At 46.5% G+C, this 72,089-nt stretch overlaps 1 protein-coding gene and 1 pseudogene across 1 annotated transcript; both read right to left on the bottom strand.

Annotated features, from left to right (window-relative positions):
• Positions 1-5,445: 5,445 nt before the first annotated feature.
• LOC115459326 lies at positions 5,446-5,564 on the bottom strand (annotated as a pseudogene).
• A 31,976-nt stretch (positions 5,565-37,540) lies between these two features.
• LOC115459325 (immunoglobulin lambda-1 light chain-like) lies at positions 37,541-63,856 on the bottom strand (the record flags this gene model as incomplete). Its single annotated transcript, XM_030189168.1, has 4 exons — positions 37,541-38,071; positions 40,944-41,306; positions 54,353-54,460; positions 63,767-63,856. Coding segments are annotated over 4 exons (911 nt in total), but the record flags the coding sequence as incomplete, so codon positions are not given.
• Between the last annotated feature and the right edge of the window lie 8,233 nt (positions 63,857-72,089).

Genomic DNA, 72,089 nt, shown 5'->3' with positions numbered 1-72,089 from the left:
ATGAGTCATGCTGAAAAGGTAGTAGATAGTGACAAGATGAGGCAAATGCTGAAAAGGGGGGGGGGTAAGGACACTGATAGGGCAGATTGTGAACATGGGGGAGAACAGAGACAGGGACACAGAAGAGTAATGCTGAAAAAAGGAAGGGAGATAAGGACACTGAAAGCACAGATGGTGAACACAGGGAGATGACAGAGATATAGATGGAGATGCTGGAAAAGGGTGAGAGAGGAGATGGTGGAAAAGGGAGGTGATGAGGACACTGAGCAGTGATGTTGGATAAGAAGTGGAATGGGGAAACCGAAGGGAAATGCTGGACAGGATAAGGAAATGGATGGTGGATTTGGAGAAAGAAGAAATGTCAAATGGACAGAGACCCTGCCAAGACAGGAATAAAAAACAGGAAAATGGAAAAGAGACACTGGGACCAAAGTGAATGGAAAACAATATACTCAAACAACAAAGGTAGAAAAATATATTTTATTTTGAATTTATTAATTGGAGTATGTCAAATTTTTGGAAATGACTACAAAGAAATCAATATGAGTGTGGAAACAGAAAATATTTAAAACAATCAAAAAATGTCCCACTTACATAATAAAAGATATCTTAAAAAGCTGTTAATAAATCAAAAAAAAAAAAACAAAAAAAATTTGAAAGGAAAAGCCTCAAAGAGTTCCAAGTACAAACGAGTTATACAGTTATAACGATCTAGTAGATCTGCTCATCATCTTTGGGAAAAACCTTCCTTACAACAAAAGAAAAAGTGTCCATCACACTGTAGTCAAAACTAGTATAAATGCAGTACTAAATACAAAACAAGTCCATTTAACTTGAACAGACACACTTATCTTAAATGTATTATATGTGCCAACTTCTCTAATCCCCCAGGACCAACAATGGCCAGCATTTCACTAATGTGCTTTTCTCATTGCTGCATCAGGGTCCATAAAACTGGGTTAGCAGCCATGGGATAGCATCTAAGTAGTATAGTGCTAAAAAGAAATCCCCATGTGTGTGTGTGTGTGTGGTTTAGTGTTGGTTAAGTCCTTGGAATAATTGAATTTATGCAACATTATACCTATGACACAGAAATCCATTTTTAGTACAACATGAAGGCATTATTTGTCAATAAAAGTAGCCAGCAGCCCTTCCCCAGGCCTCAGTCCCTTCACCACCAGGCTAAATTCATACCCCAAATGCATCATAAGAAAAACTCACTCATTGGCCTTCACTCACACTCTTTAGGATGTTCCTTCTCGTCCCCTGGTCCATTGACTTCCTTACCCACCACCCCCACTACTTCCAACAGCTAAAAAAAAATAAAAATAAAAAAAACTGTGGAGCTGCTGTTTAGACCACCCTGCTGATGGCTCTGCTGGTCCTGTCCCCTTCTGATATGGACTTCCTCTTTCTGAGAGGCAAATCCAACAGAGCAATCAGTGGCATGGCCTAAACAATGGCTATGGGCATTTATGCAGTATCTTTGTTTTTTTGTTTTTGGTGGGGGGGGGGGGGGGGGCTAAGGAAGCAGTGCCATTAAAATGAGGGGGTGGGGAGGCATCTACAAAAGTTTGCCCAGGCCAGGGCCTCATAGTGGCCCTTACTGGGACAAGCAAGTCTGGAGAATCACAAGGGCAGGGGTGGAGAAAGTGAGACATGCTGGGCTACGGCAGTAGGGGAAGGAAACTGGAGATGCCAGATCTCCAGCAGGAGAAGGGAGCCAATGCATAAGGCCACAGCACTTAGGAGTGTGAGCTGCAGAAGGGCCCTGAATGCTTGTGTCATACACCAACTGCATGTTACAAGGCATGTCTGAGTTTCCTTTGTCTCAGTCTCTAACATAAACATGCATGTCTACATTCTTCATAAAGTGTGCTTCCCAAACGTTTATCCAATATAATCCCATTGTAAGACTTTAAAATTTGATATGACCCCAGATGATGATGAAAACCAAATAGCAGACCTCCACACTCAATTCCCTCTCTCATTTACTTCCTCTTCCCCTCACTTATCCAAAGCATGAAGACAGCAGCTGCAGCAGCGGCAACAGTAGCAGCACTCAACACAGAGCCCTGTATGACAGTATGCTTGCAGACCTCAGCAGGGCCGCCAAGAAGAGACAAAGCTGGGCCTGGAGCAAACAATCTGCCACCCTGCTGTCCCCCCCCCCCCCCCCTTCCCCTGCAGCAGCAATCAAGAGAAACTAAATTGCCTGCCACAGGTTCTTCTTTCTGCTGTGTCCCACTACTTCTGAAATAACAAGAGCCAAGTCTCTCTCAATCACGAGTGCCAGACCCTCCTTGGAGGCCAGGCCCAGGGAATCTTGCACCCCCCCCCCCCCCCCTCGGTGGCCTGGACCTCAGTACTCTGCATGGATTTTCAGCCCACACAGGAGGAGGAGGCAGGATCTGTGAACATTCAATAACTCACAGACCCCATGCTTACTGTCACTACTGGGCACAGGTCACCAGAGATGCATGTTATCCAGTTCCAGGCTGGATATTTTGGGGCAGTTTTGGATTTCCGACCACCCCATTCTGATACACAATGGAACTTGCAGCACTGATTTCAATGGCCAGCATCAGGGAGTGCAAACCCCATACTGCTTTGTGATGTAAGTTCAAAATCAAGACTGGTCAAAAAGTCTCCAGCCTGGAACTGAGTAACTTGGCATCTCAGGGTCACCAAGGGAGGTTCAGAAGAAAGGGATTGGCCTTGTTTGACTCCCATCCAGGGCAATAAAGACTAAACAGTGCGTGATGTTTTCTAATCTATGTCCCACCTATAGATCAGATCTTTTATTTATTTATATAGATTATGGGCTGTGAATGCAGAAGGATTCCATGCAGAGTGAGAGCATTTCATTGTCTGTCTTTAAACATAGAAAGGTGTAGCACAAGCTGTATAATTATAGGTATCCCATGAGAGTTATAATACCAATGAACTAATTACCAATTAGAGATAATGGTTTAAATGATAGGCTAAGCAAATTAGCTTGTTTGTAACACTGTTATTAGGGCAGGTGCAGGTGTGGGAGTTTGAGTCAGGGCCCCAGTAGGTTTCCTAACCTTCAAGATTGCTCTGAAGTTTCCAAGAACTAAAGATCAACGTTTTGGATGCTATCACAAACAATCTTAGAGGAAAAAAAATCATAGTAACAGCTCTAAACATTAAAGATGAATAATGAATTAGACTCACCTAGTTAACAGCTTTTCAATGATTTTATATAGTTTTTGATACTAATTGTCCAAGTAGGTTTTGCTTGTTAAGATAGAGGGGGGGGGGGGGGGGGAAACAGAATGAACAAAGTAAGACAGTTACAGGAGACCCAACATATGTAAGGTGAATACAGTAACACTAGTTCAGTACTGACTCCAGGGGAAAGAGAATACTTAACACCGTTCTGGGGCCTACAGTTATAAGGAGCTCAATATAGCTTCAGATAAATTGTCATGTCTCTCAGTTAAAACAAAGCTCTAGCACTTTGTCCCATACAGTGAGTGATGTCCAATTTCAGATCTATTTATCTATATCTATTTTTCTATAAACTAAAGGAGTATAAATATTATAGTGAAGCACCATTTCCTTATCACTTCCATGCAATGCTTTACAAACTCACCTACCACAACCACTGAAAATGTGTCGGCAAAAAACAAAACTAGGTTCCACAGATTGAATGGACCTCTTTTTTTCGATGCTTACAAGTTCCTTTTTTTTAAGTTTTAAATTCTGAATTTCCAGCAGGTCTTTACTGCATATCAAGTCTTTGCCAACTTCAAACCAAGTCATAATGTATTCCCTTTCAATTAAATGTTTTCAGCAAGGGCGTGTCTTGTCTTTCTGCTCAAAAATGCGTAACAAATACAGTAAGATTTTAGATTTATTTATTTATTATTTATTTATATGTTTAAACTTACATCATAACAAGTAAAATACTTGCATGGAAATACAGACTAGGCAAATTCAAATTGAAAAGAAGCAAATGAAATACAAACAAAAGATCAATATCTTTTACATGTTTTCTTTAGACCACTAAAAATAGAGAAGGAGTCTACTCAATATTCCAGGAAAGAGAAAAAAAAAGGTATAAGATAACATGAATATAGCTTTACACACCTATCCAAACTTCAGTATCACAAACTCAATCATAGATACTAAATTACTAACACTTTTTTAGAATCCACAAATACTTTTAAATGTTCAGGATTAAAGAAGATATATTTAAGCCCTAGGTATCTTATTACACATTTACATGGATAATTCATGTAAAAAGAGGCTCCTATTGCTAGGGCCTCTTTTCTTATGGCTAAAAAAAGCCCTTCTTCTCTCCTGTGTTTGCTTAGCAACATCTGAGTACATCCAAATCTTAGCCCCGCAAAATAGGGACTGTGCATTCCTGAAGAATAATCTTTTAACCGCTTCTAAATCCTGTTCAAATATAAAGGAAACAATTAAAGTCGTTCTTTCAGAGTCCTCAGTTAATGAGGACTCTAGGAGCTCAGTCAAATTTAAATTTTGGCCATCCTTTTTTTTTTTTTTTTGCTTGTGACTCCAATTCCACATCTAGCTCGCTTTTCTTCTTTTGTGGAATATAATAGATACGATTTAGTGGTGGTATAAGATCAGGAGAATATTTCAAGACTTCTATCAAATATTTTTTAAAAGCTTCTAGAGGACTGATCCCCATCACTCTTGGAAAGTTTAGAAGACGCAAATTCAATCTACGATTATAATTTTCCAACTGTTCCAGTTTCTTATGGATCAAGCCATTGTCTTTTATAATCTTATTAGAAGATCCTTGTAATTTTTCTAAGTTTGTTTTAAGTTCAGCCATTTGAATTTTAGAGTCAGTTTTAATTGTATCTATGGATTTAATAAGAGTATCTACTGTACTCACGAGTGTTGTCAATTCATCTGAAGAGTTAGTAAGCTTAGTATCAAGCTGTTGGAGAGCATCCCATATGCTCTCTAAAGTTACCGTCTCAGGTTTTAACAGAGAAACTCTGTAAGGTTGAGAACTCAATGGTTTCAAACCTCTGTCAGCTCTCCTCTCACTTAGACCTCTTACTTAGGAAATACCGTCAACGACTTCAAGTTCGGGCGTCCCAACAGGAGAGAGATGGCCTTCGGGTAGCGGTGGTAGGTTGAGGTCCCGGGGCGAAAGGGTGACACCAAGCCCCAAGTCTCGAAGTTCTCCTGCCAAGGAGATAGCAGGGCAGCTCCCAGTTCTTTGGTCTGGCGTTCTTACGGCGAACCTCTCGATTGTCGGCTGTGAAGGAGAGGAGGTCCTGACCGACGAGGCTCCAGTCTTAACCGTTCCTTTTCGCTTGGTGTGCGGCATATTTTTGAGGTAAAAGAGTATTTGTTCCACAGCTCCTTTCGAGTGGTCTCAACCACGGTTGCGGCATGCCGCCATTTTGGAAACTCCCTTTTTTTTTTTAAAGCCTACAGCACCTGGTATTCCCAGGTGGTCTCCTGACCAAGTACGAGCCAGGTCCGACCCAGGTTAGCTTCTGAGATCAGACGGGATCAGGCGCATTCTGGGTGGTTTGGCCATAGGCAAGATTTTAGATTTTTAAGAACAATTCAGAATGAAAATGATTAAACAGGCAATATGATTTAGAAAGGGGGTGGAGGGCAAGGAATAAGAAGTAGAGGATAAGAGAAAGGGTGGGGCACTTTCAATTATCCCCTACTATTTATTTATTAGGATTTATTTACCGCCTTTTGAAGGAATTCACTCAAGGCAATGTACAGTAAGAAGAAATAAAACATAAGCAACAGATAATTACAGCAGTAAAAATATTCAAACAACAATACAAAGTAAGGCGTAGAGGGGCATAATCGAACGCGAACGCCTATCTCCATGGGTGTCTATGTCCGAAAACGGGTACGTGAAGAGGAGGGACAGACCATATTGTCGAAAAAAATGGGCGTCTTTTTTGTTTTTCGAAAATACGGTTTGTACGGACCAAATGCCATGGATTTGTTCATTTCTGAGCTGGGCGTTTGTTTTTTTTTAGCGATAATAGAAAATAAAAACGCCCAGCTCAAAAACGTCCTAATCCGAGCCATTTGGTCATGGGAGGGGCCACGATTCGTAGTACACTGGCCCCCCCTGACATGCCAGGACACCAACTGGCCACCCTAGAGGTCAGTGCGGTGGACTTCAGAAATAGCTCCCACATGCATAGCTCCCTTACCACGGGTGCTGAGCCCCCAAACCCACTACCCACAAATGTACAACACTACCATAGCTCTTAGGGGTGAAGGGGGCACCTACATGTGGGTAGAGTGGGTTTTGGAGGCCTCCCATTTACCAGCACACGTGTTACAGGTTGGGGGGATGGGGCTGGGTCCGCCTGCCTGAAGTGCACTGAAGTACACGCAGGCCTCTAGGACTTGTTGCTGCTGTATAACCTTGGCACACCAGTTGACACCTGAAGACTAATCTGTCCGAAAACAGATTGGAATAAGCACGTTTACTCACAGTTAACTGCAGATCAGAGGTTGTGCCCCACTGGCAATGAGTCTCCCTAGTACTGAGATTAGCAGTAGGTCAAAGCTGGCACAATACTGTACAATGCCCTCTTTCAGCAACATTCAAGGTAAGAACTAGGTTCTGTAACATGGCTAACACATGAAAGGGATCTAAAACTGGCTTACAAAAATGGCCACTACCTCATGGACTACCGGAAATAAAACAGGGCACACTCTGACCCAGTAAGCAGAGGGAAAAGCACCATGGGAATAGAGCCTACCACATACCAACATCGTGAGCATTTACTACAAGCTAGTGGAATCACGGAGCCCAATACCCTACACCCACCACAATGCATTGCTGGTGTGACTCTGCAGTGCGCATAACAGAAAAGGTGTCACACTCACCGGAGAGCCACATCAGAACCAGGGAAAGGCTATCACAGGATAGAACACATTCTGCTGTCATGGAGGTGGGTACGGCATTTGAGGCTGTCATAGAGGCTGGGAAAAAAAGTTTTTAAAGTGGGTTTTTTTGGTGGGAGGGGGTTAGTGACCACTGGGGGAGTCCGGGGAGCTCATCCCCGATTCCCTCCGGTGGTCATCTGGGCAGTTGGGGCACTTTTGGGGGACTTATTCGTGAAAAAAAGGGTAAAAAAAGGTGACCCAAAATCGCGGTAAAAACGCCTTTTTTTCGATTATCAGCCAAGTGCGCCCATCTCTCCTCGGCCGATAACCATGTCCCAGTCCCGCCTTCACCACACCTCTGACATGCCCCTGTCAACTTTATTCGTTCCCGCGATGGAGTGCAGTTGAAGACGCCCAAAATCGGCTTTCGATTATACCGATTTGGGCACCCATGCGAAAAAGACTCCCATGTCCCGATTTGGGTCGAAATATGGGCGTCTTTCACTTTCGATTATGAGGCGGTATAGTATACTACTTAGGAAAGAAGAAAGGAGGACAAAGTCAAAACCTCACGGATGTGTAGACACCAAAGAAGTGAGATGAATACAAAGAGGATTTTCAATCTTCAAGGACCTTTATTGGAGTCACAGTGTTAATACATCAAGGACCCAACATGGCCGTGTTTTGGCATGTGAGCCTGCCTCAGGGTTCATCAAACCTGTGAACAAGTATTGATGAAAATACAGGCCATATATATGATAAAACGGTCCTTTATACAACCAATTGTAGTGCCCTTGTATAAACTAGGTGCTTCTGCTCTGCTTCCAGTATGCTAATGGGCTGTATCAGTATTGCCGCGCAGCAGCAGCTAGAACTCCTTTGTAAACAGGAGGGTCAGACTATTGTAACATGGTTTATACGGTTATAAGTACGTGCTAAGAAAATTACAAACACTATAGAACACTGCAGCACATTTTGTCTGTCAAACATCAAGATTTGACAATGCTTTGCCATTCTTAGTGAATTTACATTGGTTGTAATAAGTATAGGTAATGCCCCTAAGTGGATGAACACTAACTCCCACGTAAAAATAACAGCACAGAAAGAGAGTGGGAAATGGACCAATGACTCCAGGAAAACGGGAGATAATGCCCCACCATGAAGAGGCCACCAGGGGGAGCTCCAGCATCCATGGGCTGGGGAGGACCCATAGCAGAGGGTAGGGTATGATTTCTCCTTTAAGAAGGAAGTACCCTGTAGAAAGTTCTGGACCCTTCTAGAAGTAAGAGGAGGTGCCCAGAAGGGGGTGGGGTGAGCTATTAGCAGCCCTATAAAAAGGCCCTTCCTGGGAGGAGGTATCCAGAGAAGGGAAGGGGCCTAAAGCAAGAAGGATGGAGTACTGGAGGTGACCTAAGAGGCTGGCTGGAATGGGCTGCGAATTTGGGCAAGGACCCCTAAAGAGGCTTGGCTGCTGACAAGAAAGAAGGATCTCTACTGAAGGCCTGGGTATGCTTGAGGCAGAAAGCCACATCCCAGAGCAAGAAAAGGTACTCACTTTGAAGTTGTGCTATATAAGTACTGCAACTATGTTGAGGGATCCAAGTGTGAGAGAACACTGGGCTCACTGAACTAAGAACTGGACTAACAGCAAGGGATGGAGGACAGGACCATATGGTTATAGAGAAAGCTAAGTCCTGTCCAAAGGGTGGTGGCTGTTTTAACAGAGACCCCAGTTCTCCAGTAAAAGAGTGCTCAGTTGGAAGAGTATTAAATGAACTGTCTGAAGAATTCCCCCCTGCAAAGTGGTTAGTGAAGGCTAGGAAAATATGATCTGCATAACAGTTCCCTAATTTGCATAGAATCTAAAGCCTGCTAACCAAGTGTGTTTATTCTCACAAGAGGCACCAGGGGGCACATAATACATACCATAACTGTTGCATGATCCATGAAGAACCTTCCAGGAGGTGTTGGGATTGGATGGCCATGGATGTAGGGAAGTTACCCTGAGAGTAAAGAGGAGCTCTATCCATAACACTGAAGGTCCTAGGTGGTATAGTTGAGAGCTGCTTCTAAGTGCTTTCTTAGAAGCAAAGCTCTGTTTATGCACAGACTAGCCGTCAAGCCTGTTAAAACGGGCGAGTATTGATATGTTGTATTTTTATGTATAACTAACTCCCTCCCTCCCAGCTCCAAGGCCCCCCCCCCCTCTCTCCCACCCTCCCTCCTTCCTTGCCAGCTCCAAGGCCCTCTGTTCCTCTCTCCCAGCTCCAAGGCCCCCCTCCGTCCCTCCCTCCCAGCTCCAAGGCCCCCCTCTGTCCCAGCTCCAAGGCCCCATTCCCTCCCTGCTCCAAGGGCCCCCCTGTCCCTCCCACCCAGCCAGCTCCAAGGGTCCCCTCTGTCCATCCCTCCCAGCTCCAAGGCCCCCCCTACTTCTGACCTCCTATGTCCAGCATCCTTTCTCCTTCCCTGCCAGCTCCAAGGCCCTCTGTCCCTCCAAGCTCCAAGGCCCCATTCCCTCTCCCCTCCCCTCCCAGCTCCAAGGCCCCCTCCCCTCCCAGCTCCAAGGCCCCATCCCCTCCCCTCCCAGCTCCATGGCCCCTCCTCCCTCCCAAGGCCTCCCTCCCAGCTCCAAGGCCCCCCTCCATCCCTCCCTCCCAGCTCCACAGCCCCCCTCCTCCTTCTGAGCAGTTCTCCTGCCCCCCCAAGGTCGCTGCTATCGCTCCTCCCCCGAGTTCGCCGCTATGGTCCCCCCCCCACGAGGTCGCCACCAGCCCCCCTCCACCCGTGCTGGGCCCTTTCTTCAACATTTAATTTATAGCGCTGAAACCACAGCAGGCAGATCGCCTCCCATCGGCCTTCCTTCCCTGCCTGTGTCCCGCCCTCATGTGACGTAACGTCAGCGAGGGCGGGACACACAGGCAGGGAAGGCAGGGTGACGGGAGCTGATCTGCCTGTTGCAGTTTTGGCGCTGTAAGTTAAATGTAGAAGAGAGGGCCCGGCCCGGGTGGAGGGGGGCAGGCGGCGTCCTCGGGGGGGGGGGGAGCAGTAGCGGCGACCTCGGGGGGGGGGAGTGGTAGCGACCTCGGCGGTTCCTCCTCTTCCATGTGGCAGTGACTACTGCACTCCTCAGCGCAGAGTTTCCCTCTCTGTTCCGTCATCACGTCTTGACGCAGGGGCGGGACAGAGAGGGAAGTCTCTACTGCGCATTTGCAAGTGAGTCGGTCACTTGCCATTTATATGTTTGATCATTGATCTTAAGGGGCTCATCATACGGTTACCAATCTATGCTAGTGTGATATTTAAAATGTGTACTACTATGTTCTTGATCTTATATAGTCATGTTCCTGAATATTTGCTGAGTTTGGGATATGAGGCTATTAACCACATCATTTTTATTCTTGGTGGTGAGGACTTGAAATGAACCACTGAGACATATTATGAACTATAAACAGTTCCATAAATCTCTGAAAGCTTTTTTATTTTATAAATTTGTATTAACTAAGTAAGAATTTGTTTTGGAGTCTTAAGTAGAGGAGTGTGGTAGCCGTGTTAGTCCACTCTTAAGGTTATCAATAGAAATCAAACAAAATAAAACACCACGGTCTCAATCAGTGATGGCTGTATACAAACATCTATATACAAGAAACCCATAGACAGATGCAGCTACCTCCACAACTCCAGCTTCCATCCTTCACATACAAAAAGATCCATCATTTACAGCCAAGCCACAAGATACCACCGTATCTGCTCTGACCCAGGGGACAGAGACAGACACCTTAAAAGCCTGACTGAATCCTTCAAACAGAAGGGCTACAACCCCAAAATAATCTCCAAGAATATTGCCTCCTCCCTCAAAACACCCAGGGAGAATCTGCTACAGTACAAAAAGAAAAAATCCACAGACAGAATCCCGCTTGTAGTGACATACAATCCAGAGCTGGAAAAACTGAGGAAAATCATAAGAGATCTACAACCTATACTCCAGGAGGATGAATTACTGAAAGAGATATTCCCATCCCCACCAGTACTGGCCTTCCGACAGCCACCCAATTTAAAACACAAGCTAATCAGAAGTAAACTTCCTTCACAGACTGAAAAGGAACAGAAGGACACACTTCCCTGTAATTTATCCAGTTGCAAACTATGCCAAAATATTTCACAGGACCCCAAAGTCATCCACAAAGGAAAGATATTCAACATAAAGGGATCTTTCACTTGCTCATCTTCCAATGTGGTATATATCATTCAGTGTAAAAAATGTAACGAAGGATGCTATATTGGAGAAACAGGCCAGATGCTTAAGACAAGATTCAATTTACATAGACATCATATGAACAATACTGGTGCCAGCAGGGTTCCCACGCCTGTTGGTCAACATTTTACAGGACCAGGACACTGTACCAGTGACTTCACAGTGAGAATCCTCAAAGGTAACTTTAAAACCATACAAGAATGTAAGACCTTTGAAGTCAGAATGATTGAATATTTTAACACCCAACAGAAAGGACTTAAAAAGGATCTGGGGTTCCTAGCCCATTATAAACCATAAAGCTGTATGTCTCTGTTGATCACCCTCCCCTCACCTATCCACACCCACCCTGTTAGAATATCAATGATATGCTTTGATGTCCCCATGCATACTTCCTACCCACCCCCCTCCTCCCACCCTGTCAGACTGTCATAGTAATGCTTGAATGTTTTCACTTATATACACTGTCAGCTAGCACATTTGCTTATTTCCGATCTGAGGAAGAAGGGCAACCTTCAAAAGCTAATCAAGAAATGTATTAAGTTATGTCCAATAAAAAAGGTATCATCTTATTTTCTTTTCCATGTTTTATTTTGTTTGATTTCTATTGATAACTTTTGGAGTCTTGAAACTAATTGATGTATTAATTCCTGAGAATTCTCAGTTGTCTTTTATTGTGAGCCTCCTTGGACTTTGAGGTAATGGCAGTTGATAAATTTGATAGATTAGAAAAGGAGGTTTTTGACCAAGGAAAGAAATAGTGGTCTGAGTAGAGTTGCCCAGAAGGATAAACTGGTTGTCTGAGAAGTTTTCCTCCAATGTATTAAAAAAGTTGTAGTATCACAGAGATATTAGTTATTAAGACCAACACGTTGCAGTGGATACAATTAATAAATTAAACATGAAATACTTTTTTCTTCCTTTGTTGTCTACTTTATTTTTTCAAGTGTCTCTCTTCTGCTTTTCTCTGTCCCCCCCCCCCTGTCTTGGCAAGGTCTGTCCATTTGTCATTTCTTCTCTCTCCATATTCGCCATCCATCTCCCTTCTGCCTCCCCAAAGCCCCAATCTTACCCTTTTCTAGCCTCTGCCCCCAGTGCCCCCATCTCCCCAATTAATATCTTCTGCCCCCCAGTGCTCCTATCTCCCAATTTTCTAGCCTCTATCCCCCAGTGCCCCATCTCTTCCATTTCAGTCTTCTGCTCCTCCAGTCCCCCCCCCATTTCCCCCTTTTCTAGCACCTTTATGCTGATGACTCCCAGATCTACCTATCACCATGAACCACAGTCCCCCCATCCCTTCCAAAGCTGATTTCTTGATCTCCTCCTACCCTCTGTTTCTTAGTCTCCCCTCTGCATCCCTCTGTCCAGAACTTCAGAATGATTTTTCTGCAGCCTGTGAAGGTCTCTCTCTCTTCCTGGCATCCTCTCCCTGCAACCTTCTATGTTTCACTGCTCCTCCTGACAATTCTCTCCTCTTCTAGATGATTCACTGTAGCCTCTAATCAGGATTTTAATACTGTGGTGCTCCATAGAGATCTAGACAGCACTGTAGGCTTCAAAATGCTGGCATCATCATAGGAAAAGATAGTAAACTGTAGCCTTTCCCCTCACTCCTGCAGGAGGTGTAAGATAAGAGCAGGGTTCCAGTTAGCCTGATGCTGGTAATCATGGCAGCTTTCCAGAAACCCAGCACACAGGAATGGAGGGAAAGCAACAAAAACTAACCTCGTCTCGTGCCCTCAAAGGACACGAGAGGAAAATAATCTAAATGTAGGGATCTTTCCTGATTTTGGAATAGACACACCAGATCACTCTTCAGTTGAGTAATAAAACATTTAATAATCAAATATGTAACCTCATATATCAAGTACTAACATTTATAACTTATTAGTAATTAAATCAATTCCAGAGACTAAACAACAATGTTTCTACCCAGTGTTTAACAATTCACAGAATATAACAATGTAACATTCGGATTGTTTGAAATCCACATTTACTCCCCACAGGACAAAGCTCATCTCCCAACCCATGTCAGATAAGCATTTTTCCCGTATTCTACTCCCATATATTTTCTCCTAAATAAGTCACTTTTCACTTCTGTTTTGTATTATTTCTTGCTTTACTACTCATATTAAGAATTTGATTCTTTGTTTCCAAATTCTTGTTTTACAGAATTTCCTTTAACCCTTTTTCAGGAGTTACAGTGCTCAGGCTAATTTTCAGGTAAGTATATTTCTCTTCTCTCCTTTTTCTTTTTTTTTCCTATGCACTTTGATTTTCAGTAGGTACTCGGTTCCTGTGAAATGAAAGTCATTCTATTACCAGGTGAGTACAGACTTTATCAATTTTGTGTTGTTGCGAATATCACTTAGCTGAGTCCAATGCTCCCGCTGAAAGCAGATTTTAAAACTTGGCTTGCTTGCGTAGGGGCCCTTAGTTGCTGGTCCGGAAGCTTCACCGGTTCCTCTTTGCGGCTGTATTCTTCCTCCTTACCTCCCTAATAAGAAAACCAAGTGGGAAGCAAAACCCTAATCTCCCTATCTCTTCCAGGAATGCTTATTAGGTGACTTAAGATATGGTGAATTACATTGTGGCCAGCTTTCTAATTCAAACAAAATTTAATTAAAGCAATACTATCTTTCCAGAGCTGTCTCTAACTGTGAGATCCCTATTCTAATGGCGCAAAAAGGAGCTTGGCACAGGCTCTATGCTTCACCCACAGTCAAACCCTTCCTTTTCACTTGATCATCCAACATTCCATCAACTGCACATCCCCCTAATATAGAATTTCTTAAACCACACTCAAACCTAACTCAATACAGTTCTTTCCTCCTTTCTATTTTATTACCCCCTTTTCCCCCCTTTCCCTGTGTCATTCAAAAACTTAATTTTCTTCACACTCTCTCACATCAACTATTCCTCATACCGCATATTTTCTGCTATGCATTCCAGTCATACTCCTTTCAAACCTCTCTCACACTAAGTTCTCAATATTTCCCCTTCACCTTTACCTCATTCTAAAAAACCTTTTACACTTGTACCACACTCCCTTGCCCAGAGCTGACAGGGGCATAACCTTTCTCTCTCAGTGCCAAGCTTCCTCTTCCAACTGCCAGCCAGAGAGCCTCTCTGTAACAGTCAGCAAAGCTGTTGCTAAGCCAACAGAAGCTCAGCTCTCAGCTAATTCTATGACCTGCACTGCTGGCCACAATGGAACTCTGGGACAACTTGGGTAATTTTATTTATTTTATTAACCCCTCGGGTTACAAAACCAGCTCCAAAATGATCCTCAGCAGGAATCCAGGTTCAAGTATCAGCCTTCCTGCCTGACATTGCTGCCTAGATGTCTCACCACCATCTGAAACTAAACATCAACAAGACTGAGCTTCTTGTCTTTCCAAACCCAGCTCTCCTTCCCCCTTCCTCTTTCTCTGTGGATAACCGTCTCGTCCTCCCTGTCTCATCAGTTTGTATCCTTGGGGTTTGCTTTGACTCTTCTCTCTCTTTCTCTGCACATATCCAACAAACTGTTAAAACATGTCATTTCTTTCTCTATAATATCACCAAAATTTGTCCTTTCCTTTCTGAGCACACTACCAAATCCCTTATCCACATTCTTATCACCTCTCGCTTACACTATTGCAACTTGCTTCTCACAGGTCTCCCACTAAGCCATCTTTCTCCCCTTCAATCTGTTCAAAATTCTGATGCACGACTTATATTTGGCCAGTGTTGCTATGCTCATATTAGCCCTCTCCTCAAGTCACTTCATTGGCTCCCTATCCATTTCCGCATACAGTTCAAACAACTCTCATTGACTTATAAGTGCATTCACTCGCAGCACCTCAGTACCTCTCCACTCTTATCTCTCCCTACACTCCTCCCTGGGAACTCCATTCATTGGGTAAATCTCTCTTATCTATACCCTTCTCCTCCACTGCCAACTCTAGACTCCGTTCCTTTTATCTTGCTGCAACATATGCGTGGAATAGATTTCCTGAGCCAGTAGGTCAAGCTCCATCTCTGGCCATCTTCAAACGTAGGCTAAAAGTTCACTTTTTTGATGCTGCTTTTAAATCCTAACCCCTATGCCCTTTCTTCAGTACCCTTATATGTTTTATTTTTTCCCACCTTATTAATTCCCTTATCCCTTATTTGTCCTGTTTGTTTGTCCTGAGTACATCTAGTAGAGCTATAGAAATGTAAGTAGTAGTAGTAGCAGTAGTAAAACCCTAAAGTGAAGGCACAAAACTGAAAAACAATGCTCATGCACCAGACTCTATGAGGAGCGAGGGACAATTGCGTTTTCTAGTATCGGGCACAAAGGCACTCATGTATGCATAGTGGGGATGCTGCACATGCTCTTAAAGCTGTATTAGCTTGTTTAATCTCCGCATTGGGCGATGTGGATGACATCACCCATGCGTGAGAACATGGCCTACTTGTCCTCGGAGAAAGCATGATTCACTTTTTGATATTGTCATCTTTTGCTCTTACCTGACCTGAAAGGAAGGTTCTATTTTCGAAAGCTTGTCAAACAATGTATTGGTAGTCCAATGAAAAAGATATCACCTTATTTTCCTTTCTTTCGTTTAGTTTTATTTCTATTCATCACCTTTAAAGTGAATTCACATGGCAACCACACTATTTTAACAGTCTCAGTGCAAAGAATTCAGGCAGGAATTGACACATCACACTCTTGATTCTATTCTTCAAATCCTCCTCAAGGACTGCAGGAGGGGAGTCATCTGCCTGGACACTTGGGACAGGATTCTATAAATGATGCCTAAAAAATTGGTGCAAAAAAAATAGCGCTGAGCACTATGCTATATAAATGGTCAGGGCCGTGCCAACACAGTAAGCGTGGTAAGCACCGGAGGGGGCGCCTGCCTTCAAGGGTGCCGCGCCGTCACGTTGTATTAAAAAAAAAACTCCTCCGCTCCCCTCCATCCCCGGCTCCCCGGCGCTTTAAATTTACCTCGCTCCACCTCCGACATCTGCGCAGTAAAAGCGCTGCCTGTCTGATGTCTCTCCACCAGACTTCCCTTCACTCGTTCGTTCCCTCTGTGTCCTGCCCTCAAAGAAATGACGTCAGAAGAAGGCGGGACACAGAGGGAACGAACAAGCGAAGGGAAGGCTGGTGGAGAGACGTCAGACAGGCAGCGCTTTCACTGACGCTGCACAGACGTTGGAGGGAGGTAAATTTAAAAGTCTGGGGGGGGGGGCGCGCGTGCACATGCGCGCGCGCCAACTGCTAGTCTGCAGGGGGGCGCCAGAGTCCCTAGGCACGACCCTGTAAATGGTGCTTAAAGTTAGGTGTGGCCTTTATACCAACTGAAAAGTGGTGTAAATCTGCATGTCTGAATTAGGCATGGGTCCCCCCCCTTATTCTTTAATAGAGCACACAGATTCCAGGAATGATCCTAGACTGTCCATGACCCTCCCGTTGCTGTACCCACTTTTTAGAACCGTATGTAAAATTTACACATGGATCATGTGCCTAAATTTATGTGAATAGATTTTAATTCATTCCCATTAGCACCAAGAATTGCTGGTTATTCAATTAAATTACGTGCATGCCCAAATTTGCATAGGCAATTTTTAGCACCTTTTTATAGAATTTGGAGGTTGAAGTGAACCACTAGCTTTAAGAAAAATGATAGTGGACTGCAGTGCATAAAGCAGCCCTGTGTGGCAATGATGATGATGACATGGGAAGTCCCTCACACCTACAGTTGAGCTTGATAGAAAGCTCTCTAATCTTCAAAAACCAGTTACTTGTTTTATCACACCATCTCCATTGGGTAAGTGTATATCCTGCTCATCCTCTGATAACGAGAGTTTACAAATCCTCTGGGTTTATAGCCAGTCTCAGGATGCAACACAGATCACACACTCACTGTGCCCTTCAACAAAATTACATGCAGTGGCAGAGCAGAAAAGACTGAGCCCTTTTCTTCTGAACTCCAGCAAGATGACTACTCTATTATCACTACTTCCAAAACACCTCTGTAGAAAATGTTGGAATGATCCATTTTAAAACTTCCTTTGGGGATGCTGTAGGAAATGAGTTAATCCTCCTACATCATATAACCCTATGATTGGGAAAGTGATGAATTGTTAGGTAGAAATCCAATGGTTTTCACTTAATTCCGAACCTACTTATGTTGGATTTTTTCATAAGGGGGTCTTTTACTAAAGCTTAGCTTGAATTATCTGCTGCAGGGCCCATGGGCCCTGCTGCAGGTAATTTGAGCTAAGTACATAAGTATTGCCATACTGGGAAAGACCAAAAGTCCATCAAGCCCAGCATCCTGTTTCCAACAGTGGCCAATCCAGATCACAAATACCTGGCAAGATCCCAAAAAAGTACAAAATATTTTATACTGCTTATCCCAGAAATCGTGGATTTTACCCAAGTCCATTTAATAACGGTCTATGGACTTTTCCTTTAGGAAGCCGTCCAAACCTTTTTAAAACTCCGCTAAGCTAACCGCCTTTACCACATTCTCTGGCAACGAATTCCAGAGTTTAATTACATGTTGAGTGAAGAAACATTTTCTCCGATTCGTTTTAAATGTACTATAGTGTAGCTTCATCACATGCCCCCTAGTCCTAGTATTTTTGGAAAGCGTGAACAGACGCTTCACATCTACCTGTTCAACTCCACTCATTATTTTATAGACCTCTATCATATCTCCCCTCAGCTGCCTTCTCTCCAAGCTGAAGAGCCCTAGCTGCTTTAGCCTTTCTTCATAGGGAAGTCGTCCCATCCCCTTTATCATTTTTGTCGCCCTTCTCTGCACCTTTTCTAATTCCACTATATCTTTTTTGAGATGCAGCGACCAGAATTGAACACAATATTCGAGGTGCAGTCGCACCATGGAGCGATACAAAGGCATTATAACATCCTCATTTTTGTTTTCCATTCCTTTCCTAATAATACCTAACATTCTATTTGCTTTCTTAGCCGCAGCAGCATACTGAGCAGAAAGTTTCAACATATCATCAACGACAACACCTAGATCCCTTTCTTGGTCATGACTCCTAACGTGAAACCTTGCATGACGTAGCTGTAATTCGGGTTCCTCTTTCCCACATGCATCAATTTGCACTTGCTCACATTAAATGTCATCAGCCATTTAGACACTCAGTCTCCCAGTCTTGTAAGGTCCTCTTGTAATTTTTCACAATCCTCCCGCGATTTAACGACTTTGAATAACTTTGTGTCATCAGCAAATTTAATTACCTCACTAGTTACTCCCATCTCTAGGTCATTTATAAATATGTTAAAAAGCAGCGGTCCCAGCACAGACCCCTGGGGAACCCCACTAACTACCCTTCTCCATTGAGAATAATGACCATTTAACCCTACTCTCTGTTTTCTATCTTTTAACCAGTTTTTAATCCACAATAGAACACTACCTCCTATCCCATGACTCTCCAATTTCTTCTGGAATCTTTCATGTGGTACTTTGTCAAACACCTTCTGAAAATCCAGATACAAAACCGGCTCACCTTTATCCACATGTTTGTCCACCCCTTCAAAGAAATGTAGTAGATTGGTGAGGCAAGATTTCCCTTCTCTAAATCCATGTTGACTTTGTCTCATTAATCCATGCTTTTGAATATGCTCTGTAATTTTGTTCTTAATAATAGTCTCTACCATTTTGCCTAGCACCGACATCAGACTCACCGGTCTATAATTTCTCGGATCTCCTCTGGAACCTTTTTTAAAAATCGGCGTTACATTGGCCACCCTCCAGTTTTCCGGTACCACACTCGATTTAAAGGATAAATTACATATTTCTAACAATAGCTCTGCAAGCTCATTTTTCAGTTCTATCAGTACTCTGAGTAGGGTTACTATATGTCCGGATTTACCCGGACATGTCCCCTTTTTGAGGACATGTCCGGGCAACGGAGCGGGTTTTGCCAATCTGCCCATTTGTCCGGATTTCTGGACAAACGGGCAGAAAGCTAGCCTCCCTTCCCCTTACTTACTACTGCCCTGGTGGTCTAGTGACCTCTTCTGCCTTTGGGGCAGTCAATACCCCCCTCTTTCCTGCCCGGAGCGCTGCCCTGCATGCACCCTTCCTGTTCGTGATCTCAGCGCCGATTCAAAATGGCCGCCGAGAGTTGAAGTGACCTCGCGAGACTTCAACTCTCGGCAGCCATTTTGAATCAGCGCCGAGATCAGGAACAGGAAGGATGCATGCAGGGCAGCGCTCCGGGCAGGAAAGAGGGGGCTCTTTCCTGCTCCGAAGAGGTCACTAGAACACCAGGGCAGTAGTAAGGTAAGGGGAGGGGGGTGATGGGGAGGGGGAGGGGGAGTGACGGGGTGTGTGACAGGGGGAAGGGGAAAATGTGACAGGAGGCGGAGTGAGGGCGTGAAAGGGGGCGGGGCAGGGTGTGTGGTGGGGCGGGGCATGTGGCCGGCCTTCCCTCAAGTCCCGCCCTCTGATGTAACTTCCGCAAGGACGGGACTTGAGGGAAGGCCGGCCAACGACGAAGTGAGTTTTCTTCTCTCAGACGCGAGGCACCGCCGCTTGGAGGTTTTTAAAAAATGCTAGGTCAGGTGAGGTGCCGGCGGTCGGGTGGCAGAAGAGGGTCGTTTGGCGGGTCGGGAAGGGGGGAGCTCAGACGGGAGGGGTCTCAGGTGGCTGGAGGGAGTGGGAGCAGCAGGGGAACGAGAAGACTCGTGTCACGGGACATGGGGGGAGGGCAGGGGGGATAGGAGGGTCGCTGGACATGGGGTGGATGGGGAGGGGGCTTCTGGACATAGGTGGATGGCAGGGGCGGGCAGGGAGGACAGGAGTGGCGCTGAACATGGGTGGATGGCAGGGGAGGGTGTTTCTGGACATAGGTGGAGGGCAGGGGGCACAGGAGGGTCGCTGGACATGGGGTGGATGGAGGGGAGGGGGCTTCTGGACATAGGTGTATGGCAGGGGCGGGCAGGGAGGACAGGAGGGGCGCTGAACATGGGGTGGATGGAGGGGAGGGGGCTTCTGGACATAGGTGGATGGCAGGGGCGGGCAGGGAGGACAGGAGGGACGCTGGACATGGGTGGATGGCAGGGGAGGGGGGTTTCTGGACATAGGTGGAGGGCAGGGGGCACAGGAGGGTTGCTGGACATGGGTAGATGGCAGGGGAGGGGGGTTTCTGGACATAGGTGGATGGCAGGGGAGGGCAGGGGACACAGGAGGGTCACTGGACATGGGTGGATGGCAGGGGAGGGCACAGGGTACAGGGGGGGTTGCTGGACATGGATGGCAGGGGGGACAGGAGGGTCGCTGGACATGGGTGGATGGCAGGGGAGGGGGTTTCTGGATATAGGTGGAGGGCAGGGGGCACAGGAGGGTCGCTGGACATGGGTGGATGGCAGGGGAGGGCATAGGGGATGGGGGGTTGCTGGACATGGATGGCAGGGGCGCAGGAGGGTTGCTGGATATGGGTGGATGGCAGGGGAGGGGGGTTTCTGGACATAGGTGGAGGGCAGGGGGCACAGGAGAGTTGCTGGACATGGGTGGATGGCAGGGGAGGGGGTTTCTGCACATAGGTGGAGGGCAGGGAGGACAGGAGGGGCGCTGGACATGGGTGGATGGCAGGGGAGGGGGGTTTCTGGACATAGGTGGATGGCAGGGGAGGGGACAGGGGGGTTGCTGGACATAGATGGCAGGGGGGACAGGAGGGTCGCTGGACATGGGTGGATAGCAGGGGAGGGGGGTTTCTGGACATAGGTGGAGGGCAGGGGGCACAGGAGGGTCACTGGACATGGGTGGATGGCAGGGTAGGGGGTTTCTGGACATAGGTGGATGGCAGGAGAGAGCGGGGGGCACAGGAGGGTCGCTGGACATGGGTGGATGGAGGGGAGGGGGTCTCTGGACATAGGTGGATGGCAGGGGAGGGCAGAGGGGACAGGGGGGGTTGCTGGACATAGATGGATGGCAGGGGGGACAGGAGGGTCGCTGGACATGGGTGGATGGAGGAGAGAGAAGAAATGCTGGACATGGATGGAGGTGAGGGAAGAGTGAGGAAGGAGATGAGGTGAGGGAAAAGGAAGAGAGGAGAAAAAGTGCACATGGATATAGAAAATAGGCAGAAGCTGGTTCCACTGGACAGTCAAGTCTGCGGAGGACCCAGCTTTTACTTACGAATATAGGGTAAGAAATGAAGAAGAAAGGCGGAAAGTAAAGAAATAAATGGAAAGGAAGCCCTGGAAACGGAGTTAAGAGGACAGATAGCAGCACAATCGGATACTGAGCCAGCATGATCAGAAAAACAAAGTCACCAGACAACAAGGTAGAAAAAACTATTTTATTCAGGATTTATTAATTGGAATATGTCAGTTTTTGGAAATGTGCATCTGTGAAATTTTTCATGTAAGTTTTAATTTTTGTAGCATTGCTGCATGCTGAGTCTGACTTCTTGAGGTAACTTTCCAGTTCAGTATTTTGCATTCATGGGTTTTTCAGGTGTGATCAAGGAAGGTGCAGTATTCTGCTAGCATATAGTTTGCAGCCCTTTTTGTTTTTGTTTTTTTTCACTAGGTTGTGCACTGGTGTTTTAGAGTCTGGTGTAATTACAGTTGCCTTTCCACGCCACGCATAAGGTTCTAGCTCGTCCTGTCCTTGGAATTAGTGCTGTTTATGGTTTGTTAAGGTTATGAGTGTGTTTTTGCCAGTGCTTTTTTTGTGCCGGTACGCGGCGGAACAGCGTACCGGCACCTTTTTTTTCAGGTCCCGCTCCCGTCCATTTAATTTTGCCGGTCGCGATTCACCTCTCTCCCCTGCCCTCCCCTCCATGCCAGCAATTCTCTCTCCCCTGCCCTGCATGTCCGACATGTCCCCTCTCTCCCCTGCCCTCCCCTCTCCAAGTTGCGACGAACCGGCCGGCGGTGAAGACAGCGCTACTCACTGAGGCAGGCACGCAGAAGACGCAGCAGGGCGCGCGCAAGCAGGTTCGTCTTCTCCTCTGATCTCGCGTTGCTTCCCTCTCAGCCTTCGAGGGCGGGACGCACTGAGAGGGAAGCAACGCGAGATCAGAGAAGACAAACCTGCTTGCGCGCGCCCTGCGTCTTCTGCGTGCCTGCCTCAGTGAGTAGCGCTGTCTTCACCGCCGGCCGGTTCGTCGCGATTTGGAGAGGGGAGGGGAGGGCAGGGGAGGGAGTCGACATGCTGGGCATGGAGGGCAGGGGAGGGGAGAGAGAAGTGCTGGACGTGGAGGGGAGGGCAGGGGGAGAGGATACATGCTGGACATGGGCAGGGGAGAGAGGAGAATCACTGGGCATGGCATGGGTGGCTGGAGGGGGGCAGGGGGAGAGGAGGGTTGCTGGACATGGGTGGATGGAGTGGAGGGCAGGGGGAGAAAAGAAATGCTGGACATGGATGGAGGTGAGGGAAGAGAGTGAGGAAGGAGATGAGATGAGGGAAAAGGAAGACAGGAGAAAAACTGCACATGGATGTAGAAAATAGGCAGAAGCTGGAACCACTGGACAGTCAAGTCTGCGGAGGACCCAGCTTTTACATACAGATGTAGGGCAAGAAATGAAGAAGAAAGGCGGAAAGTAAAGAACTAAATGGAAAGGAAGCCCTGGAAACAGAGTTAAGAGGACAGATAGCAGCAGAATCAGATACTGAGCCAGCATGATCAGAAAAACAAAGTCACCAGACAACAAAGGTAGAAAAAAATCATTTTATTTTCATTTTAGTGTCTGGAATATGTCCAATTTGAGAATTTACATCTGCTGTCTTATTTTGCACTGGGTATACTGGAGCTGTAACAGCTTACAGAAATTATTTATAATGAAAAAAAATCACATTAGTTTTTTCTCTATACTAGTATAATATTTTCAATGATGTCACGGTCTGTGCCCTGAAGAGCACAGGTACAAATCAAAGTAGGGTATACACAAAAAGTAGCACATATGAGCTATCTTGTTGGGCAGACTGGATGGACCGTGCAGGTCTTTTTCTGCCGTCATCTACTATGTTACTATGTTTATATGCGCTATGGCTGGTATAAGGGGTGTGGCTAATGTGGGTGTGGTTATAATAGGGGTGGAGTCATATGTGGTGACTCCGCCCACAATGAGTACCGGCACCTTTTTTTCTACAAAAAAGGCACTGGTTTTTGCACACGTTTGTGTATAGTGCTTTGCAGTGGAGAGATTGTGTGTTGGCCTTAATAAGGTGGCACCAAGCATCGGTGTAGAGCCTAAATCATGACACACTATCTCTAAAAGGGTGTTTTGTGGCTCTACATGAGAATTGTGATATTATGATCCCTTGCTAGCTTCATATTGATAATCTGCATTTTCCGTATGGCTGGTATATTGGTGTATAAGTTATTAATTGTGACTTTATTTTTTTACTTTTTTTCTGTGTGTTGTCAGACAATTATGGATGACAGAGTCGGAGTCTTCTTGAGTAAGAGAGTTGTGGTATATATTTTAAACAATTTTAATACCTTGGTGGTCTATATGTTTTTATATTGTACATTATATTTTACATATCACTTTATTTTATTGTATATCTTTTCATTTCATTTTTATTTTATTGCATATATGGGTTACAGAGTAACAGGGGAATTTGAAAGTACTGAATCTTTTCTTAATATTTTTTCTTTATTCTCCTTTGTTATGAGAATTGGAACTACTAATTGTAGTGGACTTGAACTGAATAATTTCTGGGGAGGGGAGGTTTCATGATAGCATTGTGCTTATTATTTCAATCAGTTTTTTGTACAAGTTTAGCTTCATTTGTCTTTATTTGAAATTTCATAAATAAAAAAAATGTTCTAAAAATGGAATAATCTTATCAATGGGGTGGAGCTAGGGTGGGGGCGGGCTACAGTGGGGGTGGGGCTATGGTGGGTGGGGCTAGGATGGGGCCCCACCAAATTGGTCTGCATAGGGCCCCGCACTTGCTAAGACTGGCCCTGGCTCTCCATTCCTTTTCTAATAATTTCTAACATTCTATTTCCTTTCTTAGCCGCCGCAGCACACTGAGCAGAAGTTTTCAACGTTTTATCAACGATGACTCCCAGATCCCTTTATAGGTCTGTGACTCCTAACGCGGAACCTTGCATGACATAGCTGTAATTTGGGTTCCTCTTACCCACATGCATCACTTTGCAGTTGTCAACATTGAATTTCATCTGCCACGTGGACACCCAATCCCCCAGTCTCGTGAGATCCTCCTGTAATCTTTCACACTCCTCCTGCGACTTGATGACCCTGAAAAACTTTGTGTCATCTGCAAATTTAATTACCTCACTAGTTACTCCCATCTCTAGGTCATTTATAAATATGTTAAAAAGCAGCGGTCCCAGCACAGACCCCTGAGGGACCCCACTAACTACCCTTCTCCATTGAGAATACTGACCATTCACTCCTTCTCTCTGCTTCCTATCGTTAGCATAAGCATAAGCACCGCCACGCTGGGAAAAGACCAAAGGTCCATCAAACCCAGCACTCTGTCTCCGACAGCGACCAATCCAGGCCCCAAGAACCTGGCAAAACCCCCAAAATTTAATAACGATCAATTAACTTTTCCTTCAGGAATCTGTCCAGACCCCCTTTGAACTCAGCAAGGTCAGCTGCCGTCACTACCTTCTCCGGCAATGAGTTTCAGAGTCTAACTACGTGCTGAGTAAAGAAAAACGTTCTCCGATTTGTTTTAAACCTACCACATTCTAATTTCATCTTGTGTCCCCTGGTTCTATTATTGTTAAAAAGTGTAAACAAATGCTTCACATCTGTCCGCTCTACCGCATTCATTATTTTGTAAACCTCTATCATAACAACCCTCAGCTGCATTTTCTCTATGCTAAAGAGACCTAGCCCTCAGAGGGTAGTGGTCTCATCCCTTTTATCATTTTTGTCGCCCTTCTCTGCACCTTCTCCAATTCCTTTATATCTTTTTTGAGATGAGGCGACCAGAACTGAACATAATACTCCAGGTGCGGTCACACCATGGAGCGATATAACGGCATTATAACATCCTCATGCTTGTTTTCCATCCCTTTTCTAATAATACTCAACGCTCTGTTCGCCTTCTTAGCCGCCGCAGCACATTGAGCTGAAGATTTCAAAGTCCTATCCACGATGACTCCCAGATCCCTTTCTTGGTCCGTAACTCCTAAAGCGGAACCTTGCATAACATTGCTGTAATTCGGGTTCCTCCTTCCCACATGCATCACTTTGCACTTGTCAACGTTGAACTTCATCTGCCATTTGGACACCCAATCCCCCAGTCTCATGAGGTCTTCTTGTAATCTTTCACACTCCTCCTGCGACGGGACGACCCTGGATAACTTTGTGTCATCTGCTAATTTAATTACCTCGCTAGTTACTCCCATCTCGAGGTTGTTTATAAATATGTTAAAAAGCAGCAGTCCCAGTACAGACCCCTGAGGGACCCCACTAACTACCCTTCTCTGAGAATAATGACCAATCAACCCTACTCTCTGCTTCCTATCTTTTAACCAGCTCTTAATCCATAATAATAAACTGCCTCCGGTCCCATGACTCTCCAGTTTCCTTTGGAGTCTTTCATGAGGCTCTATGTCAAACGCCTTCTGAAAATCTAGATATACAATATCAACCGGCTCCCCTTTGTCCACATGTTTGTTCACCCCTCAAAAAAATGCAGTAGATTTGTGAGGCAAGACTTCCCTTCACTAAATCCGTGCTGACTTTGTCTCAGTAGCCCATGCTTTTGTATGTGCTCTGTAATTTTATTCTTAATAATAGCCTCCACCATTTTTCCCAGCACCGACGTCAGACTCACCGGTCTATAATTTCCCGGATCTCCTCTGGAACCCTTTTTGAAAATCGGCGTTACATTGGCCACCCTCCAATCTTCCGGTACCACACCTGTTTTTAGGGATAAATTACATATCACTAACAGTAGCTCCACAAGTTCATTTTTCAGCTTTATTAATACTCTGGGATGAATACCATCCGGTCCTGGTGATTTACTACTTTTCAGTTTGCAGAACTGCCCCATTACATCCTCCAAGTTTACAGAGAAATCATTTAGTCTTTCTGACTCGTCTGCTTCAAATACCTTTTCCAGCACCGGTATCCCTCCCAAATCCTCCTCAGTGAAGACCGAAGCAAAGAATTCATTCAATTTCTCTGCTATGACTTTGTGTTCTGTGATCGCCCTTTTAACACCACAGTCGTCCAGCGGCCCTACTGATTCTTTAGCCGGCTTTCTGCTGTTAATATACCTAAACAAATTTTTGCTATGTGTTTTTGCTTCTAACGCTAACTTTTTTTCAAAGTCCTTCTTAGCCCTCCTTATCTCCTTTTTGCATTTGGCTTGACATTCCTTATGTTTTATCTTATTGTCTTCAGTTGGTTCCCTTCTCCATTTTCTGAAGGATTGTTTTTTGGCTCTAATAGCTCCCTTTACCTTACTGTTTAGCCACGCCGGCTGACGTTTGGTCTTTTTTCCTCTTTTTCTAATACGCGGAATATATTTGTCCTGTACTTCTAGGATGGTGTTTTTGAACAGCATCCATGCCTAGTTCAAGTTTTTTACCCTTTCAGCTGCTCCCTTCAGTCTTTTTTTCACTGTTCTTCTCATTTTATTGTAATATCCTTTTCTAAAGTTAAACGCTAGTGTATTTGATTTCCTGAGTTCATTTACTTCGTAGCCAATATCAAAACTGATCATATTATGATCACTGTTATCAAGTGGCCCTCGCACTGTTACCCCCTGCACCAGATCATGAGCTCTTAATCCATAGTAATACCTACCTCCGATCCCATGACTCTCCAGTTTCCTCTGGAATCTTTCATGAGGCACTTTGTCAAACGCCTTCTGAATATCCAGATACACAATATCCACCGGCTCCCCATTGTCCACATGTTTGTTCACCCCCTCAAAAAAATGCAGTAGATTGGTGAGGCAAGACTTCCCGTCACTAAATCCGTGCTGACTTTGTCTCATCAGCCCATGTTTTTGTATGTGCTCTGTAAATGTGCCACTTAAGCAGCCATGGGTTACCACATAAAGGGGGTATTTTACTAAAGCTTTTTTTTTCCATTATCCGTGAAAGCTGGCCATCTGGTAGCCACGCCCATGTCCCGCCTTCGCTACGCCGCCAACATGCCCCCTTGAACTTTCGCCGGCTCGGCGACGGGAAAGCGGCGATGGTGTAAAAAAAGCAGCTTTCGATTATACGGATTTCGCCACTTTTGAGAGATCGCCGGCCATCTCCTGATTTATGTCAGAAGCCCGGCGATCACCTTCGAAAATAAGCCTGATAGAGTGTGAGAGTATGTATGCGATACACAGACTCTCTGCGAGACCGAGAGAATGTATGAGATTTTGAGAGTGACTGTGTGACACATAGTGAATGTGATACAGTGTGAGACATATAGTGTGTGAGAGACAGTGTGTGAGAGTGAGATAGAGAAAGACACTGACTGTGAGAGAGAGAGAGAGAGAGAGAGTGTGTGTGAGAGAGAGAGTGTGTGTGTGACAGAAATACCTCCCCCCCTCCCTCTCTGGTCTCAGGACCCCTCCCCCCTCCTCCCCTCTCCCTCCTCTCAGGTCTCTGGACCCCCTCCCCTCTGGTCTCAGAACCCCCCTCCCCTCTGGTCTCAGGACACCCTCCCTGGTCTGAGGACCCCCTCCACCCCCCTCTCTGCTCAGGATCCCCTCCACCTTTCTGGTCTTAGGACCCCCTCCCCCTCTCTGTTTTTAAAAAGCAAGCGTGGCACCACAGGCAGCCATCAGGCATTGGCTGTCGGCTCTGCAGTCGCTCCTCTCGCCTCTCACGTCGTTGTGCTCCTCCGGCAGGGGCGTATCTGGACTCCGGCGGTAGGGGGGGCCAGAGCCAGAGGGAGGGGGCACATTTTAGCCCCCCCCCCCGCCGCCGCCGAGCCCCCACCGCCGAGCCCCCACCGCCACCAATGACTCCACCCCCCTCCCGCCATCAACCCTCCCCCGCTGCCGTTCTTACTTTTGCTGGCGGGGGACCCCAACCCCCGCCAGCCGAGGTCTGCTTCCACCTGCCGCTGCCATAAAAACTTCTTCTTCAGCCGGCGGGGGACCCCAAACCACCGCCAGCCGCCCCGCGGTGTTTAAAATTCATCTTCGGCCTCCGTGGCCGTGCTGCTGTGATAGGCGCTGCTGAAATCCACTTCGGAGTCTGACGTCGCAGCACGTACAACGTACAACGACGTCAGACTCCGAAGTGGATTTCAGCAGCGCCTATCACAGCAGCACGGCCACGGAGGCCGAAGATGAATTTTAAACACCGCGGGGCGGCTGGCGGGGGTTTGGGGTCCCCCGCCGGCTGAAGAAGAAGTTTTTACGGCAGCGGCAGGTGGAAGCAGACCTCGGCTGGCGGGGGTTGGGGTCCCCCGCCAGCAAAAGTAAGAACGGCAGCGGGGGAGGGTTGATGGCGGTAGGGGGGTCCAGGGCAAAATCTGCGGGGGCCCAGGCCCCTGAGGCCCCACGCAGATACGCCCCTGTCCTCCGGGGTTCTGCTCCAGGGGCAGTGACATGAGAGGCGAGAGGAGCAGCTGCAGAGCCGACAGCCAATGCCTGATGGCTGCCTGCGGTGTCGCGCTTGCTTTTTAAAAACATTTTTGGTGGTTTAATTAGCTCTTTTTGTTTTTGTAGTGGCCGCTGCTGCTCAACAGGAGAAGCAGCAGTGGCCGGAAATGGGAGCTGGTGCCACGTGTTTCATGGAAGACTTGGCAGGTCAGTGTTGGGTGGGCGGGCTTGCGCCCATCCAGGCCCGCCCGTGGCTACGACCCTGTAAGGGGGCCCGGCCTGGTGGCGGATGGAGGGGGGAGCGGCGGCGACCTTGGGGGGGGGTGGAGGGGGAGAGCAATGGCTACGGCGACCTCGGGGGGAGCGGTGGCGAGCTCAGGGGGTGGAGGAGTGAGGGGCAGTGGCGGCGACCTCGGGGGGGGCGAGGGCAGCGGGGGGGGGGGCGGCGGCCCAGTCTCTCGGCGGCCCTGGGTGGAGATGTTGGTGCCTGTGGAGGAAGGGCTGAAGCTGCTTCTGCAACGTTCCAATGTCTCTCACTGCATTCGTGACGTCAGGAGATGGTTACGAATGCAGGTAGCCTCATTGGAACATTGGAGGAGCAAATTATTATATTAGATTATTTGCTAGGGAAAGTGACCCTGACAGAGAACCTTTTTGCAAAGGATTTTCCTTTTAGTAAGTAAGAAAAACATTGTGTTCCGATGTCTGTCAATCAAACCACAGTGTTCTCCGAGGACAAGCAGGCTGCTTGTTCTCACGACTGGGTTGACGTCCACAGCAGCCCCCACCAACCGGAACAAAAACTTCGCGGGCGGTCCCGCACGCAGGGCACGCCCACCGCGCATGCGCGGCTGTCTTCCCGCCCGTGCGCGACCGTTCCCGCTCAGTTTTTTCGATTCCGCACTGGAAACCGGATCGCGGCCTAGCCGCAAGTTTTTCTCTGAGTTTCTTCTCTCTTTTGTACGCGTTCGCGTTTCTTTTCCAAAAAAAAAAAGATAAGTTTGTCCCCTCGTCGTCTTTAACTGCGGGGGCGCCTCGCGGTCGTTTCTTTTCGGGTGTGCTTTTCACCACCACCATAGACGACTTTGATTTCGCCGACGCGATTTTTCCATCGATGTCCTCGAAGGTCCCGAGCGGATTCAAGAAGTGTGGTCGGTGCGGCCGGCAGACTCGCAAACCGATACCCACGCTTGGTGCCTCCAGTGCCTTGGGCCGGAGCATAATACCAAGACGTGCACCTTGTCTCGGCTTGCGGAAGCGGACACAGGTGGCGAGGCAAGTTCTTCGGGACTGTCTTTTTGGAACTTGCGCCGGCCCCTCGACGTCGACGCCCACGGCATCGGTGTCAACGGCCGGATCTTCAGTACCGGTACCGATGTCGATGAAATCGGCACCGACGATGGCACCGACCCCAGGAGTACAGGTACTGCCGGCGACGGCGGGGGTGAGCGGCCGCGCGGGCAATCGGCCCCAGCCACTCCCTCTACCCAGGGCCATCGGGACCGAACCCTGTCAGACCCGATTCCTCAAGGCCGGGGGGGGGGTTCTACCTCCTCTTCATCTCTACCACCCAGCGCCGATGACGGGCACCGAAAGAAAGCTAAAAAGCACCGTCATCGGTCGCCCACGGCGCATGGGACCGCCAGCTCCGGCGCCTCCAGAGATGACTCGACACCGAGGAAGCGGCAGTGCCGAGAGGAGCGTTCCCCCTCGGTCGAAGAGGTGTCGCTGCGTCAGTCCATGGGTGCTTCGGTACCGTCTCCTGGACCCGAGCAGCTTCCGGCACCGACACCCACACCGGCCCCCCTGCCTTTCCCGACAGCGGGCCTTGACGAGTGCCTCCGAGCCATCCTTCCAGGGATTCTGGAAGGGCTGGTGCGCCAGGCTTTGCCGGCACCGGGGGTGCTTGCGCTTGCGGCACCGGTGTCGACAGCCACGCAGGTGGAATCCCTGTCGACGTCGATGGAGGGAGCTTCATCCCCGCCGGCGCGGGAGTCCACCGCTCGACGCCACCATCGAGGACATGGTTCCTCGCAGTCGAGACGGGCCCGGTTCAGGTCAGAGCTGCAAGAGCTCATGTCCGACACCGAGGAAGAGGCCTCGTGGGGGGAGGAGGAGGACCCCAGATATTTCTCCTCAGAGGAGTCTGAGGGCCTTCCCTCCGACCCCACTCCTTCACCGGAGAGGAAGCTCTCGCCTCCTGAGAGCCTCTCCTTTGCCTCCTTCGTCAGGGACATGTCTATTTGCATTCCCTTTCCCGTGGTCTCTGTGGATGAGCCGAGGGCTGAGATGCTCGAGGTCCTCAACTATCCATCACCACCTAGAGAGTCTTCCACGGTGCCGTTGCACAATGTCCTCAAAGAGACACTGCTTCGGAACTGGCTGAAGCCCTTATCTAACCCCACCATTCCCAAGAAAGCGGAGTCCCAATACAGGATCCACTCTGACCCAGAGTTGATGCGGCCCCAATTGCCTCATGACTCGGCGGTCGTGGACTCTGCTCTCAAGAGAGCACGGAGTTCGAGGGATGCCACCTCGGCGCCCCCGGGGCGGGAGTCTCACACTCTGGACTCGTTTGGGAGGAAGGCCTACCAATCTTCCATGCTCATGACCCGCATCCAGTCATACCAGCTCTACACGAGCATTCACATGCGGAACAATGTGAAGCAACTGGCGGACCTGGTCGACAAGCTCCCGCCGGAGCAGTCCAGGCCTTTTCAGGAGGTGGTCAGGCAGCTGAAGGCGTGCAGAAAATTCCTGTCCAGGGGTATCTATGACACCTGTGATGTGGCATCCCGAGCTGCGGCCCAAGGTATAGTGATGCGCAGACTCTCCTGGCTGCGTGCCTCTGACCTGGACAACCGCACCCAGCAATGACTGGCGGATGTCCCTTGCCAGGGGGATAACATCTTTGGTGAGAAGGTCGAGCAGTTGGTGGACCAACTACACCAGCGGGAAACCGCTCTCGACAAGCTCTCCCACCAGGTGCGTTCAGCATCCACCTCAGCAGGTGGACGTTTTTCCCGGGCCAGGCAGGCTGCACCCTACGCCTACAACAAGCATAGGTACACCCAGCCGGCCCGAAGGCCTCCTCAGGCAACAGCGTGCGCCTAAGCAGCCCCCTGCGCCTCCACAGCAAAAGCCAGGGACGGGCTTTCGACTGGATCCACGGGAACATAGCCGCCATCAAAGTGTCCGTACCGGACGGCCTGCCGGTCGGGGGGAGGTTGAAAGTTTTTCACCAAAGGTGGCCTCTGATAACCTCCGACCAGTGGGTTCTCCAAATAGTGCGGTGCGGATACACCCTGAATTTGGCCTCCATTCCACCAAATTGCCCGCCGGGAGCCCAATCCTTCAGCTCCCATCACAAGCAGGTACTTGCAGAGGAACTCTCCGCCCTTCTCAGCGCCAATGCGGTCGAGCCTGTGCCACCCGGGCAGAAGGGGCAGGGATTCTATTCCAGGTCCTTCCTTGTGGAAAAGAAAACAGGGGGGCGTCCCATCCTAGACCTGAGAGGCCTGAACAAATACCTGGTCAAAGAAAAGTTCAGGATGCTTTCCTTGGGCACCCTTCTACCTATGATTCAGAAAGATGATTGGCTATGTTCCCTGGATTTAAAGGACGCTTATACTCACATCCCGATACTGACAGCCCACAGACAGTATCTCAGATTCCGTCTGGGGACACGGCACTTTCAGTATTGTGTGCTGCCCTTTGGGCTCGCCTCTGCCCCACGGGTGTTCACGAAGTGCCTCATGGTGGTTGCGGCGTATCTACGCAAGCTGGGAGTGCACGTGTTCCCGTATCTTGACGATTGGCTGGTCAAGGACACCTCAGAGGCAGGGGCTCTCCGGTCCATGCAGTGCACTATTCAACTCTTGGAGCTGCTGGGGTTTGTGATAAATTACCCAAAGTCCCATCTCCAGCCAGTCCAATCCCTGGAATTCATAGGAGCTCTGCTGAATTCACAGACGGCTCAGGCCTTTCTTCCCGAAGCGAGGGCCCACAACCTCTTGTCCCTCGCTTCTCAGACCAGAGCGTCTCAGCAGGTCACAGCTCGGCAGATGTTGAGACTCCTGGGTCATATGGCCTCTACGGTTCATGTGACTCCCATGGCGCAGCTTCACATGAGATCTACTCAATGGACCCTAGCTTCCCAGTGGTGCCAAGCCACCGGAAATCTAGAAGATGCCATCCGCCTGTCCCTCAGTTGCCGCAATTCGCTGCACTGGTGGACCATTCGGACCAATTTGACCCTGGGACGTCCATTCCAAATTCCGCAGCCCACGAAGGTGCTGACGATGGATGCATCTCGCCTGGGGTGGGGAGCTCATGTCGATGGGCTTCACACCCAGGGACCGTGGTCCCTCCAGGAACAGGATCTTCAGATCAACCTCCTGGAGCTCCGAGCAGTCTGGAACGCACTGAAGGCCTTCAGAGATCGGCTGTCCTACCAAATTATCCAAATTCGGACAGACAATCAGGTTGCAATGTATTACATCAACAAGCAGGGGGGGACCGGATCTCGCCCCCTATGTCAGGAAGCTGTCGGGATGTGGCGTTGGGCCTGCCAGTTCGGCATGCTTCTCCAAGCCACATACCTGGCAGGCTAAACAACAGTCTGGCCAACAGACTGAGCAGAGTCATGCAACCGCACGAGTGGTCGCTCCATTCCAGAGTGGTACGCAAGATCTTCCGAGAGTGGGGCACTCCCTCGGTGGACCTTTTCGCCTCTCAGACCAACCACAAGCTGCCTCTATTCTGTTCCAGACTACAGGCACACGGCAGACTAGCGTCAGATGCCTTTCTCCTCCATTGGGGGACCGGCCTCCTTTATGCTTATCCTCCCATACCTTTGGTGGGGAAGACCTTACTGAAGCTCAAGCAAGACCACGGCACCATGATTCTGATAGCGCCTTTTTGGCCCGTCAGATCTGGTTCCCTCTACTTCTGGAGTTGTCCTCCGAAGAACCGTGGAGATTGGAGTGTTTTCCGACTCTCATTTCGCAGAACGACGGAGCACTTCTGCACCTCAACCTTCAGTCTCTGGCTCTCATGGCCTGGATGTTGAGGGCGTAGATTTTGCTTCATTGGGTCTGTCTGAGGGTGTCTTCCGTGTCTTGCTTGCCTCTAGAAGAGATTCCACTAAAAAGAGTTACTTTTTCAAGTGGAGGAGGTTTGTCATCTGGTGTGAGAGCAAGGCCCTAGAACCTCGTTCTTGCCCTGCACAGAACCTGCTTGAATACCTTCTGCACTTATCAGAGTCTGGTCTCAAAACCAACTCAGTAAGGAATCACCTTAGTGCGATTAGTGCTTACCATCATCGTGTAGAGGGTAAAGCCATCTCTGGAGAGCCTTTAGTAGTTCGATTCATGAGAGGCTTGCTTTTGTCAAGGCCCCCTGTCAAGCCTCCTGCAGTGTCATGGGATCTCAATGTCGTCCTCACCCAGCTGATGAAACCTCCTTTTGAGCCACTGAATTCATGCCATCTGAAGTACCTGACCTAGAAAGTCATTTTCTTGGTGGCAGTTACTTCAGCTCGTAGAGTCAGTGAGCTGCAGGCCCTGGTAGCTCATGCTCCGTATACCAAATTTCATCATAACAGAGTAGTTCTCTGCACTCACCCTAAGTTTCTGCCAAAGGTGGTCTCGGAGTTCCATCTTAACCAGTCAATTGTCTTGCCAACATTCTTTCCCAGACCACATACCCGCCCTGCTGAACGTCAGTTGCACACATTGGACTGCAAGTGAGCGTTGGCCTTCTATCTGGAGTGTACACAGCCCCACAGACAGTCCGCCCAATTGTTTGTTTCTTTCGACCCCAATAGGAAAGGGGTCGCTGTCGGGAAACGCACCATCTCCAATTGGCTAGCAGATTGCATTTCCTTCACTTACGCCCAGGCTGGGCTGGCCATGGCAGTGTCAGTAGCCCACTTGAAGTCAGCCACTATTGAAGAGATTTGCAAGGCTGCGACATGGTCATCTGTCCACACATTCACATCACATTACTGCCTCCAGCAGGATACCCGACGCGACAGTCGGTTCGGGCAGTCGGTGCTGCAGAATCTGTTTGGGGTTTGAATCCAACTCCACCCTCCAGGACCCGCTTGTTCTGTTCAGGCTGCACTCTCAATTAGTTGTTCTTCATAGGTCAATTTCTGTTATGCCCTCGCTGTTGCGAGGTTCAATTGACCTGGGTTCTTGTTTTGAGTGAGCCTGAGAGCTAGGGATACCCCAGTCGTGAGCAGGGCCGCCGAGAGCCAGAGCCGGGCCCGGGACAAGGCCGCCCCAGGGCCCCCCCACCCGAGGTCGCCGCCCACCCGAGATCGCAGGGCCCCCCGTCACCCACCCACCCAAGGTCGCCGGGCCCCCCTCCACATGCTATCAGGCCGGGCCCTCGGAACTAACCTTAAGCCTCCTTTCACTTCGCAGCAAGCAGCGGCACGGCAGACCTCTCATCCTTCCTTCCGTGCCCCGCCCTCGCGGACATTACGTCAGGCGAGGGTGGGACATGGAAGGAAGGAGTGGCCTGACCTGCTGCTGCTTGCTGCGAAGTGAAAGGAGGCTTAAGGTAAGTTCTGGGAGTGACGGAGGGCGGGCCAGGCGGTGACAGAGGGCGGGCCTGGCGGCAGCGGCGCCGGGCCCCCCTGGAGGCCCGGGCCCCGGGACTTTTGTCCCCCCTGTCCCCCCCTCTCGGCGGCCCTGGTCGTGAGAACAAGCAGCCTGCTTGTCCTCGGAGAAAGCAAATGATACATATCTGTAGCAGGTGTTCTCCGAGGACAGCAGGCTGATTGTTCTCACCTACCCTCCCGCCTCCCCTTTGGAGTTGAGTTTTACTCATTCTTTGCTTGTCATTCAACTGAGCGGGAACGGTCGCGCACAGGCGGGAAGACGGCCGCGCATGCGCGGTGGGCGTGCCCTGCGTGCGGGACCACCCGCGAAGTTTTTGTTCCGGTTGGTGGGGGCTGCTGTGGACGTCAACCCAGTCGTGAGAACAATCAGCCTGCTGTCCTCGGAGAACACCTGCTACAGGTATGTATCATTCGCTATTTATTGAAAAGAAAAGTTAAAAGGGGCCCTACTGGCACAATGATTGCAGTGTGAAGCATCAAGCATAGGCACAGATGTAAACCAGGCCTGAATTGTTCTCAGTGGGTGGATGAGATGATGATGCAGAGAGGAAGGTTTTAGATTTGTTAGGAACTGGGCACCATTCCAGGAAAGGGGGAACCTATACCTGAAAGATGGGCTCTACCTTAACCAGGGTGGAACCAGGCTGCCAGCATCAACGTTTAAAAAGGAGATAGAGCAGCTTTTAATCTAGAACCTGGGGGAAGGTTGATAGTCACTCAAAAGCGCACGGTTTGGAACAAGGTATCTTTGAAGGATATCACCAAAACAGGGAAAATAGGGCATCCCGATAGTGAGATTGCAATAAAGACCATAGTAGACCAGGGGGCTTATTTTAAAGCACTTAGACACACAAAGTACCACAGGTTAATTTTTAAAAAGAGTTCCAGAGGTGACCATTGTGCTGCTACCTTGAGATCAACAGACTATCACATTAAGATCTCCTTCCTGAAAGGTGAACATTAGTGTCTCTGCCCCGTTTTGTGTTGCTCCCTGGAATCTCTGCATCCCAAATGCATGATTCTGCAGGTTTTTGTACAGAATCGTGATTGCCAATCATTTGATCACCCACCTGGAATTCTAAGAGTATTTTTCCTGCTATCTTCTGCCACTGCTCTGTTGAAGATCTTAGTATTACCTAGAAAAAGGTAAACTTTTCCTTCCAACCTCTCCACAATATCTCCCCATAAAGATACTGAACAGAAGCACTCCCTGAACTTCAATAATATTCCTTCTGTGAATTATTTGTACCACCAACATCTCTTATCTGCATTGCCTAATCACTCATCTAGTTTCCAATCCATTCTACTATCTTGGGGTTCACTCCCAGTCTGTTTAACTTGTTTATGATTATTCTATTCAGGACAGTGTTAAAAACTATTACTAAAATCTAAACTTATCACATTCCAGCTGTGTTGCTTTTAAGTCTGCATCTTGTTACATTCAGGATATGCCACTATCCTTTCCTTTATAAGATGTCCATAAATTTTCCAATGACAGAAGACAGGCTAATTGACCTGTAATTTCCAACCTTCTCCTTTACCACATCTGCTCTTCTTCAATCCCATCACACTACTCCAAACGCCAAAGACTGATTCAATAACTTCTCTAAAATCCTTTACTACCCTAGGATGTATCCATCCAACCCCGCACTTTCCCACTTTTTGTTTTGCTAGTGCTGCACAAACTGTCTTTTCTGTAAATGATGTGCAGCCTTCTCAGCCCTATGCAGAGATGCCAAGTTGTCCAGTTCCAGGCTGGAGATTTTGGCCCAGTACTGGTTTTGAACTTATGTCCCAATGCACTGTGGGATTTGTAGTGCCTGATTCTGTCCATTGAAATCAGTGCTGTAGGTTCCAAAATCTCCAGCGTGGAACTGGGTAACTTGGCATCTCTGCCCCCTACTTAACTGCCCAAGCTACCATTCAGTGGTCCTTATTCAGTCCCTTCCTTGGTGAACACTGAACTAAAGAATTGTTGAACATTTCTTTTTGATCTTGTTAGCCTTCACATATTTCCTTTTTTTTTTTTTTGCCTTAGTCTTACAATCCTACCTCTACATTTCTGCCTTTCACTAACATACCTGAAAAAATTATGTTGCCTGGTTTTTCTATCACAGCTATCAAAATGATGTGTATACAGGTAATAGATCAAAAATAGCTATGAGACTTTGTTAGGGTTAGTGCTGGGGGGGTCAGTATTCAGGGATTAGGTTTTTTTTTTAATGTGTTATTACCCAGTGTGATCAAAGAAGGCAGAAAATAAAAACATTTATTCAGGAGCTCAGATCTACATCTGTTACATACAGTCACAGGGTATACAACCATGAATTTCTTCCTGCAGCATTCCAGTACAGACAATTAGAATATTCTTGACTTCTACCTGATGGCTATAGCTAGTATTACATACTGGACTGAATATGTAAATTAAAAGTCAAGGTGAGGTCAAGAGATGCTTTGTAAACATCCCACTGCATTCCTGAAGGTTTTTGGTGATGACAGTGTGGGTGGAGTCATGGCGCACCATGCAGGCCACAGAAGGGATGGTCTGCCAGGTCTCATATGAAAGCTGCAGAAGGCTGCTCTGACTGTAGACTCCATCACCAATGGAGATGGCAGGCCCCGTAATAGCACTATTTGTGATATTTCCACTGATCATCCACATGATCTCAAGGATGGCAGGATAGAATCCATCAGCCAAACACAAGAAATCGAATACTGAGGGAGGTGAAATATCCTGGGTGGTGGTAAAGAGAGTGACTGAAGGAGGCAATGCTTCAGTCCCTGAAATAAAAAAACAAAATGAAGTTATTTTTCAAGCTTTTTTTAAAAGTATTATATTTTTGAGTGAGTTTGGTGCTTATAAAAAATGCTAAATCTACAGGAAACTAATACACACATTGGGGGTAATTTTATTTAAAATTGGCCTAGGTTGAGAGGGTAAGCAGGTCCTAATTTGTAGCCTATTTTATTTGATACATAGGGGCCTATCATGTCACAACTGAGGCTAAAATCACCCACATGCACAGAGGTAAATGTGTATGATTGAAGTATGCGTGTAGGCGTCGCTTTGTAATGTTACTCCTGACCTCACTTGATCTCAGTCATTAGCTTTGCTTCCTGACTTAGGGGTCCTTTTAATAAAGGGTTGCCGCATGGCAAACTGGAACTACTGCCGGCCTAACACTGGGGCTGGCGGTAGTTCCACCCCACTGCACGCCATTCCAGTACTATGGAAAATTGGTCTGTATTTTTTACCGCAGTAATTACCTGGTGCGGCACTGTCCAGTTACCACAAGATTAGCACGGGAGACCTGATCGCCACCTCAATAGGTGGCGGTAAGTGCTCCCCCCAAAATGGCTGTGTGGCAAGTGCAAACTTACTGCTCAGCCATTTCTTTTTTCCATCTTTTTACCCACTCAGTAAAAAGGGAGTCTGCACACGGCAAAAACACACACTTCCATTAGCGCAGGGCTCCTTTTACTGCAGCTTAGTAAAAGGGCTCCTTGTTTAGATGCTTTTTCATCTTCATCAAACCATATGAGTCAATCACATAGTAGTAATGGAAACCTAACCCCACAGTAGGATATATTAACAAGAATATCACATGCAAGGTAGAAGTAATCATCCCACCCTATTCATCAGTTGTTGGACATCTTTTCAAGGAGTACAAAGATACTGGAAGAAGATCAAAGGGGAGAGATGATATAACCTATTGAAAATGATGGTTTTATTTAGCTTGAAAAAGAGAAGATTGCGACATGACTTGGCATTGGTCTTAATATATTTAAAGGGGCTACAATCTTGTAACAATAAGCTCTTATCTTATTTATCTTTTTTATCGCCACTGGAGAAAGGACAAGAAGTGTTGAGTTTAAGTTATGTTAGAAGAAATGTAGTTTAGAAATTATGAAGAAATTTCTAATGGCAAAGATAGCTAAGTGCTAGAACAAGTTACTGTTCTAGCAGAGAGCTGATAGAATCTTTGTCATAGGATGTTTATAACACCAGGGCTGGTTTTAGACATGATGGGGCCCAGGGCAGAAATTAAGAAGGGAGCTTCTAATCATCTCTCCTCCCCCCCCCCCCCCCCCCCCCCCCCCCGATCTCCTCACCTGCATTGCTTGCTAATACGTGATCCGGGCATCTCTTGCCCTTCTCCCCACCATAGTCCATCTCCTCCTCCCTTCCCCTCACCTTCATGGTCTTCTTTAAAGAGCTATTTCCCTTCTCAGAGGAGCCATAGCACAACAGCCATCCTCACAAGCTGCCCTGAAGCTTTCCTTCTCTGCCACAATCCACCCAGGTGGAAACAGGAAATTGCATCGGGGGAGGGGGGATTACGATTCATCATGAGAGAGAGGGAAAGCTTCAGGGCAGAGGGAGGCAGCTTGTGAGGATGGCTGCTGCAACAGTGTCCCTCTGAGAAGGGAAATAATTCTTAAGGAAAATCGGGAAGGTGAGGGGAAAGGAGGAGGATATGGACTGTGGTGGGGTGATGGAAGAGATGCCTGGACCGTGGGGGCCCCCTGGAGCTGTGGGACCCAGGGCAGCTGCCCTGTTTCCCCCCCCCCCCCCCCCCCCCAATGCTGGCCCAGTAAACACACACGTCTAACTTCGTAGTTTGTGCCTAGAGATGAGGGAAGGGACTAGATTAGTGGTTCTCAGGCTGGGAAAAATCTATCCAGTCTGGCTTCCATGATAATGAATACACATTAGATTTATTTTCATGTGCTGCTACCATAATGTGCTTATTAATTGTGGACATCCTGAAAATCTAATTGACTTCCAAGGCCCAGGTTGAAATGACCACTTGAGACCCCTTCCAATGTTTCAGCTCTTGAGTAAAAATATGCAAACCTACAGGATAGATTTGGAAGACTACCTTGCAAACCTGAAACAATTTAGTGATCTTTCTGAAGAAATGTGCTTCTGATTTGATGACTTTAGCAGTTTTGTTTTATATTTTTTGAAATTATTGACTGAAGTCTTTGAATTTCATTAGAATATTTTCAGTGTCAGCTTATAAAAGCTTGGAAAGATATGAAACATTTTTAAAATTCAAATTTTACTTTGAATTGTTAGCACATCCCTCAGGGCATGTACACAAGCAACCAAACCACAGTTCAGAAGCAACATAAAGTCTTTATTAGTATGGTTTGGGTTAAAACACAGAATATAGGCCTGTCTTCTTTTTTAGGCTGTCAGTTTAGGGCCTACATAAAGATTATTCAGTGCAAAAACAACAGAGATCAAGTATTCTAACAGGCCTACCATTTCAGTCTCAAAAAGGTTCTCTGAGCAGTTTCTGATATCATATACAGAATCCAGGCTATAATACTCACTCTACTTTGCAGTCCTAAGTGATCCCAGGGTCTGTCCTGGAGGCTCCTTCCTCTTCCCTCTGACTTTCTCTAACCCCTGTCTTTTATACTTCCAAGTTTGGGACCCCACTCTGTTCAATAGGTTTCCTTGCTCTGGTTTTGTAAAGGTGATGTGCCAAGTAACATGGTAAGTAGGATTGAGATTCTCTTATATATACCCTCATAACAACTACATAGAAAGATACATGACTGTATTAATCTATAACAACATATATTTTTTAATGCTATGTTATATATACTGTACATAATGAGTAACTGTATTTCTACTTACCTCCAAACACACTGACTCTGGTGCCATCACCAGAAATAACAGTGTTAAAATAGTTTGTTTGCACCATGCACCAGTAGATCGCACTCTCCTCTGTTTTCACCTTTTGGATGTGCAGCATGAAGGAATTGCTTCTGCTGTCTCTTACTGGCAGGAAACGCTCACAGAATCCTGGGCCGTAGCTGATTCCACTGTCGTTGTCATGTTTGAGAATGGTAGCTGGTGGGTTACCCGGCTTCTGCAGAAACCAGAAGACATGGAAGTCTTGGATTTTTCCACCTCCAAGTTGGCATTTCAGGATGGCCAATGTTCCGTCTTTAAAAGCAGCACTCTCTGGTTGGGTGACTGTCAGCTGGAGGCTACAACCTGATGTCAAAAGAGAAGTAGCAAGGCAGGAGAGAGACAATAACGTCTCATTAGGCAAGGATGTACTAGTGGAGATGATAGCAACCAAATCAGTGGTTAATTTCAAGCATTCTTAGGGGTCTTTTAACTAAGCAGTGGTAAAAGTTGGCCTAAGCACACCCTTATGCGGGTTTTTTCCCATGTGCAATGGCCATATTTACGCAGCCGGAAAATGGCCAATTTTCTATTTCCACCATTAATCGCCACACGCAACCATTAAAAAAAAATTACCATGGGAGCACTTACCAACACCAAGTTTGTAGGTGGTGAGGGCTCCCATGGCAATCTTATGCTAATAGGTTAGCACACAGAAATGTGGATATGCTGATTATTAGCACAAAAAATGCCTCCTGTGCCCCTTCACACATCCCATGGTAAGCATGCACTAGCGCTTACTGCTGCTTAGTACAAAGAGAGGTAATGATGGTTGGAGAGGTAGAAATGAATGTAGATTAAGTAGTCTGTGCTGACCTCAGAAGCAGGATGCAACTGGGCAGACTGGATGGACCAAGAGGTTCTCCTCTGTCACCAACTGCTACAGAAGAATGTAATAAAATCTACCTTATAAGAGAACTGTTCAAACTTCATAAAGAAGAATTTGATAAATGAAATCTTTATTTCTCATAGCCAGTGATGTTTAATGCTTTGTATGCTGGAATGTGTGGAGCTATTTTGTATAAGGCACATACTGTAAAATTTTAACTATTTGAAGAATTCTACTACTACTAATCATTTCTATAGCACTACTAGACATACGCAGTGCTGTGCACATTATATGCAGGTGCTTTCTCTGTCTCTTAGGTGATCAGGACAGCTACAATAAGCCTAGAAAAAGTGATTCCCCAAAGCTCATATACACAGACAAATCCAAGGATTAGAAAAGAAAGGGAGATAGAGTGACTTGTCAGGTCAGTAGCAGAAGGGATTCTTCAACACTTGTTTCACAGCTTCTGTTGTATCACAGTCCAATGATCCCTTAACGTTTATCATTAAGCTGCTTAGAGTGCTTGGAGCATGATGGATTTTACATTGTGTGATTGGGTGTGACTGTATTCTAAACTGAAAAATTGTATAATTGGGAATACCAGTTATGTGTGTGATGAGAAAATATGAATAACATGTAAATAGAAATGTAAATAATTCTGGACCACAGAGGTTTAGCTTTAGCTCTGAAAGACATACCACCCCAGCCTTATGAAGTTATGGTGGTTATTTTAGAAGCTCTATTCCAGCTTTGGATGTCTGAAAATTAGCATTTAGATATCCATATTGCATGGATGTTCAAATCCCAATTTTACAAAGGCAGGTTAAGGACGTCTAACACTGCAGTGCAGCCATATGGCAAAGGGGCATGGTCTGGACGTTTTTTTTTGGATGGGACTAGGGAGGGCCCAAAATATGGACATCCAGCTTCGATCACAGAAGAAGGGAAGTCCAAGTCTAAAAAGATGGACGTCCGTATTTAGATCTAGTACGTGTCACGTCCAGGTTACAGAAAGATGCTCTGATTAAGCAGCTGCCCACTGGAGGGACAAATCAGCTTTCTACCATATGTAATGACCCCTGATACAAACATTGTACTAAAACACAGCCAAGTTGTGTCAGCATAATAAAGACTTTCCATTTGGACCCGTGGTCCACATATCCATTTATTCAGCCGTCTTCGCTTTCTGTTTTTCCTTGGGATATCTGCAGAGATTCTCTTCTTTGTCTGAAGAGTGAGAGTGCATGCATGTATGTTTATGTATCTGTGGTAGAGACAATCTCATATAAATAGAGTTTCCCTTTGAAAATTTGGGCTGGAATGGAAAAGTCCTCAGATACTAAATAGGGAAGTTTTCAGCCTGGGGAACTTACTCAGCTAACTATTAAGTTACCTTCAAAACCTGTTGTAATGCTATTGTCTGTATCCTTTCAGAAGCACCAAAGAGATCTAAATATTTTATTTTACTTCTTCCATTTTGGAAGCTTTTTTCACATATAAAACTTTGTAAATTTATACCTCAGACATATGGGAGTACTTCTATAATATAGGTGCTAACAGCTATATGCCCATTACATGTGTAAATGTTTATAATAATGGCATTTACACACGTATATGTCCACAGTCACATGTAAATGCAAAAATTCTACCTAAGCATTATTCTGCAAAACTCACTTAATTTATACTGTATAATGTATATTTGCAAGGGAGGTGCACAGTGTACATATGTGTGGAGCATAGGTGGGACTCACACAAGGAAGTTAGAGAAAGGACAGGAGATGGCAGGAGTGTGCTTGGCCCATTATCTGGGCTGAAGCCAGTAGGTGGAATTTGTTGCCCTATCAATTACATTGTCCTGGGTGTATCAAGATGGCGGCAGCTGCACAGGGGAAAATGAAAACCTCCTTGAGTGGACCGGCTTCAGCTTTGTGACATTATCCCGTCTCCTGTTCTTTCTCCAACCTCCTTGGACTCACACATGTGTAATGAATAGAATACTAGAAGTTACACATGTATTTGCAACAATTAAGGCCTCTTTTACTAAGCCACGCTAGTGATTCCTGGCATGGAAATGAGAGGAAGCCCATTCAATTCCTATGAGCTTCCTCTCAATTGCTGTGCAGGAATCGCTAGTTCAGCTTAGTAAAAGAAGCTCTTAGGTGCTAACACTTATACAGCTCTATGGCACCTAACTATTAACCCCCTAATTACGTGCGCAGTTTATAGAACAAAGTCAGTTGCATGTGTGATTTAACTCAATAATTAGCTGTTAATTGGAGGTGACAGCATGTGACTATAATTGGTGCTAATTTACACCAATTAGCAGTTACATATCTGCCTTTAGTTCCAGAACGCACAACTTCAAAGGGGTAATGGACATGGGAAGGGCATGTGTGTGTCAGGAGCTTATCAAGCAGGTTAAAGAATACTATCATATACTGTATGTGCCTAACTGCCTAGAGTTATGTGCAGTGGTGTGCTGGAGCCAGCTCATACCAGCTCGCGAGAGCCAGTTGTTATTTTTTCAGAGTTTTGGGAGCCGGTTGTTAAAGTAGCTACTATAACAACCGGCTCCCAAAATTTGGGCTCTGGTCCCCACCTGGCAGTGTCGACAGCGTCCCCTGTGGCTTTGGGCTTCTTCTTCTCACACCGTCACATGCAGCACTTCTTCTCTTTCTCTCTGTTTCTCCTCCTCCCCCATAAACTCTCTTCTATTGCTTTGCGCGAACCCGAACTTAATTTTTTTTTTTAAAGCAGTGTTAACACATCAGCATGAATAGGCTGCTTCAGCCAATCCCAGGGGCCTTCCTTCAGCTCTCGGGGGTGGAACACGCAGAAGGAAGGCCCGTGGGATTGGCTGAAGCAGCCTGTTCCTGCTGACGTGTTAACACTGCTTAAAAAAATTAAACGCAGAAGACGGGCAAGAGCAAGAGGCAAGAAAGTGCGAGGGGAGAGAGCAGAGAGGTGCTGCTTGGGGGGGTAGGGGACAACAAGGGAGTCAGCCAGCTAGGTATTGCATGTGGAAGGGGAAGGAGGGAGAGAGAGAGAATCTGCATCAAGAGGGGTAGGTTCGAGACTCAGGAGAGTGGTGCTGCTTGGGGGAGGGCAACAAGGGAGACAGATACTGCATCATGGGGGGGGGGAACAAAGGAGGCAGCCAACCAGGTACTGCATGGGGGGAGGTTGGAGGGAGGGAGAGAAGTGCTGCATGGGGGGGTAAGGAAGGGGAGAGTTGCTGCATGGGGAGTCAAAGAAGGAGAGGGGTGCTGCATTGGAGGAAACAATGAGGAAGACAGGTACTCAGTGGTGTGCTGGAGCCGGCTCGCACCGGCTCGCAAGAGCCGGTTGTTAAATTTTCTTCCAGTTTGCGAGCCGGTTGTTGCAAATAGCGAGCCGGCTCTGGCTCTCCTCCCTCCCTCCTCCCTCCCTTCGGATCCGCCTCACCTCCCGCTTGTTTTTTAAATTCTTGGCTTCCAGCGCCGAGTCGCCGACTGTCCTGAGTCCTCCCTTGCCGATTTGCGCTTTAAAAATGGCCGCCGAGACTTCCAGAGGCGGCCTCGCGAGACTTCGGCTGAAGTCTCGGCGGCCATTTTGAAGCGCGAATCGGCAAGGGAGGACTCAGACAGTTGGCGACTTGGCGCTGGAAGCGAAGAATTTAAAAAACAAGCGGGCACGCGGTGAGAGACCGGATCGGGAGGGCGGGAGGGAGGGAGGAGAAGAAAAATTTCATAAAACAGCTCGGGAGGGGGTGGCAGGGAGGGAAAAGAGAGTCGCTGCTGGGCATGGGTGGATGGAGGGGGTCGCTGGACATGGGTGCATGCAGGGCAGGGGAGAGGAGGGTCACTGCTGGACATCTGGGTGCATGCAGGGCAGGGCAGAGGAGGGTACACTGCTGGACATGGTGCATGCAGGGCAAGGGAAAGGAGGGTCACTGCTGCACATGGGTGCATGCAGGGGAGAGGAGGGTCACTGCTAGACATCTGGGTGCATGCAGGGCAGGGCAGAGGAGGGTCACTGGGTATGGGTGCATGCAGGGCATGGGAGAGGAGGGTCACTGCTGGACATGGGTGCATGCAGGGCAGGGGAGAGGAGGGGAGAGAGAAGAAATGCTGGACATGGATGGAGGGGAGAGAAAAGTGAGGAAGGAGATGAGATGAGGGAAAAGGAAGAGAGGAGAAAAACTGCACATGGATGAAGAAAATAGGCAGAAGCTGAGGACCAGAAATGAAGAAGAAAGGAGGAAAGAAATAAATGGAAAGGAAGCCCTGGAAACGGAGTTAAGAGGACAGATAGCAGCAGAATCGGATACTGGGCCAGCATGATCAGAAAAACAGTCACCAGACAACAAAGGTAGAAAAAAAATCATTTTATTTTCAATATAGTGTTTGGAATATGTTCACTTTGAGAATCAGGTGTTCAACATTAAAAGTTTATATTTATTTACTTATTTATGGCATTTTATCCCACATTAAACATGAATTAGATTAGAACCTGGGATCATTTAATTTTTTTTCCTGGAGAGAGTAATGCATTGCCCCCCTCCCCCGCTATAGCCAGCTCTGCAATTTTGGGGGGGTGCAGAGGTGGACGGGGGGGGGGGGGGGGGGGCGCTGAGGTGGACTGGGGAGAGAGCCTGTTGTTAAAAATTTACCAGCACACCACTGCAGGTACTGCATGGGGGGGGGGGGGGGCAAGGAGAGAGTGAAGTGCTGCATCAGGAGGGGTAGAGAGGGACAGAGTTGCTGAATAAGGGGTGGGTCAATGAGGGACAGAGGTGCTGCATCAAGATGGGTGCAAAGAAGCAGAGAAGTGCTGGATAGGTAGGTTAGGTACTAAAGAAAGAGATTCAGTGAGGTAAGGGGAATGAGGAAGAGAAGGGCCACAGAGAGGGAAAGAGGTGCTGGACTTTGGGGATGGGGATTGGAAGGACAAGAAAGAGAGAGAGGTGCCAGGACATGCGGGGAAAGAAGGAAGAGGGAGAAGTGCTGACCCTGCAAAGAGGAGACACAACAGATGTGAGGGAAGAGCGAAGAATACTTGCTGGACCTCTGGGGGGAGAGAGAGGGGGAGATGCTAGCATGTGGCTGGGGGCATAGGTGGGAAAATGTGGGATACAAATGTAACGCAAGAATAGGAACACAGAGATGGGAGATGCTCAACATGGTAGGAAGATATGGGGTGATGCTGGGTCAAACAGATAGGGATGCAGAGAGAAGATGGATGGTGGACATGAAGAGAGAGGAAGTGCCAAATGGACAAGTAGACTCTGGCAAAACAGTTAAGGAAGAAAGAGGAAAGCAGAAATCAGAGACTGGGACCAACACAATAAGATCAATAAAATGACCAGACAATGAAGGTAGAAAATGGCATTTATTTTCTATTTATTGTTTAGAATATGTCAGTTTTTGGAATGTGTGTCTGCCAGAACTGGTTTTAGACATGGCTGGGGGCCTGGGGCCCACAAGAAAAACCTTACTCCTTGGTCTTCAATGAGCAGAATAGCAGTGGTAAATCTCCAGCATTGAGATGGGCCACCTTTGCTGGCAATGATATCAAGTCCCGCCAGCCAAATTAAATGGAGTGCCACTGCTCCCCGCTGCTTGTTTCTGGCTCTGAGCAGCATGCCAGGACTTCTTACACAAGAATGCATGAGTGGAGGAGTGGCCTAGTGGTTAGGGTGGTGGACTTTGGTCCTGGGGAACTGAGGAACTCCCACTTCAGGCACAGGCAGCTCCTTGTGACTCTGGGCAAGTCACTTAACCCTCCATTGCCCCATGTAAGCTGCATTGAGCCTGCCATGAGTAGGAAAGCGTGGGGTACAAATGTAACAAACAATTCCTGGCATGCTGCTCAGAGCCAGAAATAAGCAGCAGGGAGTGGTGGTGGTCCATTTATTTGGCTGGTGGGGCTCGGCCTCCCTGCCAACAAAGGTATGTCTAGCATCCCCGTATGGGGAGGGAGGGGGAGAGAGAGAAATGCATTGCCCCCCTAGTCCACCCAGGGCCCCCCCAAATTGCAGGGCTGGCTATGCCCAGAGAGAGAGCCTGTTGTTAAAAAATTTCCAGCATACCACTGGTTATGTGTGACCATTTATACTAGGTTTGAGCTGGCATGAATGTTTTTGCCTAGCGTTAGAGGCAGAGGTAAGGTAATGTTCTATAATAGCAGTTCCATCATAGAATAATTTACTGCCATAAGCCCTCATTGCCTTTATATTTTTGTTTATCTCACTCTTCAGGGCAGTCTACCCTTGGCATATGTGATTTCTGTCAGCGGCAAAGGAGTGTGAAAATGACTTGCCCAGCTACCCCAGTTCTCAGTCCACTGCTACAGAGCTGCCATTACTCAGTTTCAGGAGAGTTTTTTTGGCCAGTCCTGTTTTTGAACGTACATCCCAATTTAGTGTGCTATTTGTAGTTTGTGATTATACCCATTGGAAATCAAAGCTTTAGGTCCTGTGGAGGGGCATAATCGAAAGGGGACGACCATCTCTAAGGGCGTCCATCTGTAAAGACATCCCGGCGAAGGGGTGGGGAAACCCGTATTATCAAAACAAGATGGACGTCCATCTTTCTTTTCGATAATACGGTCGGGGACACCCAAATCGTGAAATTTAGGTCGACCTTAGATATGGTCGTCCCCAATTTTCGGCGATAATGGAAACTGAGGACGCCCATCTCAGAAATGACCAAATCCAAGCTATTTGGTCATGAGAGGAGCCAGCATTCGTAGTGCACTGGTCCCCCTCACATGCCAGGACACCAACCAGGCACAGTAGGGGGCACTGCAGTGGACTTCAGAAATTGCTCCCAGGTGCATAGCTCCCTTACCTTGTGTGCTGAGCCCCCCAACCCCCCCCAAAACCCACTCCCCACAACTGTACACCGCTACCATAGCCCTAAGGGTTGAAAGGGGGCACCTACATGTGGGTACAGTGGGTTTCTGATGGGTTTTGAAGGGCTCACATTTACCACCACATGTGTAACAGGTAGGGGGGGGGGATGGTCCTGGGTCCACCTGTCTGAAGTGCACTGCACCCACTAAAACTGCTCCAGGGATCTGCATACTGCTGTGATGGAGCTGGGTATGACATTTGAGGCTGGCATAGAGGCTGGAAAAAAAAATATTTTTTTTTGGGTGGGAGGGGGTTGGTGACCACTGGGGGAGTAAGGGGAGGTCATCCCCAATTCCCTCCGGTGGTCATCTGGTCAGTTCAGGCAACCTTTCGAGGCTTGGTCGTGAAACAAAATGGACCAAATAAAGTCAGCCAAATGCTTGTCAGGGACGCCCTTCTTTTTTCCATTATCGGCCGAGGACGCCCATCTCTTAACCACACCCCCGTCCTGCCTTTGGTATACTGCCGACACGCCCCCATGAACTTTGGTCTTCCCCGCGATGGAAAGCAGTTGAGGATGCCCGAAATTGGCTTTTGATTATGCTGATTTGGGTGACCCTGAAAGAAGGACGCCCATCTCCCAATTTGTGTCAGAAGATGGGTGTCCTTCTCTTTCGAAAATGCCCCTGATAATGTACCAGGATAGGGTTGTTAGAAATCCAGAGTGGCCTGAAATCTCCCTCCTGAAACTGGGTAACTTAGCAGTTCTCCAATTCTAACCATTAAGCCACTCTGTTCAAAATATATGCTTATCTAGTCCCTATGCTCACTTGGAAAGTATTACTGCTGCCATGCCCAGAGCTAGGCACTGAATGTTTTCCTTCTACTACTGGAGAAGTGAAATGTGTGTGGGGAAGGGAGGCCATGAATGAAGATCTTAGACGGGGGCAGTGGTGAGAAAAGAAATAAATTGGGGGGGGGGGGGTTGTTCATGATAGGGTGGCCTACAAATATATGTCTGCCTAGGGCCTAATATAGTGTTGGTCTGGCCCTTAATAGAAAGCTAGGTTTAGAAGGGACCTCAAGAGAGGATCCACTGAAAGTAAGACTATGGAACATAATCTACAGCAGTGGTACTCAAACCTGTCCTGGGGTCCACCAGCCAATCAGGTTTTCAGGATATCCCTAATAGAGCCCAACCAAAACCAAGATCTTCGGTTCTTGCCAAAATTGAATCTGTGATCGAATTTAGCAACTCAGTTTCAGTAGGAACCAAAACTACTCACCCCCAACAGCTCCCAGTTTCTTCCCCCCACCCAACCAAAAAAGCCTCCCTCCTGATTCCCTCCCCCCTCAGCAGCAGCCACCTCTGGGGCCTACCTTTTTGTTGGTGAGTAGTGGGTGCAGGGAGCATCCTCCCTCACTCCTATACATGGCCCGGTTCGAGGCAAAATGGCTTCTGCTATTTTCAATGGCAGTATCACAAGATTGTCACTGGAGGTTCCGGCAGCTATTTTGAGATTGGTACCAGCACGGGCAGGAGACGTGTTCCCGCCCGTGCTGATTCCAATCTCAAAATGGCTGCTGGGACCTCCCATGGCAGTCTTGGCATCCATTTCTGCTGAGCAGCGGCATCAGGCAGGAACAAGTGGGGTTTGTTCCTGCCCAGGAGAAGTCACTAGACCACCAGGGACTCTTAAGATAGGCCCAGGGAGGCCTACGAGTGGTTGGCCAGGTTGGGGGGGGGGCAGAGAGTGATCGCAGAGTGTTTGCAGGGGGGGGGGGGGTCAGTTTTTGTCGAAAATGCACTGGCATTTTCAGCAGAAACCTGAACCTGGATTATAGGCCACTTTCAGTGCTGAATCTGAAACTGAAATTTGGTTGCCTTGTATACCCTAATGAATATGGATAAGAGAGATTTGCATGCCTGTCACCTCCATTATATGCAAATTTCTCTCATGCATATTTATTATAATATACTCAACAACTGTTACAATTATATCCATCTTTATTACATATTTAAATATCATAAATCTAACAATTATTGTCTAAAATTCCCACTATATCCAATCATTCATCCACTCACACAATCTTAAATCCCTAAAATCGGTAACATTAACATACCATTGCAGTGCCCAGAATAATTGTGTCACTCATAATTTCACCAAAATTTCAATAACAATATTATTATAGAGCCTGTCAATTACACAGTCAGTCAGAGATATGAGGAGTATGGCCACGTGTGCTGTAACCGGTGTGTGTATTGTAGTTATGCAATGCAAGTTAAAGAAGTGAGTGTCCCTCATACAGGAAAGATATATCGCTTGCAGGCTCATACTGATTGCAATACTGCAAATTGTGTGTTTGGGATAAAATGCCCTTGTGAGTTATAGTACATCGGTTTAACCACTAGAAAGATTAAGGTTAGAATAGCTCAGCATCTAAGTAATCTTCGCACAGGACGAATGGAAGCCCCACTTGTTTCACATTGGGTAGATGCTAAACATGAAGTTCAGGATCTTAGATTTGTAGTTTTAAGTCAAATCAGTCCTGACAGGGGTGGGAATTTGCCTCGTATGTTATTAAGAAAAGAGCAAAGGTTAATTTACCTTTGGAATACTGTGAGCCCTAATGGGTTAAACAAGGAGGTGGAGTGGTTAAACTTGTGCCAGGGTATTTAAACTCAGTCTCTTTGAAGCCTCGATATGCGCATGTGTGGGCGTCTTTTGAGATGCTGCCACCAGCACATCCATGACTGCTGAGTGTTTGGCCACCTGTAGAGCTGGTAAGAGTTTATAGTATTGGTTTTAAAACGGATGAGTTAATGTTTGTGAAAAATAAGTGGATGTTATTATTGTTGCTTATTTAGATTGATGACCCCTGAAGACGCTTTTTGCGAAACACGATCGTGTAGGGTCTGTACAATACTACCTCAATGAGCAAATGAGATGTTAAGACTTCTACGGTCTATGCCCTGAAAATGGTAGATACAGATCAAGGTCAGGTATGCATATGAGTTTATCTTGTTGGGCAGACTGGATGGACTGTACAGGTCTTTTTCTGCCGTCACCTACTATGTTACTATGTTACTATGTTACAAGTGATGTAAGCTCCTGAGAGGCAGCATGAAGTTGAAGGAAAGAATTACTGATTAAAGATTCAGCAGTAGTTCCGTGAAGATTGGAGTCATGCTGTGAGAGAAACTGTGTTGTGAGCCTGCTATAACAGAGAACAGTGAATCAGCAGTGGTTCACGCTGTGAAGCAAGACTTTGGTTCAGCGTGGGCAGATGGGAAAAATTTTCCCCACCCCAAATCGGCCCTAAACCAGCCCAAAACCCACCCAAAGTCAAACCCCGCCTCCAACATCACCGACCCCGCCTCCGTCACCGCCCCGCCCCCAACATCACCGACCCCGTCCCTGACGGCACCTCTGACGTCTTCAGCCCCGCCCCTGATGTCAACCCTACCCCGGAAAAGCTTCTATTGGACCAAATTGGACCAATAGAAGCCCCCGAAAAAAGCGCAAACCCCGCACAGCTGCAACGAAAAAGAAGCCCAATTTCCCGCAGCCCGCAGCCTTTGAAAATTTCCAGCATCCTGGCTTAAAAAGCAGCCCAATTGGGTGGGAAACCCACCCATCTGGCAACACTGCTTTGGTTTGAGCCTGGTGTGATGGAGAACTGTTATATGAGCAGCTGCCTTGTCTTTGAAAGGCAAGATAAAACAACATCCGATATATAGAGAAATTCAAAGACTGGTAACAAATGGATTGAGAGAATATGTTAATGAAGAAAAGTTTTCTCTGACTGGATTTCTCTGGATTTTCAGAAGGCGTTTGACAAAGTGCCGCACGAAAGACTCCTGAAGAAATTGCAGAGTCATGGAATCGGAGGTAGGGTACTATTATGGATTAAGAACTGGTTGAAAGATAGGAAGCAGAGAGTAGGATTGCGTGTCCAGTATTCTCAGTGGAGGAGGGTAGTTAGTGGGGTCCCGCAGGGGTCTGTGCTGGGTCCGTTGCTTTTTAATGTATTTATAAATGACCTAGAGATGGGAATAACTAGTGAGGTAATTAAATTCGCCGATGACACAAAATTATTCAGGGTCGTCAAGTCGCAGGAGGAATGTGAACGATTACAGGAGGACCTTGCGAGACTGGGAGAATGGGCGTGCAAGTGGCAGATGAAGTTCAATGTTGACAAGTGCAAAGTGATGCATGTGGGTAAGAGGAACCCGAATTATAGCTACGTCTTGCAAGGTTCCACGTTAGGAGTTACGGATCAAGAAAGGGATCTGGGTGTCGTCGTCGATGATACGCTGAAACCTTCTGCTCAGTGTGCTGCTGCGGCTAGGAAAGCGAATAGAATGTTGGGTGTTATTAGGAAGGGTATGGAGTCCAGGTGTGCGGATGTTATAATGCCGTTGTATCGCTCCATGGTGCGACCGCACCTGGAGTATTGTGTTCAGTACTGGTCTCCGTATCTCAAAAAAGATATAGTAGAATTGGAAAAGGTACAGCGAAGGGCGACGAAAATGATAGTGGGGATGGGACGACTTTCCTATGAAGAGAGGCTGAGAAGGCTAGGGCTTTTCAGCTTGGAAAAGAGACGGCTGAGGGGAGATATGATAGAAGTGTATAAAATAATGAGTGGAATGGATCGGGTGGATGTGAAGCGACTGTTCACGCTATCCAAAAATACTAGGACTAGAGGGCATGAGTTGAAGCTACAGTGTGGTAAATTTAAAACGAATCGGAGAAAATTTTTCTTCACCCAACGTGTAATTAGACTCTGGAATTCGTTGCCGGAGAACGTGGTACGGGCGGTTAGCTTGACGGAGTTTAAAAAGGGGTTAGATAGATTCCTAAAGGACAAGTCCATAGACCGCTATTAAATGGACTTGGAAAAATTCCGCATTTTTAGGTATAACTTGTCTGGAATGTTTTTACGTTTAGGGAGCGTGCCAGGTGCCCTTGACCTGGATTGGCCACTGTCGGTGACAGGATGCTGGGCTAGATGGACCTTTGGTCTTTCCCAGTATGGCACTACTTATGTACTTATGTACTTATGACTGTGTAATTGACAGGCTCTATAATAATATTGTTATTGAAATTTTGGTGAAATTATGAGTGACACAATTATTCTGGGCACTGCAATGGTATATTAATGTTACTGATTTTAGGTATTTAAGATTGTGTGAGTGGATGAATGATTGGATATATTGGGAATTTTAGACAATAATTGTTAGATTTATGATATTTAAATATGTAATAAAGATGGATATAATTATAACAGTTGTTGAGTACATTATATAAATTTGCTGCAACTATTTATTGAAATTAACCTAAGATAGCATTGTGAGATTGATGCATATTATTAGGGATATACATGATAAAAGCAGATCAGTAATAGATAAACATAGACTTTTATTCGCAATCTCCTTACATCACATCCTCAGAGAAGGCACCAGGACAATGTAAGGAGATTGCTATTTGTAGGAATAAAAGTCTATGTTTATCTATTACTGATCTGCTTTTATCATTTCCATCTTGGAACTTGCAGATTGATTGCCTTCCTGGTTTTTGGGACCTATTTATTAGGCATATCCTGAAAATCTGACTGGCTGGTGGACCCCAGGACAGATTTGAGTTCCACTGGTCTACAATATACAACAAATTTGTTACTTACCTTGGAAAATAAGGGCTATGAAGGTCAAACACAGAAGTTGGGTGGTCATAGTGTCAAAGTGGTGTCTTCGCATGCGCATCAAAGTGTGATAAATGGACAAAAGCTCAGCTATTTTTAGGAACAGAGACAGAACAGATTTGTAAATTATTAAGCAATATATTTTGCAATAGGAATGATTTCCATAACTCCTAAATCTTTCAAGCAGATGAACTTTCCTAGCTGCCACTTTATGAAACAAATTAAGCTCAAAATGGTTAACCCAAAGTGATGTAATTTATTTATTTATTGGGATATATTAACTTCCTTTATGAAGAGATTCACCCAAGGTGGTGTACAGCAGGTAAAGTTTAACATAAAACTTACAATTTTGTTAACAGCATAAACAAATTATAATTAAATTGAAATTATAAGCATAACTACAGTAAATGAGATATACTTGGACAGGAAATTGAATCCTAATATTTTTGCTAACAAGATATAATATAAGCATTTAGCAGCACCAAAAAACAGTCATATAAAAAAGTGATAAATGTATATATTTAGAATTTTCTGATTTTGCCTGTATGACATTCCATAAGAACTGTAATGCACTTCAGTATTTTGGTCAATAATACTGATGCTTTGGATCAGTTTATTAATTCATAGCAACATAATAATATAGTAAAAGATAACACAAATACCAAATTGCCCGTTCTGTCGACCTAGTATAGATTTATTATTTAGGTATAAATATATGCAAATTTTCTAAATGCCAACAAACACCAACTCGCTTCTTGGTGTTCCACTCAATCTTTCAACCCTGCTTCTGTGAATTATATAATAGGATGTATTAAGATGCACTAGAAGATTAAAAAAAAAAAAAAAAGAAAAACTATCTTTTTTGGTATTTTGAATCTAAAATACAATCATTTTAAGTACCGGTCTCAAGTAATAATATTGTTCCTTTTCTAACTGTATATGTTTATTGATACAAATTATAAGTATAGTAGGGAGTACACATGAGAAGGACTGTGAAACATATACCATAGGACGGAATACCATGGGGACTGTGAGAAGATGTATTTAGATAGGGAATGCTTTATTCCAGCTCACTGTTTTATTCTATCTCAACCTTTCCCCATGTCATCCCCTTTTCTTGCCCTTCTTCTCATATCTCTCATTTCATATCCTCACTCATTCTCTCAACTCACTCATGCATCCTACTCATATCTAAAACTACCAAGTATTCACTATCCCTCAAATTCCTACTCCATCTCTCCTATCCATAATTTCCTGCACTGTTCCACTTTCTCTCCCTTCCACCCACACCCTCTAGCCACCTCTATCTTCTGCTCTGTTCCTCTGCCCTCTACCCATACCCCTTATCCTATCCATCTTCCGCTCTGTTCCCCTCCACTCTACCCCATCCATCTCTTGCTCCTTCCCCTCCTCCACTCCTCTGCCCCCACCCCACAGTCCTATCCATCTCCTACTCCTTCCCCCTCTGCCCCACCCTGCAGTACTAGCCATCTCATGCTCCTTTCCCCTCCCCCACTCCTCTGTCCCCACCCTGCAGTCCCATCCATCTTGTGCTCCTTCCCTCTACCCCATCCCTCAGTCCCATCCGTCTTATGCTCCTTTCCCCTTTCCCCAGTTCCATCCATCTTCTGCTTTCCAGTATCTCCAATTTCACCTTTTTCACCTTTTTCTTTCTCCATGTACACCGTCATTCCCTCTGCGTCCCTATCTGTCTTGTCCAGCATCTCCCCTTTGTGTCCCTGTCCCTATTATCTTATTCAGTACCTGCTGTGTTCCCAACCCTCCCCATCCCATTTCTCCCCCTTCTTTCCCCTTTCTCTTGGACTCCCACCCCAGGGCCAGCATGTCTCTCTCTTCTCTCCCATGCCCCCTCCCCATGGTACTGCATCTCTCTCTCCTCCTTCCCCTTCATTGGATACAGTATCTTTCCCAATCTGTCCCTCTCCACCACCCCCACACATCCAATCTTTCTCTCCCCTCCCCATTCCAGCATGTCTCTCCCCTTCTTTTCCCCAGCTCCTCATCCAAGCTCTTGCTTCCTCTCCCTAACCCTTGTGATCTCGCATCTTTTTTCTCCTACCCATCCACAGGTGGGGCATCTCCCTCTCTCTTTCCACTACTGCTGCCCCTGCGAGGTTCAGTGTCATTCTTCTTCTCTCCTCCCTCTCGATGCCCAGTGTCACTCTCCTAATCTCCTTCCTCCCCTCCCCCTGCAAGGTCCAGTGTTGCTTTCCCTAAGATATAATCTAAGAAAACATAAAAAAATAAATAACTTACTGCATTTTAAAGTTTACAATATGGAGGCAGATGTATTGATAAGCACTATCAAAGACAGCCGCATGAACTGAGGAAGAACTTTCATCATTGTAAGCTTAGGAGATCTCAAGTACTTGGTTTGTGTCTTTGAGCTCACCCCTCGGATTCTCACCCAAAGAGCACTACCTGCTCCTTGGGCGCACCAGTGCATCATGAAACGACACAGATAAGTTTGTTTTATAAAGTTGGTCAAACACCAGCACAGCTTACATTGGGTGTTGTGTGACACTTAGTGGGCAGAGCAAAGGTGATCAGGCAGAACTGAATAACTTGTAAGGGACGTACAAAACAAACACTTTCAAAACATTTTGAGAGCAGAGAATAAGCTAAGTTATAGCTGTTTTGGTGTGGCTTCACTGACAAAAGATGATTTTCAATGATGATTGTTCACAGCAGGTAACCCAGATATTTTAAATGCTTTGCCACAATGCTAGGGACATTAGGTGTGACCTCTTAGAGCTGGAGGAGATTTCAAACAAACCATGAGTAGAGAGGTGTGGTAGCCGTGGTAGTCCATTTTTAAAGGTAATCAATAGAAATAAAAGAAAATAAAACATGGAAAAGAAAATAAGATGAAACCTTTTTTATTGGACATAACTTTTACCTCATATTGGACATAGCTTTTACCTCATCCCACACTGAAACACACAATCATAACATTCAAGAACAAATACACACACACATTACACACCTGTAGACCACTTTTCACATATACTATGACGTTCTTTTTAAATCACACTCTGGTATTCCTTCCCAACAGAAACACATTATGACATTCCATTCAGTACAAACACACAACCCTGGTACTTCTTGTTTTTATCCCCAAATACAGAATCTCTGACATCCCTTCCCTCTGTCAACACTAAAATCTTGTTAACTCTTCACAACAAATATCATCTTCAGTCCCACGTGGCAGACAAATATCCCTTGACATCTCTTTATATCTTCAAAACAAACACAAATGTATTAAGTTATGTCCAAACAAACCTTGGAAATGGTCCTAGGACCTAGATTACCGTTCTAAAATAAACATTAGGTCATTTAGGTCTAAAACACAATTGAAACCTGGATTTTTAATACTTCAAGTGTTGCGTTTGTGAGCTTGTAGTGGACAGAGTATCAAATTGTATGTATATGTTTTAGTGTCAGGGTATGTGTGTTTGTTTTGAAGATATAAAGATGTCGAGGGATATTTGTATGTTTTATTAGGAAAATATACCAAGTGGGACTGAAGATGATATTTGTTGGGAAGAGTTAACAGGATTTTAGTGTTGGCAGAGGGCAGGGATGTCAGAGATTCTGTATTTGATGATAGAAACAAGAAGTACCAGGGTTTGTGTGTTTGTACTGAAAGGAATGTCATAATCTGTTTGAGTTGGGAAGGAACACCAGAGTGTGATTTAAAAAGAACGTCATAGTATATGTGAAAAGTGGTCTACAGGTGTGTAATGTGTGTGTGCATTTGTTTTGGAATGTTATGATTTGTGTGTTTCAGTGTGGGATGAGGTAAAAGTTTGTGGATTTATGTCAGGAAGGGTATCAAGTTATGCATTTTAAGATAAGGGATCAGGATTTATGTTTTTATTTTTGTACAGATGGGGTATCAGAGCGCACGTGTTTATTCTGTGAAAGAGTATCAGGTTATTCCTGATTTTTAAAATATTTATCCAGCTATTCTCATTGTGGGGTGAGGGTTTACCCCCAGAGGTTAATGATTCGTGAGTAACTGTCTGTAACTAAACAAATAAAAACATGGTTAAAAGCTGGAAAATAAAAGGGGCAGGAAGAGGCAGAGGGGAATTGGAAAGGGAATCAGAGATGCAAGCTGAATTATTGCTTGATGGAGAAGGTTGGCTATTTGAAGGATGGCAATCTGGTTGTCTGAGGAAGGGGAAACAAGGTGCAGGCTGACAGGTTTGGGTACTGCTTACTGTTTATGGGAGTGCTGGTTGGCTGGTTATTTGTCTGGCTAAAGGGATTGGACTGACTTGTTGGGGGTGAATAGCTAACTGGGAAGAGACTGAAGACAAACTGACCAGAGAGAAAACATGCATGTGTTGAAGTAGTAGGGGAAAAGAGTAGGGGTAATGAATGAGATGAGTTGTCTGCATTTTAATCCATGCCTGCAGCACTACAACCACTACTACTACTACTACTACTATTTAGCATTTCTATAGTGCTACAAAGCGTACCCAGCGCTGCACAAACATAGAAGAAAGACAGTCCCTGCTCATAGAGCTTACAATCTAACCAGAGACACCATGGTTACCACAAGTACTGACATGCAAGAATTTGGCACTACCAGCAACTCAAAGTTTTCCTTGATCTCTACAGACTGAGAATGAAAAATCCATGAAAACCAGAGCTTCTGCTTGTGGTGCATAGAAGTGTTCCTCCTCCATGCTTGTCATCCACCAATTTGAATAAAGGACTTGACTCTGTCACCCTGGTTCGTCTCTCTGCGGTCATTTCCACCTTTTTTGTCTTTGCTGGGTTTCCGTGTGGGAGTGTTTTTTTTTTTTTTGGGGGGGGGGGGTTGATTACATTATTACACTACTCCAGAGAAATAAAATTATTGTTCTGTGTCATACTTTAATTCATTGTGACTTAGACAATGATTATATTGTGCTATTTTGACAACAGGAAGTTGTAGAATTTTTCAGAATTTTCAAATCTAGTGTACTGAATTTTATATTTTTTAAGCAGAATTTTAATTTTATTATAGAATTCCCCTGGAGTAGTACAGATAAAAAGTGGATTTATAAGTGAATATAAACACATATGTATAAATAGTTATTTTAGGAAATCCATCACTTACATGTATAAGTTACAAAGTACTTTCATATTGTCCTGATATTCAAACTAGGGGACTCTTCTACTAAAGTGTGTAAATGTTGCATTTACCGCACGATTAACGCTAAAATTACCATGTGGTAAATACAAAGCCTGTGCAGTAAACTTAGGGGTGAATGGCCAGCATCTGCCCTGAATTTACCTCATAGGGCAGCAAGTCACCACACCACCTAGTTACATGCAGTGACTGATAACGCATTAGGCACTCCATGTAATGTGGTTCAAGCTCACTAGAAATAAACAAAGAAAGAAAGGAGAACAGGCATGGGCAGTGGTGCGCATGCTGGTTCCCTCCCTGATATCACAACCCCCCCAATCCCTTTTACATGTCACAACCCCTCCTGATCCTCACTCTGATATGTCACATCCTCCTGATCCTCCATGACACGTCACCAGTGTGTTTCTTCTAGCAAAAAAGGTGCCGGTATTCAAATGTCAGGCCACCCTTCAGGGATGAGGTGATCACTGAGGGACTCACCCCACAATGGTCAGGCCCCCTGCAACCAGTCACAGAATCTATGACAAGGCAGAATTGGTGTGTAGAGCCTGAGCTCTTTCATTAAAACTTGGGAACCATGGGCCAATTTCAGCACACAATGGTAAAGGTGCCGGTACTCAGTACCCCCAAGTACCCCCTCAAAAAAGCCCTGCATGTCACAACCCCTCCCAACCCTCTCCTGACATGTCACAATCCCCAATATCCCCTAACATGTCACAACCTCCATGATCCCCCCCCCCCCCTCAGGTCAAGCCCTGCCCTTCCAGGCACCTCCCTTCCTTGGGACTTACCTGGGGCCACATTGGTAGTTCAAGGGAACCCAGGCAGCAGTGGTTACCCTCTGCTGTCACCTGGATTGGCACCAAAATCTGAAATGGCACCAATGATCCCTAGAGGTAGTCCCCACTTTAGGTCCCTTCCCATCCTTGCGATCCTCCCAGATGCCTCTTCTGTTTCACAGCCAACTATGCCTAGACAGCAGAACACATTCTGCTTTTTGTTCTATTGGCCCCCAGTTATGGAATTCTCTCCCTCTAGATATGAAGCTCGAACAGTCATACCATAAATTCAAAAGATTGCCCAAAACCTGGTTATTTCATTACACTTATGTGCCTGGCTAACCCTAAGTCTATCTTCCCAACCCCCACCTAACTCTTTCTCCTGCAGTAACCTGTTTATCTTCTCTTCATTCCCCCCAGGAGGGTTTTAACATGGCTGGTTGGGGATAGGGAAGGGGCAGTGCTGTTGGAATCAGAGGTGCTGGGGGCTGAGCCGCTGTGGCACTTATTGACCTGTCAGCTGCCGCTAGCTGCCTCTTGAGGTAGCTGTAGGTTCAGCTGCACTATCAGCAGTCAGGACAGCTAGCACATGGTAAAGACCCATGATGGATGTACCTCCTCCCACCCCTATTATGCTCAGACTTGACCCACTCCTAAATTAGGAAACTAGCAAACTGAAGGCCCCTCTTTTAGTGCAGTAGACTGTACAGTGGGCTTGAAGTACTGTCTACTGCATTGGTAATGCTGTGTTAGCTGCATAACTCAGTTTAATAAAGAGGCCCCTGAGTTATATATTCAGGAGAAGCCAGTTAACATATAACTTCACTGTCTATTTTCAGAACCTATATGGATAGTATTGAGCTGAAAATATGACTGTAGGGCCTAATACTATCTATATGGAAGTTAAGCTCCACCCAGTGCATCCCAGGTTGCCATTTGGAGGGGTGCCTACAGAGGAGAGAGAGAGTGGTAGTCATTCCCTCCTCCAACTACGAGGTAGGCTGTGGGGGGGGGGGGGGGGGGGGGGGGGAGGGGTGCTGCTGAAGGTGTGGAGGGCTAACGGTACCACTTGACCACCAGAATCTTTTTAGTGTTTGGAGGGTAGGGGGGCCTAAAGGTCCACCAGACCTCCAGTCCTTGTGTTGGAGAGGGGGGGGGGGGGGCTTAGGTTTGACAGGTCCGGGAGAAAATTCCTGAGCTGTCAAACCTCTTCTGTTGGTCTCCCCCATTCCTTCTTTGCAGCGTAGGGTTTGCAGCGGAAGCAGCGCCCTTGTTTGGCACGCTGCCCACTGATCATAAGGGAGGAATGCAGGAGACCCTCATTTAAATGCATTTGAATGCAATTAGCGATCAGAGCTGGTGAGCACATTGTTTCATGAACTCACCAGCTCTGATCCTGGGGCGCAGACAAGCACGGTGCTAGTGCCCACATTTGTTTCTGATCATTGGCCCCCTACAGGCCTATTTTCAAAAGAGAAGGACGCCCATCTTTCGACACAAATCGGTTAAAGAATGTCAACCCCGTGGTTTCTCAGTTCCTTCAAATAATTTTGAAAGAGATCAGTTCAAAAAAAAAAACATGTTACTTTCTGAAAGACACATGGTGACTGAGAAAAAAATCTTTTAAAATCTATTTGTCTGCAAGATTAAAAACAACTTTTATTGATGACTTAGGTGAGGGTTGAACACAGAGGCGCATCTGTTTCTAAAAGCTGTAAGCTGAAGTCACTGAGGCACAAAAAAATAGAAATAAGTTTAATTTTAGGAGTTGCTTGTTTTTCAGTTTCAGTATTTTCTTAACTGGATTTTGCAAGGTTGTTTTTGTGTTACTTATTCTGATTCTAATAGGACACAATAAACTGAGGGCCAGACAGAGGGCAGGAGGTTAAAACCAGAGGCAATAACCAGAGATCCAGGAACTGCTAAGGGGAGAGAGGAGCAGGAGGGGAAAAGCAGGGACAATAAACAGAGATATAGGAACTGCTAATGAGAGAGAGAGAGAGAGAGAGAGAGAGAGAGAGAGAGAGAGAGAGAGAGAGAGAGAGAGCGCAAGGGCAGGAGGGGAAAAGCAGGGACAATAAACAGAGATACAGGAACCACTGAGGGGAGAAGCAGGGGCAATAAACATACAGGAACTTCTGAGGGGCCAAAGTATACAGAAAGGATGCTTAGAATTTTCTTCCTACTGTTTAGACCATTTGGCTTTTCCTCTTTTAGGCTTGCCTCTCATGAAAGCTGTGATCAATATCAGTGCACTGACACTGAGGATCTAATGAGTGATGGAACAGATTCAGAGTCTTCAAATGAGTGACAAACTCCTAATAAGTAAGACTGGACATCTCTTTTAATTTCCAACACATCTCTCCTTTCTATTGTTATACTGCAGTAAGTAAATGAAAAAACTAATGTTATCAATACAATTTAATAACATGCACTTTAATAGAAATAAGCACATAAATAATAGAAGCCCCGGTATTCTGTATGGCAGGGATGGGCAACCTCGGTCCTCGAGGCAGGGCCATTTTTAGACAGGGCAGAAAGTAAGGAGGGGGCCCCTGATAATATCCTCCCCTCCCCTCTCCCCCTGATCTCCCCATCTGCATTGGTACTACATGGTCTGGGCATCTCTTCCCTTCTCCTCACCATGATCTGTCTCCCTCCCTTCCACTCACCTCACCTTGTGGTCTTCTTTAAAAATTTATTTCCCTTCTCAGAGGGGCCCTGGTGCAGCAGCCATCCTCACAAGCTGCCTCTAGCTGCCCCGAAGCTTTCCCACTCTTTGCCATGATCCGCCCAGGCGGAAGCAGGACATTGCAATCACTGCAGAGAGGGAAAGCTTGCACAGGCAGCTTGTGAGGGTCCATCTGATAAGGGAAATAAATTTTTAAAGAGAGGAGGAGACAGATTGTGGTGGGGAGAAGGGGGAAAGGTGCCTGGACCCTGGGGCCTCCTGGATCTGTGGGGCCCAGAACAGCTGCCCTGTTTGTCCCCCCTTAATGCTGGCCCTGCCTCGAGGGCCACAACCCAGCTGGGTTTTCAGGATTTCCCCAATGAATATGCATAAGATCTATTTATGTGCATTGCCTCCATTATATGCAAATAGATCTCATGCATATTCATTGTATCCAAGCCTCGTGAGAAATATCTTCAAATAGTTACAATATACATGCATTTACACCAAGTAACTTATCCTTGATTCCTTTTACTTTTTTAACATTTTATTTCCTTCAAAATCTTAAGTTCACACAATCTGTAAAAACTCCCTTCTCCGAGGACAAGCAGGCTGCTTGTTCTCACTGATGGGTCGACGTCCACGGAGGCCCAGGAATGGCAATTTTTCACAGCAAAAATAGACAAAGTTTTGCCAGAGCCTTCTGGCGCACAGGACGCGCGCACTGCACATGCACAGCCATCTTCCCGCCCGTCGCGCGAGAGTCCCCACTCAGTTACCTTTTTTCCCGCGGTGAAGAGAGGCAGCATTTTTCCTGTCTTTTCTGAGCCCTTGGAAAGAGCCTTCGGCCGTTTTTTTGGAGATTTTCTCTGATTTTTCTCTTTTTTTATTTCTCCTTACCTTGCCTTTAAAAAAAGAAAAAAAGAAGTCCTTTACATCATAGTTTTTTGCCCTTGTTAAGTTTCCTTTCGTTTTTGCCGCGGCCCTCTTAGGCCACGCGTACACGGTTTTCTCTTTTTTGTGCTCTCCTTTTTGGCACAATCGCAAACTTTGATCTTGCCGCCGCTATTTTTCCATCCATGACATCGAGGACTCCCAGCGGCTTCAAGAAGTGTACTCGGTGCAACCGGTCGATCTCGGGTACCAAGACGTCGACCCATCAGTGAGAACAATCAGCCTGCTGTCCTCGGAGAACACCTGCTACAGGTATGTATCTTCGCTTTATCCTCACTGCTTCACAAACATTGCATTCATACAACACACTACTTTCTTTCTCTACTTTACTCAATACACAGTGCGAGTAGTACAAACTGATTGCCTTTGAATGAAATCGAACCTTTACATATACAATGCTGTCTTTTACCGTGGTCCTAATGATCCCCTCTATTCATAAAATAGTTCTTAATGTGACCTTAAAGGCACATGAAACTCTCCTGTATGTTTATAATAGTCTCTTATCTGTAGTTGTTTTCAATCTCCCTGGGGTTTTCAATTGCCTCCTTCTCTGAAGTTCTCTTTCTGGTTCATAAGATTTCCAGCCGAGGGCTGCTGTTTCTGCTGTTTCACTTTGCTCACTTTTCACTGCTGTTTATGCTTTTGCTAAGCAGCTCCTGGTTTCTCAATGTCACTGCTCATTTTCCATATCACACTGTGTTCTTTGTTAATCAAGCCCTTGTAATCAAGCCCAACACAATTGTGTTTTGCTCTAGGTGTCTCAGGGGCGAAGTCTGAGTTCAAACAAACAAACAGTGAGGATTCCTCCTTTGCTTCATATAAATTTAAATCAGATAATGAGCTGTTTTTAACTTCTACAACATACCTTATCATAATGAAAGCTAAACTTTACTTCTTCAGCTTTGTCAGGTCGGGCCACACACCAGCCTGCCCAAAATGGCGTTAAGTTCCCTTCAAACGCCACACATGCATCTCACTGGTTTCAATTCCTTCACCCTTATAGAACCGCGTACTCTATTGCTTTATTCAACCCAGTCGGGGGAAACAGTCTTCCACTGAAATATCAGAGGTTGTTACTACTACTACTACTACTACTTAGCATTTCTATAGCGCTGCCAGGGTTACGCAGCGCTGTACAAGTTTAAACATGGGGAAGGACAGTCCCTGCTCAAGAGAGCTTACAATCTAAAGGTAAAAACTATGTAGTCAGTGTAGGTATCAGGAATGGTAAGGTGTTCTACCTGTAGCATCTTTTGCAGTATATTGCCCCCCCTAGTGGTGTCCATTTGCACCAGAACTATAAATTTTAAATCATCCACTTTATGTCCCTGCCTTATCCAGTGATCCACTAATGGGGTTTCTATTTTACCCAATCTAATGTTGCTTAAATGTTGAGCAATTCTATATTTAATTTTCTTTATAGTCTGTCCAATGTACATTAACCCACATGGGCACTGAATCACATATATTACAAAGTCAGATTCACAATTTGTATTAGACTTTAAGTAAAACCTCTTCTCTTTTTCCTGATTAGGAACCTCTATCCAATCCCCTTCTATAACTAAAGGGCAATATCTGCATCCTATGCATTTATGATGACCTCCTTTTATTTTTAGAATATTTCTTCCTTTTCTTAGTTTCTCTCCCAAATTCCATCCCCTCTTGTATGTAAATCGTGGAGTATTCTGAAAATTCTTATGGACCCCCCAGCATTGTCCAATGCTTTTGAACAATTTTCTTTACTCCCTCGATATTAGCTACATATGGAAGGATACATGATATTCTATGTTCTCTGGCTTCTCACCCCTTTTCAAACATCCACTCCCGGTGTACATTATATGCTCTTTTAAATGCTTTATGTACAGTTTTTTTAGGGTAACCCCGCTGTCTAAACCGCTGTCACATCAGTTCTGCCTGGTCTAAAAAGTCTTCCTTATTGGTGCAAATTCAGCGAATCCGAAGAAACTGACCTATCGGGATGCCGTTTTCTAGTGGAGTCGGGTGGTGACTTGTGTAGTGTAACAGGGTATTTCTGTCAGTGGGCTTCCGGAAGACATTCATTGTGAAAGACCCTTCTGTATATCTGATGTTCATATCCATAAATTCACAATGTTCTCCTCCCACGCATGTTGAAAAAAGTGATATTACTATCACATTTATTCAGATATTCTAAGAACTCCCTCAGTTCTTCTAGGTTGCCTGCCCCCATGAGAAAAATATCTTCTCTCTATATAAAACGCACCGCCAACGTTCTATGAGGCAAACTTACCCTGCATTCCAAGTTAAGTTGTCATTGTAAGCTCCTTTGAGCAGGGACTGTCTTTTTTGTTGTTAAACTGTACAACGCTGCGTAACCCTAGTAGTGCTTTAGAAATGTTAAGTAGTAGTAGTATGGTCCAAATCAGTTTTCCACCATGAGTGCTTGCCCCGCCCTTGTGTCACAATGTGATGATGTTCGGGGCGGGGCTATGACACTCAACGAATCCCCAGTTCCACCACCCTCCGACGCTCCACCCCCCTGACGAACACAGAAAAACAGCGACCTACGCAGATCCTCCACCCCCCCCACACGGAGTGCCGTCTGAACACCTGATCCGCCGCGATCAACACGGAGGGTAAGTCCAGCAACAAGGGGAGGGGGATGGTAAGGAAAGCGCCTTGCTAGCGCCCGTTTCATTGGCCTCAGAAATGGGCCTTTCTTACTAGTCATCTATAAACCTGTACCATTGGAATACTTGACCTGCATACCTGCTTTTATATACGAATCTTTCTTTAAATTGTGCCATATACAGGCACGCTACAGTGGGGGCAACAGTAGCCCCCATTGCTACTCCCTTCGTTTGTAAGAAAAACTTATCTTCAAAAATAATTTTTCGTGATTACTAACCGGGCTAAGTTGTTAATTAATTCTATCTTTGCTGATGATAAATCTAACCCTTCCAGTGTGTCTGCTATAAAATTCAGGGCCGCCCCTTGTGGTATATTTGTATATAATGAATTTACATCAAGAGTCACTAGAATGAAGCTGTCAATGGGATGAAGTTGATCTAACTTCTGCATCAAGTGTGACGAATCCCTTACATATGATTTGATTTTGGGGACCTCTCCACAAATGAAAATCTACATATTGGGACAGGGGCTCCAACAGGGACCCCCTTCCATTTACTATTGGGCGACCCGGTGGACTCTCTAAGCTTTTATGAATTTTTGGAAACAAAGAGATTCTGGGGATTGTTGGAAACTGTTTAAACAAGTATTTACATTCTTTGTTAGTTATTATACCCCTCTCACTTGCCACTATCAACAAAGAGCGTATCTCTCTCGTTGAAGTATGCCGGTCAGATCTTCTCCCAATCTGTCATAGAACCCCTTATCATCCAACTGTCTTGCTGCCTCATTTAAGTATTTCTCCCTGTCTTGCACTACTACTGCACCTCCCTTATCTGCTCTAGATATTATTAGTGAGTCATCTATTTGCATTTGTGTCACTGCCTGTTCTAGCTGTTTAGACAGATTCACAAATCTATGAGGGTAAATTGATATGAAGCAAAGGAAGAATCCTCACTGTTTGTTTGTTTGATCTCAGCCTTCGCCCCTGAGGATGCCTAGAGCGAAACACAATTGTGCTGGGCTTGATTACAAGGGCTTGATTAACAAAGAACACAGTGAGGGGCATAATGGAAAGATCGTCCAAGTACGAATTAGGACGTTCTTACGAAACCGTCCAAAAATAGACCTGTATAATGGAAAAATAGTGTGGGCGTTTTTTCGATAATCGATTATCCCTGTAAGAAAACAATCAAATGACGAGCGCATAAGCGTGACTAAATTGGGCGCCCTAAGATGGTCGATTATTGCAGGTGCAAACGACCAAATCACGTGGTGTGTAAAATAATGTACAAAGGTGTATCGCAAGTACAGTACATGTTGTTCAGGCCATCCAGGTACGGAAATATATGAGGAATGCATATATGTGTCAACTACAGACATATCATGCTGCTCCACCCATACTTTCATCATATGTGCCCATCTGAATGTCCGGATCTGCATGCACTGTACACCTACTGAACATGCAGTAAATGCATATTGTGTATATGTGAAAAGGGTCGGGTGGGGTGCGTCATACTCATCTATATAAGGCACGTTTCACACTCCTGCAGGCATGTGCATGTCAAAGACGTCTATGCTTACGAGGGCGTCCACGTGCTGATAGGGGCCATATATGGAATGGTCATCCATATATGGAGCTGTGCATGAAACGACGTCCCTCACGCAAGGTCGTCTATATAAGGCACTTCTTTTCCAACACGTGGAAAAATGGCACAACGCAGGGAGCCAAATTTTGGAGAGGAGGAGAGCCTGCTGCTGGTGCGGCTGTGCGTAAGGCACCGGCACAGGCTGTTTATCCAGCACCACCACCTGCCCCCCAGGCTGCAGGCCATGCGAGCCTGGTCCCGCATCCGGGAAAGGTTAGAAAGGTAAGGTTATGGCCCAACCCCCCTCCCCTCCTGTACCTACACATATAACAGCTCCGTCATCAATGTTACCAGCAGTAACTGGAGTGTCCATGCAAGGATCATGAGTAATATAGGAACATGCACAATCACTAATAATTTGTATGTTATTGAAACGACCACCATTCCCACATCCCTACAAGAATGTATTTCGTTAGGTTAGGTATGTGACTATGCTATTAGTGTTATGTGACAATTTCGTTAGTTATGTGAAGGCCACATTTTCCAACCCCTCTTTGCAGCCAGTGGGTTACAACGCCTCCGAATAGTGGAAGCATGAGACCAATGAAACCTATACCATACTTTATAACATGGTCATGATAACACATATAAAGTAGTTTAACAAGCATACATTATAATGTATACAAACGGTACTGTCTGGCCTCATGCCCACCTCTCTGGCATCATCTGCATAGGAACCAACTCGGTGGCTGCTGTGGGTGCTTCACCACCCCACCCCCAATATCAAATATGTATGGAGGGAGGGGTCATCTCCACTGGGGGTTCCACCCCCCAAAATGGTAAAAAGGTGGCTCCTATGATTCACTACCAATGGAGGTGCCCCCCCCCCCCCCAACACTGTAGACCCTCTCTCTCTGGTATGTGAATAGCAAATGAATGTGTGCAGAGGACAAAAAGGACCAACACCCCTGACCCCTGCTCTACAAACTTATATCTTACAGACGCTTTGGAGTCCACCGGGACCTGGAGTCCCTGAGGAGGCGGTTCCGCCGGGTGAGGCGGGAGAGGCCCGACCTCATCCGGGCGGTGCGAAGGCACCTCAGGGCTCGCCGTAACTATTCAAAAACAGGACACCTGTACAGATTACTACATACATTTCATGAATAAAGCAAATGTGTTGTACAATATCACTTCCCATGTGCCTAATAGCCACCTAGTAATACCATATCTGTCCCAGATCAAGGATGCAGGTTGCAGGGGTTCTCCCATGAGCGTGCCTGCAACGTCCGACCATCCCCCTGAGATGAATGAGATGATAAGCCACACTTTACTATTCCCCTTATTGTGGTGGCTGATTACTGTGTCCTGGTACAGCTGCCTGAGGCCCTACTTTTACTGCATGTTATGGCCTAAATCACATAAAAGAATTGTGCTCAACACCCTTCCCACTGCCCCCCCCCCCCAATAACTCCTACAACAACTGCCCATCAACCCCTCGTTGCATCTCACAATGCAAACATGCTGGTCAGCAATGAATTTGGTATGGCAACATGTCCTGCGTGGTGTGTGTCAGAGGAGGGTCCAGGGTTCTGTTTCATGTCATCTGATGTAGCTCATTCCCCATGGGCATAGGCTACGCCTTACCACACCCTGCCCCATCCCCTGCCTCACGCCACCCAGCTACTGCACTATGCAAGCCATGGTGTATGCACTGATCTCAATCACACTCCTTTTACATACACAGGGCTCCACCAGGAGGAAGCTGAGCGCGAGGATGAGGAGGGCCACCACCTCCAGGAGGAGGAGGAGGAGGAGGAGGAGCAGGAGGAGGAGGAGGAGCAGGAGGAGCAGGAGGAGGAGGAGCAGGAGAAGGGGCACCTGGATGAGGAGGAGGAGCAGCAGCCAGGCCAGGAGGCGGCCCACCAGGAGGAGGAGGAGGACTCGGAGGAGGGAGTCCTCATCATAGATGAGGAGGATGAGGACATTCATGAGGACCCCTCCCCACCTGCAGCTCCGTATGAGGCCTCTCCCTCCCCTCAGGCAGCGCCATCGCCTGGCCCACCTCCATCACCTGGGCCAGCTTCAGTGTCCCCTGGCCCACCTCCATCCCCTGGGCCATCTTCAGTGTCCCTTGGCCCACCTCCAGCCTTTGGCCCTGCTACTGTGGTGCGCCTCCTGCAGCAGCTGGTAGATGGCCAGCAGCAGCTTATAGTTGGCCAGCACCAGCTGCTGCAGGAGGTGAGAGCCCTACGGCAGGGCAATGAGCAGCTCCAGGGCCCACTAAGGGTACTGCTGGGGCTGCTCATTGCCCTGCTACAGAGGGCCTTGCTAAGAGGGCGTGGCCGCCCTTAATTTAAATAGGGGGTGGCCTGTTGGGGGTGTGGGGAGTGGGTGGGGGAGGGAATTGTTGGGGTTGTGTGTGTGGGGGGAGGGAAATGTTGGGGGTTCTGTGGGGGGTGGGGGAGGGAATTGTTGGGGTTGTGTGTGTGGGGGGAGGGAAATGTTGGGGGGTTCTGTGGGGGGTGGGGGAGGGAATTGTTGGGATTGTGTGTGTGGGGGGAGGGAAATGTTGGGGGTTCTGTGGGGGGTGGGGGAGGGAATTGTTGGGGTTGTGTGTGTGGGGGGAGGGAAATGTTGGGGGTTCTGTGGGGGGGTGGGGGAGGGAGGGAATTGTTGGGGTGTGTGGGGAGTTGTGGGGGGAGGAGGGCATTGTTGGGGCTTATTTTGTAGGGGTGGGGGTGGGGGGGAAATAAATGTTTCTGTTACAATATAACTATCAGGGTGTGTGTGTGTGTGTTTGTCTCCCTTGTGCATTACATATCACCAAATGGTGCTGTTGAGTTGAGAGGAAGGAGGCAGCAATATGCATAGCATTAAATGTGCTGTGTGAATGAGAAGGTGATGTATGTCTGAGAATGTTGGCCATACAGAACGCCACCTGTTCATTCCAACCTGCATGGCCATATGTGCAGGGGGGTTGGGCCGGGGAGGCTGGATGGATATTTGTGTTCATGAATAAAAATGGCCAGCCAGCATCTCTCTCTCCCTTCCTCCCTCCCCTCCACCATACTGACCCACAATACAGAGTGCCATCAATAAGAGATTAATAGTGTACCACGTGTGATCTGCCAGGTACACACTTCCACATAACTCCAGGTACCACATACACAGTGTTTGCTGTCTGATGGACACATATCCTTACCCACAAGCCACATTGGTGGGGGGGGGGGGGGGGGGCCAAGAAGGACCTACAAACAGCTGGCTCATATTTTCACATTGAATACATCAGCTATGGTATATAATGCTGAGGAGCAAAAGGGAAACAATGGGAAACCCAATAGATGGATGGTTACTTCATCATAGTTGCAATGTAATACTTGTGTTAGGGAAGGGCACAAATAAAAATGGTGCTCATTATTTGCAGGTGTGATCACACTTTCTCCAGTAGTTGATCAAGGTGTGTTACATTCAAGTATTCTGGGTTTGTGTCAAACTTTGTCTCTGAAGTGACTTGCCTTAGGTGGGATTTGAACCAGCAACCTTATGATTATAAGGCTGGTGCTCTAACCACTAGGCCACAGCAGCCACCAGGGTTTAGCCACCACCAGTTACTTTGGGTTGGTACCTGTACACACACCCCTCTCCCTCACCACCACGTCATAGGCCTCAGTGGCACTACCTGTAGCTACCTCGATCATTTTGTCCAGGCTACCGATTAAAAACAATGTAATGTGCATGTTCCCTACCCTACTACCTATGGAGCAATTTAGGAAGGTGTTCCATAATGTGCTATACACATCCATTGCATTAATCATTCTCCCCTCCCCCGCCTATGGACCTTGAGAATGGGTGGCCACTTCATAAATGGGGACTGGGGTACACCAAATAAACAAGGAAGATGGAAGCTACCGGGAACCAATACAGCACCTCCAACAGCTGGCCCACACCACTG

This window comes from Microcaecilia unicolor, unplaced genomic scaffold (genome assembly GCF_901765095.1).
Source record: "Microcaecilia unicolor unplaced genomic scaffold, aMicUni1.1, whole genome shotgun sequence".
NCBI lineage: Eukaryota > Metazoa > Chordata > Amphibia > Gymnophiona > Siphonopidae > Microcaecilia > Microcaecilia unicolor.
The sequence above is the reverse complement of the archived record's forward strand: the minus strand, read 5'-3'. Positions and strand labels throughout refer to the sequence as shown.